This window comes from Pinus tabuliformis, chromosome J (assembly GCF_031772625.1).
Source record: "Pinus tabuliformis cultivar Carrire ecotype Pingquan chromosome J, CPIR1, whole genome shotgun sequence".
NCBI classification, from domain to species: Eukaryota; Viridiplantae; Streptophyta; class Pinopsida; order Pinales; family Pinaceae; genus Pinus; species Pinus tabuliformis.
In genome coordinates this window covers 1020718226-1020790314 of record NC_142295.1, presented here as the reverse complement: position 1 = coordinate 1020790314, position 72089 = coordinate 1020718226, and the positions used below count along the sequence as shown (strand labels likewise).

The following is a 72089-nucleotide window of genomic DNA, read 5'->3' as shown; positions in this document are numbered from 1 at the left end:
AATCCTAGCCCTCCGCTCTTAGTAAAATTGGTTATATGTGATAGCAAAGTGCGAGAGATAAGTGGCGTTGCTTATCGAACATGTTATCTCAACTGTCAAGGAGGTTGATTACTTAAATAGTCTATTAAATTTATGGATTCATATTGGCATTGGCATTGGGTCTGTATATGAATGTGTTTTGGTCTCTGTTGTTATGTCTGTTTCTGTCATCTGCTTGGTGTGTCTGTCTGTCTGGTGTGCTTGTATTATCTGAGAGGTGGAGGCAGAGGCGTGCTTGTGTTCCCTGAGAGGCAAAAGGAAGAGGCATGTAGCGTAATCAATTATTGAATCAAGACAACTCTGCGCAGGGATCACAGTTAAATGTGCATCTGACTCGACGACAGGTAAATGAGGCATTCTGGTACTGGATCACTCTGATTATGGGTTGTGGATTGCAAAATAAATTAGCTGAATGATAGAGAAATCAATCTGCTTTCAGAAAAATCATTGGCATAGTTCCATTCCTGTAAATAAATTGATATGTTCAGTGTTGTTTGGTTTTTTAAATTAAATCCTCAACATCCTTGGCGAGAGGCGGCAGTATAGATCGCTACTTCGTGCATAAATGGAGAGAAACAGGGCCGGACAATATCATGGTTGGATCTAGGCGGTGACCATCGTCGAATAATGGCCACCGGGAGAGTTTTATTCCGCAGAGCTTGCGGTTTCTTGGTTTTTTAAATCAGATCCTCTGCATCCATGGTGAGGTGGTTTCTTGGTTTTTTAATTTAGAATGGATCCTCTGCATCCATTTTTCTTGGTTTTTAAAATTAAATCCTGAGCATCCATGGTGAAGGGCTTTCTTGGCTCTTTAAATTAGATCATCTGAATCCATGTTACAGAAAGCGAGAGAAATCGGGCATGCCTTTTGAATATGGCCGGCGTCGAAGCGTTTTTCTGGAGGAGAAATTCCTGAGAGCCTGCTCTGAAAAGATGGAGTTAACGGCGACCCTTACCTTAGCCGGTTTTGAAGGGCGTAATTACACCTTCGTATACGGTGCATAGCCCGATGCTTGCTCTATCATTGGCTTTTGTGTTCCGTTATCGAGCGATGGACTTACGCTGCAGGGTTGCTCGGTCACATCATTTGTTTTACGCATCGTCTCCCAATGCAGCAGCCATTCTCCCAGATTATTCCTGCTATGTAGACATTGAATCTAAGGGCTTCAGCAGCACCGCAACCCTTGAAAATATCATGTCTATCAATGTGGATTCATCCCTCGAAGGTAAGCACAACATTTTCTTGGCTGACTCTGTTTTAAAGTCATCGTCAAATGCATGTGTCATTAAGAGATTGTTCAGATTGCATTCGATTTCTTTTAAACGTGGGTAAGCTTCTCCGTTATCTTTCAATCTGTTTCGTAAATAATATAAGGGGTTGTTTCTGCATTAGCTATCTCAGGTTTTGCACTGAATTATTGATACAATCTGCATTAGCTATTCTAGATTAAGCATATTACATCCAAGGCCCCCAGAACGCTCTTCATTGATTTATTTTATCATTCGTGACTTGCTCTTTAGTGAGATATTTTACCAGTCGTAGTTGAAGCCTGAAATTTACCTATTATCCATAAATATGTATCGGTTATTTGGTTACCATTTTCATTCCTTGCCCGGGAGATCGAGAATGAGTAGGTTCAGGAGGTTGTTAAAATTGTAATTTTACGCCGCGTGGTGGTTTTCAGGAAAACCGCGGTTTCCCCGCACCACCCTTGGCGTTTGGCGGTTTCCGTAGCGGGGGTGCCGCCGCAATCAGGGCACGCCACGCGTCCCGTGTACGACGCCGAAACTGCCCTCTCCCCGGCCGCTAAAGGTCGTGCTGGTTGCGGAAGAGTGGTGTGCGAATTGCGTTGGATCGGGTCTGCAGGCTCAGATCTCCACGAAGCTGCGCGAACTTTAATGACCGGGCCCGACGAATGAGGTGGCGACACGTGGCACCGAAGTGACGTCAGCCGACCCCGCCCGTGTCAAAATGAAATTTTTTTTGTCGTTTTGTGGTTGACCGCCGTGGAGGAAAAGTAATGGTTTTTATGGGTTTTACGTGGAATTAGGTGGCGGCCCGTTTAATGTGGTTATGGGGCATTCGTCCTATCTTTTATATGTTTTTATATATGGTCATGTAAGCTAGCGTGTGTCAGTGGACCTGGTTGTAGTGTGTATTGTGCCTGCGCACGCAAAAAGGTTTTAATGTGTGAGTTTGGTGGCTGCGCTTGATTGTGCATGTAATTTTTTTTTTAATGCACAGCAGTGCGAAAGAAGCTAAAAAACAGGGAAAATAACACTGTGAAGTGTGCGCGGGTTGTTCACAGAGAACAGGGAAAACAATGTTGCATTATGCCTGCGAGCTGTAGTATTGTTCATGAAGAACAAAGGGTGTGCCTGAGCGGCAGTATAGTTCATGAAGAACAGATGGTGAAGAGCCTGCGTGCTGGAGTTTTTATGAAGAACAGAGAAGTTGTGCCTGCGCAAAAGTTGCATGAAGAACAGGCAAATGAATGCACAGAAGAAAGCACAGCAGTGCTGGAAACATAACAGAGGCAAACTGTTATGTATTGTTGACTATAAAGAAAACACAGGAATAGCTTGGAGCTGTTTTGTAACACCCACAGCAGTGGAAGACCAGAAGCGAGAGAGAGACAGAGTTTCTCCAGTGAATCCCTCTCTGTGTAGAGGATGAAATGTATATCCGTTTTTTTTTGTTATTTAAATCAATAGAAATGTGTTGTGACTGTGTAATGGACTGTGTTCTGAGTTAATTTTTTTTTAAAGAGGTTCTCTGCAAAAGATCTTGGACAGAGTGAACAGAGCATTGGCTCTGTGATGTTTGTTTGTGTGGTTTTGGTATTTTCCCATGTAAAAATACCCAACAGTGGTATCAAAGCTAGTCCAAGCTCTTTGAAGACTCAAAGAAGCTGAAGGAAGGTGTTGTTGCAGCAGTCAAACCTCTCCAGCAGTGTGAAGACTCAGCCAAAAGAGTTAAGGTATTTCTCAAAGCTTTCCTTTGTGTTACTGTTGAAGGAACAGTCAGTGATTTAAAAAAAACACAGTCAAGTATTTGAAGCCTAGTTAAGAATGGCGAGGTCAAAGAAGAAAGCCTCCAAGCCTGCTAAAAATGTGTCTCCCTCCTCTACTAAACTAGAAGGCAATTTATTTGAATACATTCTATTTGAAGCTCCAAAGTTTGATGGAAACTTTGATGTATGGGAAATAAAGATGAGGGCTTTCCTAATGTTTGAGGGGATTGAAGTCTGGGAGTAAGTGATTGATGACAACAAGATGGATAAAGAATCCATGGAGTATGATGCACAAGCAGCAAAGACTATCTTGAATGGACTCCCTAATTCAGTGAAGAGGAATCTAGGAAAATACACATCAGCAAAGGATATATGGGACAGACTGCATGATCTTCATGCAAAGGGAGCACTGACCATGACAATGAGTCAAGAAGAAACTTATGAACCCATCATAGAAGCTGAGAATGAAAAGCTTGACCTCATCAAGCTTCAAGTAAAAGAAAGGGATGAAGAGCTTGCCAAGCTTAAGAAGGAGCTTGACCAATGCAAGAAGAAACATCATGAAGAAGTCATATCCATGACAAATCAGCTGAATAGTGCAAAGAAGCAGGCAGATGTCTTGACAAGTGAACTTGAACAAAGACACAAGAGAGTGAATAAGCTTGTGGAAGAGATTGGACAGTACAAGGTAGAGGTCTCCTCCCTTAAGTCCGAACTACAAGAAGCCAAGAAGCAGGCACAAGGAGCTGAAAAGAAAATGAAGAGCAGTCAAGCAAAAGATGAAGAAATCTCCAAAATGAAGATAGATATTATCTCCTTCAAAATAGTAGCAGTTGAAGCTACTCGTAGCAAGGAAGAAACTGAGGGACAACTAGCAAAGAAAAATGATGAATGTGAAAAGTTAGAAGAAGAGATTGTCCTCCTCAGGAAGAAGGTTGGAGGGATGAACAAGATCATGAAGAGCTCTCAAGCTTTGGATGACATGCTTAGCTATCACAGATCTCCATTTGATAAATCAGGACTTGGGTATGTAGGTGAACCCTCAAACAAGGATGAGGATGCTTTAAGCAAAGGAGATGTGAAGAAGCCAGAAAGAAGTTGTGATGCTCCTAGTTCCAGCAAAGGCAAGGAGAAAAATGAAGGCTGCAATAGAAGAAATCCTCCTCCAAGTAGAAAACCAGCTCCAAGAAGAAATGTAGCTGATGTCAAGGAGGCAAGAGGCAATGGTGATCATCAAAGGATCTCAAGGCAGCAAGGCTTCAGAAGTGCATCAAGAAAACCTCCATCTCCCAGGTACCAAAGTTCATTTTATGGTTATTGTTATGCTTGTTCAAACTTTGGTCATATGGCAAAAGACTGTAGAGCATTTCATAAAGATAAATGTTGTGGTCTTCGACAACCTCCAAGAAACAATTTTAGAAGAAATCATGAAATGTTATTCATGAACAATGTTGAATGTTTCAAGTGTCATAACATTGGGCATATGGCACGTGACTGTAACTTAACATGGGCTCTTACACAAGCTAGACCCATGCAAAAGAAGAAAGTTACACAAGTATGGAGAAGGAAGGAAAGGCAATCTGAAAACCCCTTGAACTCCCCAGTGGATCAAAATTTGTTTTGAGAAGAGTCTGCCAAAAGAAGACAAGTACACATTAAAGGGGAGCTTGTAATTTTTGTTGCTGAACTGTATTAACAGTCACTCTTTGATGAAGACCTTTTATAAGGGAAAAATATGAAGTTAAATCTGCCATAAAAGCAGAGAAGAAAAAGGGGCAGCGCTCAAATGTGAAGTGCAACAGCACAATAAGAAAAGTATGCAAAGAAAGAAGACCCTCACAGCAGTGGGAAGACAGAACATAAAACAGCAGTTTTGAATTTTTTGTTATGGAGCACATGCATTGAAATGCATAGCAATGGAAGGTAGTTTCCTTCTATGTAATGTGAGAGAACATACTCACAGCAGAGTGAGTACAATACACAGTAGTAAAAAAATGTAATGTTTTTTCTTCATATGCAATGCAGCATGCAAAGAAACGCATAAAGAAAAAACAGGGACAGCAGATTTTTAATGCACATGGGTGAATGATAATGTGTGGCAGCAGAAAAATGAAAGGAACTGCACAACAGTGCATTGTGTAAAAAAAATGAATGAAGACTAAGATTGTGTGAAGCAAGGGTATAAAAAAGAAAAGGCAGCAGCCCGTGTTAATTTTTTTTGTGTGGAGAATGCAGCGCAAAACAGCGTGAGGATGATTTCTCTCTATGTGCAAGTAATGGAGAGTAAAGAGTTAGTGTATGGGCACACAGCAGTATGATGAAACAAAAGGCAGCCACAGTGCAAATTGCAGAGGCAACGCAACAGCAAATAAAAACCCAGGGATGACAGTCTATGGTTATGGGTATGGACAACAGTGAATATGAAAAATGCAGCAGCAAGAAGTTATGGACAGCAGCATGATGGCAAGAAGGAGAAGCACACAACAATGCAAATAAGAAAATGCAGCAGCATGAAGTTTTGTTGAAGAAATGAAAGGTAATGGACAGCAGCAGATGTAAAAGAAATTTTTTTCTTTACAGCAGTAAATGTAAGTATAGTGAATGTGTTGTTCATTGAATTGAAATGCAACATATGCAACAGCAGTGAATGTAAGAAATATTTACACACAGCAGTGTAAATTTGTAAGTTGGGACAGTGTAATTGTTCCAGAAAAGACAGAGTATTTTGTCTTTGAAAAGTGCACAAGCAGTGCAAGTGTAGACACAGCAGTGTGGGGTAGACGCAGTAAAGAAGATGGCACAACAGTGCAGTAGAGAATATGCAGCAGCATAAAAGAACAATGTAATGAGTTTTCACACACAACAGTGCAATGATTGTTTGTTTTTGAAACTGCATGTAAAGCAGTGTATGTTTGTAATCCCTCTGTTAATGAGGAAGGTGCTTTTCAGCACAGTCATTTGGTGAAACCCTCTGTTAAAGAGGAAGGTGCTTCTCAGCACAGTGTCATGGTAAATCCCTCTGTCAAGAGGAAGATGCTTTTTAGCATACACATGGTAAATCCCTCTATCAAGAGGATGATGCTTTTCAGCATAGTCACAGGTGAATCCCTCTGTCATGAGGAAGGTGCTCTTCAGAACATTGTTATGGTGAATCCCTCTATCATGAGGAAGGTGCTCTTAAGCACAGTTTCAAGTTAATCCCTCTATTAAGAGGAAGACAACTTTGTTTGTTTGTGAACTGCATCAGAAGCAGTTGGTGAATCCCTCTATGTGAGGAAGATATCTTTGTAACAGCAGTACTGAAGAATCCCTCTATGAGAGGAAGTGTTTGGGAATGACCGAACGCGCGGCTGTTAAAATTAAAGGGGAGTGTTAAAATTGTAATTTTATGCCGCGTGGTGGTTTTCAGGAAAACCGCGGTTTCCCCGCACCACCCTTGGTGTTTGGCGGTTTCTGTAGCGGGGGTGCCACCGCAATCAGGGTGCGCCACGCGTCCCGTGTACGACGCCGAAACCGCCCTCTCCCCGGCCGCTAAAGGTCGTGCTGGTTGCGGAAGAGTGGTGTGCGAATTGCGTTGGATCGGGTCTGCAGGCTCAGATCTCCGCGAAGCTGCGCGGACTTTAATGACCAGGCCCGACGAATGAGGTGGCGACACGTGGCACCGAAGTGACGTCAGCCGACCCCGCCCGCGTCAAAATGAAATTTTTTTTGTTGTTTTGTTGTTGACCGCCGTGGAGGAAAAGTAATGGTTTTTATGGGTTTTACGTGGAATTAGGTGGCGGCCCGTTTAATGTGGTTATGGGGCATTCGTCCTATTTTTTATATGTTTTTATATATGGTCATGTAAGCTAGCGTGTGTCAGTGGACCTGGTTGTAGTGTGTATTGTGCCTGCGCACGCAAAAAGGTTTTAATGTGTGAGTGTGGTGGCTGCGCTTGATTGTGCATGTAAATTTTTTTTAATGCACAGCAGTGCGAAAGAAGCTGAAAAACAGGGAAAATAACACTGTGAAGTGTGCGCGGGTTGTTCACAGAGAACAGGGAAAACAATGTTGCATTGTGCCTGCGAGCTGTAGTATTGTTCATGAAGAACAAAGGGTGTGCCTGAGCGGCAGTATAGTTCATGAAGAACAGATGGTGAAGAGCCTGCGCGCTGGAGTTTTTATGAAGAACAGAGAAGTTGTGCCTGTGCAAAAGTTGCATGAAGAACAGGCAAATGAATGCACAGAAGAAAGCACAGCAGTGCTGGAAACATAACAGAGGCAAACTGTTATGTATTGTTGACTATAAAGAAAACACAGGAATAGCTTGGAGCTGTTTTGTAACACCCACAGCAGTGGAAGACCAGAAGCGAGAGAGAGACAGAGTTTCTCCAGTGAATCCCTCTCTGTGTAGAGGATGAAATGTATATCCGTTTTTTTTTTTATTTAAATCAATAGAAATGTGTTGTGACTGTGTAATGGACTGTGTTCTGAGTTAAATTTTTTTTAAAGAGGTTCTCTGCAAAAGATCCTGGACAGAGTGAACAGAGCATTGGCTCTGTGATGTTTGTTTGTGTGGTTTTGGTATTTTCCCATGTAAAAATACCCAACAGAGGTGGGGTTGGATTCTGGAGGGTATCCCTTCCAGATGTTCAGGAATCGATTAGTCAAACTTCACCGGTCCTGCTGCCTATTCTCTCGCTCTCTAACTATAACATAGATACCTCTGCTTGTATGTCTCGAGGTGCCCTTCGATATCACTCAGATTGAATTTCTGGTTTTATATTTGGATTCAATATATTTGGTTTACATTGAATTTCTCGGTTATGTTGGACTTGTGATTTAATGGGTCGAGCTTTCTCTATAGGCATATGTGGACCATATGGATTTTATTTGGGTTACCCCTTTATCCTCTCCATTTGTCCCCAAGACACCCCTCTCCATCTCCCCCTAAGACACCCTCCATATTGATGCCGAGGTTGCTGAGCTGTTGGGTCACCCCTTTATCCTCTCAAGCTCCCCGAGACACCCTCCATATTGATGCAGAGGCTGCTTAGTTGTTGGGTCACCCCTTTATCCTCTCCAGCTCCATATTGATGCAGAGGTTGCTCAGTTGTTGGGCTACCCCTTTATCCTCTCCAGCTCCCCAGACTCCCCACCCCTTTATCCTCTCCAGATCCCCCAGACTCTCTCCCTACCGATGTAGAGACTCAATATCTAATCCAATCTCACCCACGACCAAATTAGCTTGTACATATGAGATTACATAAAACCCCATAACTATTTTTTTATTCATAATTTGGTAAATTTGCTCAAGTACAGGGCTCTCTATATTTAATCGTTCTTAATTTGGCTGGCATAAAAAAAATAATAAAAGATTTGTTAGAGTCAAAATATGTACATAAAAAAGCATTTGATAATTTTGAATGATTAGGGATTGTTTGCCACCTTTCGCTTTGGAAACTTTCAACCAAGGCTTTCTGTGTGATTCTCTTTTTGTTGTCCCACCTCAAGTTGCAAGGGTGTGGGCAAATTTTGAAATGTTTCACTGCTTCCTATGAATCTGCCAATAATACTCCATTCGCTCCAAATAATCATTTCTATCAATTCAAATTATTTTAACATTATTCAACAAAGCTTTTCCTTCAATCCGTATTTTAAAGTTTTATTTATATTTTTTCATGCAATTATGTATAGTATTTATGGATAATTTTGTTGACATATTTGAAATGCTGAGCACTTGTTTGGAAGTCTTGTTTATAATTATGTTTATGCAACTATTGATAACATTTATTTCTGCTTATTGCCCCATTATACTTTTGTTCATGTATTTGAAATTCTTAGCAATTTCTTATCAATATTCGTCTCTCCTCACACGCAATCGCAGTTAGTCCTCACTCATTGCTAGGAAATTAAATTTTCTTCTGAGATATAAACACAAATAACAACCAAAGCTGAATGGTTACAATTTCCAAACACTCTGTTGTTCTGTTCTTTCTGTGTTGTGCTATGCTAGTTACAATTTCGAAACAGAGCACTACAGGTTTGTATAATGGTGATCAATTAATACATTTTCTTAATGCACCATTAGATTAAAAATACATATTAACAATGAAGGTACTGAAGACCATGACCAACTAGTATTATGGTTTTTTTTGTAATTTTCTATTTCGGAAACTTGATTTGGTCCATTGACGAGGAAGCCTTTTTTGACCATATCAAAAAAATGTGGGTGTTCCATCTTACTTACGTCTACGATCTGGTCCATTGACGAGGAAGCCTTTTTTGACCGCATCAAACAAAATGTGGGTGTTCCATCTTGCTTACGTCTACGATCAGTGGAGGTTCCGTCAAGTTCCTTGTCTCCAGAATCTACGTCTATGACCAGTGGAGGTTTTTAGAAGTTTCTTGTGTTTGTATGTTAATTATGTTTGGTTCTCTAGAATTTCTGTATATGATAATTGTGTTTTTGGTTTATTTAGGTTTTCAAAATTTTTATATAATTAATATACTGATTTTAGATAGTTATGGATATTATCAATAAACATTGAGTTCTTTTTGGTTTATTTAGGTTTTCAAAATTTTTATATAATTAATATATTGATTTTAGATAGTTATGGATATTATCAATAAACATTGAGTTCTTTTTGTTCTCACTCAACAACGTTTGACATTATTTATATAAATTTTATTACTTAAATTGTTCTTTGCATAATTAATTATTTATATTGCAATTTTCTTATGCAGATTGTTTGTTGGACTATCATTTATGTATTGATATGTGAATTATTATCGTAAAGAACTATGAAAATTTGTAAGTATTATAAATAAACACAATCACATAATATGTAATTTCTTTTCTTTTTATGTTTTTTAAGAAGGATGACGAGGAGGAGGAGGAGGAGAGGATGACGTGGAGGAGAAAATATGAAAATTTGTAAGAACTATAAATAAAGAAAATTAAATGATATGTAATTATTTTTTCTTTTTATGTTTTTGTTAGGAGGCTTAGGAGGAGGAGGAGAGGATGAGATGACAGAGGAAGAAATAGGAAGAAGTTGAGGACGAAGTGAGGGGGTTGGGGATGGGGAGCACGTGGGGGAGTGGGAGGAGGCGGAGGAGGTGGTGGGTGTGGAGGAGGGGGAGGAGAGGATGAGGTGGAGCAAATATGCAGAGGTTGAGGAGGAAGTGTAGGAGTTTGGGGAGGGGGAAGAGGAGGAGGCGGGTGGGGGAAAGGTGAGGGGGAAGAGGAGGTGGTAGAGGAGAAGGGAGGGGGTATGGCGGGCAGGTCGCAGGGGGCGAAGTTGAAGGGGGGGTGAGTGGAGGGGTATGGCAGGTAGGTCGCAGGGGGCGGAGTCGAAGGAGGGGTGAGTGGAGGGGGTATGGTGGGTAGGTCGCAAGGGGCGGAGTCGAAGGAGGGGTGAGTGGAGGGGGTATGGCGGGCAGGTCGCAGGGGGCGAAGTTGAAGGGGGGGTGAGTTGGAGGAGTGGGAGGAGGCCAGGTTGGTGGGAGGCAGAGGAGGTGGGGAAGTGTGGATGGGGAGGAGTCATTGGAGTGGGGTCAAGGTGGAGGAGGAAAAGGGGGTGGAGGCAGAGGAGGTGTGGTAGGAGAAGGGGAGGAGGGAGAGGAGGAGGGGACGGGGTAGGAGGAGAAGGTGAAGGATTGGGGGAGGAGGGTTAGGTTGGAGGGTGAGGCAGAGGAGGAGTGGGAGGAGGCCAGCTGGGGGGAGGCGAAGGAGGTGGGGGAGTGTGGATGGGGAGGAGGAGTCATTGGAGTAGGGTTGAGGTGGATGAGGAAAAGGGGTGGAGGCAAAGGAGGTGTGGTAGGAGAAGGGGAGGAGGTAGCGGAGAAGGAGGGGAGGGGGTAGGAGGTGGAAGGTGAAGGATTGGGGGAGGAGGGGTAGGTCGGAGGGCGAGGCAGAGGAGGAGTGGGAAGAGATGGAGGAGGAGGAAGCGAGCGAGAGGATGCAATTGGGAGGCAGCGGGCAGCAGGAGTGGGAGGAGGAGGAGGTGGAGTATGTAGAGGAGGGGTGGAGGCAGGGGATTGATAGAGGGAGGTGGAGGAGGCTGTGCAGGGGTAGAGGAGGGCGAGGAGATGGTGAAGTGGAGGGGCATGGTGAGGAGGAGGAGGTGAGGGGCGGGGGGTTAGGTCGTAGTGGGAGGTAGAGGGGGGGGGAAGAGGCGGAGGAGGAGAAGGAGAGTGGGAGGATGCATGGGGGGAAGGAGTGGGAGGAGGAGGTGGAGGAGGCACAGGAGGGTTCGAGGCAGGGAAGGGAGGCAGAGGAGGTTGCATAGGGGTAGAGGAGAGGGAGGATATGAAGGAGGGGGAGGAGGAGTTGTGGGAGGAAGTGGGGTGGGGAGGAGGTGGAGGATGTGGGGAGGGCAAGGCGAAGGAAGAGGACGTGAAGCAGGAGGAGGTGAAGGGGGAGGGAGAAGAGGCAAAGGGGGAGGTAGAGGATGGGGGGAGGAGGTGGTGAAGGAAGAGGAGGCGAAGAAAGAGGAGGCAAAGTGGGAGGAGGCGAAGGGGGAGGGGGAAGAGGTGGAGGAGGTAGGGGAGACAGAGTTAGAGGAGGTGGAGGGGGGTGGAGGACAAGGCAGAGGGGGATGAGTTGGAGGAGGCACGAGGAGGAGGAGGAGGAGGAAGGGGAAGATGGTGAGGCTGGGGGCAAGGGGGAGGTGGCAGAAGGGGGAGGTGGGGAGGAGGAGGTGGAGGAGGCACAGGAGGGTTCGAGGTAGGGTAAGGGGCCAAAGGAGGCTGCAGAGGAGTAGAGGAGGGAGAGGAGATGGAGGAGGGGGAGGAGGAGTTGTGGGAGGAAGTGGGGTGGGGAGGAGGTGGAGGATGTGGGGAGGGCAAGGCGAAGGAAGAGGACGTGAAGCAGGAGGAGGTGAAGGGGGAGGGGGAAGAGGCAAAGGGGGAGGTAGAGGATGCAGGGAGGAGGAGGCAAAGAAAGAGGAGGCAAAGTGGGAGGAGGCGAAGGGGGAGGGGGAAGAGGTGGAGGAGGTAGGGGAGACAGAGTTAGAGGAGGTGGAGGGGGGTGGAGGACAAGGCAGAGGGGGAGGAGTTGGAGGAGGCACGAGGAGGAGGAGGAGGAGGAGGCAGGGGAAGATGGCGAGGCTGGGGGCAAGGGGGAGGGGCAGGGGGAGGTGGCAAAAGGGGGAGGTGGGGGAGGAAGAGGTGGAGGAGGAGGAGGCGAGGGAGGATGGGGAGGTAGGCGACGGGGAGGAGTTGGGGGAATAGGAGGTGATGGTGGAGGAGTGGGGAATAGGAGGTTGAGGGGGATGAGCAGGTAGGGTAGGATGGGGAGGTATAGGTGTGGTGTAAGAGAGGAGGGGGATGTGGAGGAGAGGAGGATGGGGGGGAGGAAGAGGAGCGGGTAGGGAGGGAGAGGAGGGGGAGAAATAGGGGGAAGAGGCAAAGAGGGGAGGGGAAGGAGGCAGAGGGGCGAGGGGGAGAGACAAGAGAGGAAGAATGGAGTGGGAGGAGGCAGGGGGGGTGGTTGGTGGAGGGGAAGGAGGTAGGGGGTGGGTGCTGGAGGGCGAGGAGGAGGAGGAGGAGGGGGCGGTGGTGGATGGTGGAGTGGGAGGAGGAGTGGTGGAGGAGGAAGTGGAGGAGGGGGAGGATGGATAGGAGGAGGAGGGGGTAGAGGAAGAAGTGACGGAGGGGAAGTGACAAAAGAGGAGGGGGAGAAGGGGAAGGATGGGGAGGTAGAGGAGGTAGTGGGGGGCAGGTAGAGGAGGTGAGGGAATAGATGGAGGGGGAGGAGGGGAAGGAGAGTGACGAGGAGGAGGAGGAGAAGGAGGAGGTGGGGGAGCGAGAGGGAGGAGGCAGAGGGAGAGGAGTGCGAGGGGTAGTAGGAGGAGGGGGAGGATGGGGAGGATGGTGAGGAGGAAGAGGTGGAGGGGGAAGAGGAATAGGGGCAGAGGAGGAGGAGGAAGAGGTGGAGGGGGAAGAGAAATGGATTTAGAGTAATCAGAGAAGAGGGGGAGGTTGAGGAGGAGGTGGTAGAGGAGGCAGAGGTGAAGGAAAAGAGGAATGGGGGAATATGAATAGGTAAAGAGGACGAGTAGGAGGCAGAGGTAAAGGCGAAGAGGAATAGGGAAAAATGGTGGGAGAGGAGGAGGAGGAGGAGGAATTGGGGAGAAATGGAGGGAGAGGAGGAGAAGGAAAGGGGGGGGAGGAAGAGGAGGAATGGGGGTAGAGGAGGACGAGGAAGTGGAGGGGGAGGTCGGGGAGGCGTAGGGGAAGAGGCCGAAGTGGGGAGGAGGTGGAGTGGTGTGAGAAAGGAGTGGGTGGAGGAGGGGAATGTGGTGGTCACGCATGAGGGGAGCGAGGAGAAACATGAGGTGTAATAGGAGGAGAAGGGGAAAGAGAGAGGGAGAGGAGGAGGAATAGGAGAAACAATAGGAGAAGTTTTGAGGGGAGAGGAGGAGGGAATGGGGTTGGAGGCTAAGGAGGACAATGAGAAAGGGGAGGAACAAGAGGAGGATGACGAGGAGGAGCGTGAGGGGAAATTATGATGCAGAGAGGATAAAAGAGGTGGATGGTGGGGTGAGGAGTGATGGGAGAAGAGGGAAGGTGGAGGAGGAGGAGGAAAAAGTTGAGTGGAAATTAGGATGCATAGAGGAAGTTGGAGGGTGGAGTGAGATGGGAGGGGAGATGACGTGGAGAAGGATGAAGAGAAGGTGGTTTAGAAGGAGGAAGTAGGAGGAGGAAGCGAAGGAGGAGGATGTGGTTGAGAAGGAGGGCAAGAGTGAGAGGAAGAAAAGGGAATGGCAAGGAGGGTAAGGGACAATAAGGGTAGGGAGGATGAGGTGGAGGGGGAAGGGAGTGGGAAGTAGGAGGTGTATGGGGAGATGGAGAAGCTAGAGGAAGGTGGGATGAGAAGGAGGAGTTAGTGGTGTTGGGGGGGGTGGGTAGGGGAGGTTAAAAGGGGATGCATATGACTAGTTGGAGTAAGACAGAGGTAGGGGAGTAGGGCGATGATAGAGGAGGAGGTTTAGGGTGCAGTAGGTGGAAAAATATTGTATGAATTAGAAAATTTTAAAATCATATGCCATCGGATAGAATATTCCTTAGTCAATCCAACACCTAAGGACAAATTTTTCCCTAATTTCACTAGGTACAAAAGGTTGGTGCAAAACAATTTGCATAAGAGGTACTGGAAATGTGTATTTTAAGACCTTGAAAGCCCAGTCGAGCTTGGAGAGCTTAAACGCTAGATCGAGCTCATAAATTTTCAATTCAAATATATTAATAAATCTATTTTCTTAGCACTCAAGAAGCTTGATCGACCACTGACAAATCGATGGATTGATTGGGTGGTTAAACTACTTGATCACGTGCTCTTTTTTTCACCTAAACACTCCTTCTCTTGCCAAAATGTATATTAAAAAGTAAATTTAAATGTTATAAAATTCCTGGGTTTGAGAGTTAAGGGTTTAGGGTATAGGGTTTAAAAATGTCATAAAATGCATAGGGTTTAGGGTTTAGGGTTTATAAAACTTTAGTAAATTATTTTAATAAACACGTAAAAAAAAAGTTTCTAAACTCATTTTAAAATGTTATAAAATGTTTAGCGTGTAGTGTTTAGTGTTTATAATACTTTAGTAAATTCTTTTAATAAAAACTTAAAAAAAAAACTTCAAAACAATTTTTAAAATGTTATAAAATGATTAGGGTTTGGGGTTTACAGTCTATGATTTAGGAATTATGGTTTAGGGTTTATAACACTTTAGTAAAATATTTAAAAAAACTGGAATTAGGGTTCAAGGTTTATAACACTTTAGTAAAATATTTAAAAAAACACTTAAATAAACGTAACAAATTTCTAGTTAAAATGTTATAAAATGCTTAGTGTTTAGGGTTTAAGGTTTAGTGTTTAAAATGTTAATAGATGATTAAGGTTTAGGATTTAACGTTTAGGGCTTATAACACTTTAGTAAGTTCCTGTAATAAACACTTAAAAAAAGTTACAAAACTCTTGTTAAAATGTTATAAAATGTATAGGGTTTAGGGTTTATAACACTTTGCTAAATGGTTTTAATAAACACTAAAAAAAATGTTAGAGAAGGCTTGTTGAAATGTTATAAAATTGATAGTGTTTAGGGTTTATAATGTTATAAAATGCTTAGGGTTTAGGGTTTAAACTGTTATAAAATCCATAGGGCTTAGGGTTAAGGTTTTATAACACTTTAGTAAATTCTTTTAATAAACACATAAAAGAATTTCAAAATGCTTGTTAAAATGTTATAAAATGCTTATGGTTTAGGGTTTAGGATTTAAAATGTTGTAAAATGCTTAGGGTGTAGGGTTTAGGGTTTAGAGTTTAGGTGTTAGGGATTAGGGTTTATAACAATAGTAAATGATTTTAATAAACACTTAAAAGAAAAGTTTAAAAAATCTTGTTAAAATGCTATAAAATGCTTAGGGCATAATGTTTAGGTTTTACGATTTAAAATGTTATAAAATGCTTAGAGTTTAGGGTTTAAAAATGCTATAAAATGCTTAAGATTTAGTGTTTATTCTTTAGGGTTTAAAACGCTTTAGTAAATTCTTTTAATAGACACTTAAAAAAAAGCTACAAAACACTTAGTAAAATGTTATAAAATGCATAAAATGGTTCGGGTTTAGGGTTTATGGTTTAGAGTTTAGGTTCTAGGGTTTATAACACTTAAAATCCTTTGAATAAAAAAAATTACAAAAGTCTTTTTAAAATGTTATAAAATGGTTAGGGTTTAGGGTTTAAAATGTTATAAAATGCTTACGGTGTAGGGTTTAGGGTGTAGGGTTTATAAAACTTTAGTAAAATATTTTAATAAACACTTAAAAAAAAGTTACAAAATGCTTGTTAAAATGTTATAAAATTCTTAGGGTATAATTTTTAGGTCATACGGTTTAAAATGTTATAAAATTCTTAGGGTTTAGGGTTTAAAATGCTATAAAATGCTTAATGGTTAGGATTTATGGTTTAAGGTTTAGGATTTAGGGGTTAGGATTTAGGGTTTAGGATTTAGGGTTTAAAATGTTATAAAATGTTTAGGGTTTATGGTTTATGCTTTAGGGGTTAGAACAATTTAGTAAATGCTTTTAATAAACACTTATAAAAATTTACCAAATGTTTGTTAAAACGTTGTAAAGTTTTTAGGGTTAAGGGGTTGAGATTTATAAAACTTTAGTTTAGAGTTTAGGGCTTAGGGTTTAGGATTTAGGGTTTGGGGTTTAGGGTTTAGGGTTTAGGGTTTATAACACTTTAACAAATGATTTTAATAAACACTTAAAGTAAAGTTACCAAACACTTGTTTAAATGTTATAAAATTCTTGGGGTTGAGGGTTAAGGACTTAGGGTATATGGTTTAAAATGTTACAAAATGCTTAGGGTTTAGAGTTTAGGTTTTGTGACACTTTAGTAAATTATTTTAATAGACACAAAAAAAAGGTACGAAACACGTGTTAAATGTTATAAAATTCTTAATGTTTAGGGTTTAGGGTTTAAAATGTTATAAAATGCTTATGGTTCAAGGTTTCATGTTTATAACACTTTAGTAAATTATTTTAATAAACAATTAAAAAAATTTGCTAAATGCTTTTTAAAATGTTATAAAAATTTTGGTTTTATTTAGTGTTATGTGCTACTGTAATCCGTGGTTTTTAACCCTTATATGTTTATCTGTAACCACTTAAAACCCACTCTGAAACAATGTTAACATGTTAATTAAACCAAAAACGCACTAATGAATTTATTGGCTCAACCTCATTAAAACTCATCTGCTTCTATCATCTTAATTTTCAAATTAATAAATAATCTACGTTTTCAAACTCATAATAATTTCAAATTAATATATAATATACATTTTCAAATTCATAATAATACATAGCTATCAGTTGCTCTTTCGCGTCAATTGGGCATTCTTTGTTATATAGCTAACCCTGTTTCACTTCAATCCTCTTATATTACAGCCTTCGCCTTCTTTGGCGAATCAACACCCTCTCTCCGGTATTACCTGGGCCCTATATCAGTCGTGCTAAATTTTCGGGATATATTGTGTGTTAGTGTGCATCCATGGTTTTTAACCCTTATATGTTTAGCATTTTATAACATTTTATTAAAAATGTTATATATTGTGTGTTAGTGTGCATCCATGGTTTTTAACCCTAAACTCTAAAACCTAAACCCTAAACCCTAAACCCTACACCCTACACACTAAACTTTGTATAACATTTGAAAAGGTGTTTAGCAACTTTTTAAAATGTTTATTAAAATCATTTACTAAAGTGTTATAAACTTGAAACCTTGAACCATAAGCATTTTATAACATTTTAAACCCTAAAACCTAAACATTAAGCATTTTATAACATTTTAACAAGTGTTTCGTACCTTTTTTTTATGTGTTTATCAAATAATTTACTAAAGTGTCATAAAACCTAAACCCTTAACCCTCAAACCCAAGCATTTTATAACATTTAAACAAGTGTTTGGTAACTTTACTTCAAGTCTTTATTAAAATCATTTACTAAAGTGTTGTAAACCATAAACCCTAATCCCTAAACCCTAAACCCTACATCCTAAACCCTAAGCCCTAAAATCTAAACTAAAGTATTATAAACCATAACCCCTAAACCCTAGGAATTTTATAACGTTTTAACAAATGTCTGGTAAACTTTTATTAAAAGTATTTACTAAAGTGTTCTAACCCCTAAAGCATAAACTGTAAACCCTAAGCATTTTATAACATTTTAAACCATAAATCCTAAACCCTAAATCCTAACCCCTAAATCCTAAACCCTAAACCCTAAATCTTAAACACTAAGCATTTTATAACATTTTAAACCCTAAACCCTAAGCATTTTATAACATTTTAAACACTAAGCCCTAAACATTATACCCTAAGAACTTTATAACATTTTAACAAGTGTTTTGTAACTTTTTTCAAGTGTTTATTAAAATCATTTACTTAAGTGTTATAAACCCTACACCCTAAACCCTACACTGTAAGCATTTTATAACATTTAAAACCGTAAACCCTAATCATTTTATAACATTTTAACAAGATTTTTGTAATTTTTTAAAGTGTTTATGCAAAGTATTTACTAAAGTGTTATAAACCCTAGAACCTAAACCCTAAACCATAAATGCCTAAACCCAAAGAATTTTATGACATTTTAAAACCAAAAACTAAACCCTAATAATTTTATAACATTTTATTAAGCATTTTATAGCTCTCTTAAAGTGTTTATTAAAAGAATTTACTAAATCATTCTAAACCCTAAAACCTAAGCATTTTATAACATTTTAAACCATAAACCCTAAGCATTTTATAACATTTTAAACCTAAACCTTATTCACTAAGAATTTTATGACATTTTAAACCATGAACCCTAAACATTATACCCTAAGCATTTTATATCATTTTAACAAGCGTTTTGTAACTTTTCTTTGTAGTGTTTGTTAAAATCATTTACTAAAGTGTTATAAACCCTAATCCCTAAAACCTAAACTTTAAACCCTACACTGTACACTCTACAAACTTCGCATAATCTTCCATTAGATAAATGAGCAAATATTTAGTATTTAATATTATCCATTTTTCTGTTGTTCCTTTTTCGAATATTCCATGAAAGAGAGATATGTAAAAGATTCTCATGACTCTCCAAAAGAACTTGGGTAAAGGAAATGAAGAGATGAAATGACCTAAGCATTTTATAACATTTTAAATCCTAAACTCTAAACCGTAAGCATTTTATAACATTTTAACAAGCATTTTGAAATTCTTTTATGTGTTTATTAAAAGAATTTACTAAAGTGTTATAAAACCTTAACCCTAAACCGTAATCCCCATGTATTTTATAACATTTTAAACCCTAAACCCTAAGCATTTTATAACATTCCAGATCCTAAATGTTATCAAGTTTATAACATTTCAACAAGCTTTCTCTAACTTTTTTATAGTGTTTATTAAAATCATTTAGTAAAGTTTTATAAACCCTAAACATTTTAACATGAGTTTTGTAACTTCTTTTAACTGTTTATTATAGGAATTTACTAAAGTATTATAAGCCCTAAACGTTATATCCTAAACCTTAAGCATCTATTAACATTTTAAACGCTAAACCCTAAACCCTAAACCTTAAGCATTTTATAACATTATAACTAGCATTTTGTAATGTTTCTTTAAGATTTTATGAAAATAAACTACTAAAGTGTTATAAACCCTAAACCCTAAACACTACACCCTAAATATTTTATAGCATTTTAAAATAAGTTTAGAAACCTTTTTTACGTGTTTATTAAAATAATTTACTAAAGTGTTATAAACCATGAACCCTAAACCCTAATCATTTTATAACATTTTTAAAACCTATACCCTAAACCGTTAACCCTCAATCCTAGGCATTTTATAACATTTATACTAGTGGTTTGTAATTTTACTTAAATTGTTCATTAAAATCATTTACTAAATTGTTATAAACACTAATCCCTAATCCATAAGCCCTAAACCTTAAGTATTTTATAACATGTTTAAACCCTAAAAACCCTAAAAAATAGACCCTAAACCCCAAATCGAAAACCCTAAACCCTAAACCCTAAATGCTAAACTAAAGTGTTATAAACCTTAACCCCTAAACCCTAGGAATTTTATAACATTTTAACAAGCGTTTTGTAAATTTTTATAAGTGTTTATTAAAAGAATTTACTGAAGTGTTCTAAACCCTAAATAATAATCCCTAAACACTAAGAATTTTATAACATTTTAAACCCTAAATCATAAACCCTAAACCCTAAATCCTAACCACTAAGCATTTTATAACATTTGAAATCCTAAACCCTAAGCATTTTATAACATTTTAAACCCTAAGCCCTAAACTTTATACCCTAAGAATTTTATAACATTTTAACAAGTGTTTTGTAACTTTTTTTAAAGTGTTTATTAAAATAATTTACTAAAGTGTTGTAAACCCTAAACCCTAAACCCTAAGTACTTTATAACATTTTAAAATCTAAACCTTAAAACCTAATCATTTTACAACATTTTAACAAGCATTTTGTAATTTTTTTAAGTGTTTATTAAAATCATTTACTAAAGTGTTATAAACCCTAAAACATAAGCTATAAACCATAAACCCTAAACCCTAAGCATTTTATCACATTTTAAACCCAAACACTAAACCCTAAGGATTTTATAACATTTTATTAAGCATTTTGTAGCTTTTTTTAAGTGCTTATTGAAAGAATTTACTATAGTGTTCTAAACGCTAAATAATAAACCCTAAACCCTAAATTTTTTATAACACTTTAAACCCTAAATCCTAAGCCCTAAACCCTAAGCATTTTAAAACATTTTAACAAGCGTTTTGTAACTCTATTTTAAGTGTTTATTAAAAGCATTCACTAAAATGTTATCAAACCTAAACCCTAATCCCAAATCATTTTATAAAATTTTAAACCCTAAACCATAATACTTTCATAACATTTTAAACCCTAAACTCTAAACATTATATCCTAAGCATTTTATAACATTTTAACAAGTGTTTTGTATATTTTCTTTTAAGTGTTTATTAAAATCATTTAATAAAAGTGTAATAAACCCTAATTCATAAAACCTAAACTTTAAACCCTAAACCCTACATCGTAAGCATTTTATAACATTTTAAACGCTAAACCCTAAGAATTTTATAACATTTTAACTAACGTTTTGTAACGTTTGATGTAGGAACATCCAGCTAAGGGCACCATGATCGAGTGTTGGTCTCTGCCAAGGTGGAAAGTTTATCAGCGTTTGGTTTATTTATGTTTAATTATTCTATGCAGAGTGTAGGTACTTGTTGTTTTTTTTTAATTTCATGGTTAGTTAGGGAATAATACAGTTAGTTAGGGCCACTGTCACAATTGTATGTCTTTAGTGGATAATAGTATTCTAACTGTTTCTTTCATTTTAGAAAAAAGACAATCATGTCAAATGTAAAATCTTGCAGTGCAAGCAGAACCGAATGCATTAACAATTATGTAACTAATAGAATAAAAACTAAAAAGTAACTATGCACAGTTCAGATACTTATGGACAAACAAGTACAAATACAAAATCTAAGTCATTCTGAGGGGTTCAACATACAAGTACAGTAATAGAAGATAGAGAAAAAATTTCTTTCATTTCGAATCCATCCATCTGTAACAATCATTGACAAGTTTATCTACATTTTTCTAGTCATTTGAATAACCCATAATAAACAGATACAATGCATGCATATTTCTTTCATTTTATTTTCTCTTTTAAATAATGGAAGGAAGACAAGGGAAATTGCATGAGAACTCCCAACACTAAGGCTGGCAAACAACAAACGAAGTCCACAACCGAAAGAACCGAGCACGTTTCGAGCAAGTTCAATCCAGAACGAGAAAACAAACACCGAGTAACCACATTCAGGACAGAGGTAATAAATACAAACGAATTCCACTGTAATTCCTTTCATTCCAAAAACGAAATGTTTGTATACATATGACAGAGTCTAGGTATAAACCAACAAACAACTAAAGAACCAAACGAACTAGTAAAACCCTAGATGAGGGTTTCGAACAACCTTCAAACAATCTATTCAAATCATTTTATCATTACAAACTTTGCAGAATCAAACAAGGGTTTGTGCCAAACAACCCTGGTCACATAGTGACAATAGAGGCATATGAGCAAACAAGTACTGGGACTCAATCCCACCTAATCAACAGAGACTAACCATAAAAACAAGTCGAGATAGTGGCAGAGCCTACCGAGAAAGGACCGCAACATTCACACCCTGCACGCTAAAGAGCAAAACCCCAACTTACAAAATTGAAACCGGGCAACACTGTCAGCCCAACTGTTAACAAAGGAAATCAAGCAAAGTTTAGAGAACTGTTTACATAGTGAGGAGCAATTACCTGGAGGTTTAGCTGTGGGGGAAGAAAGCAAAACCAGTGAGCCACATTCTACAATGATAACTTGAGACAGAGGAGAAAAAGTTGTTAGAACCAGAGAAAGACGAGGAAAAAAATAAATCATGGAGGAATAAGTTACATGAAGCGAAACTGTGACCAGGAGGAGGCCACCATAGATGTGACCTATAGCATGCACACTATTAATCAAATCTAACCAGTGTAATGTCCTCAACAAAACAATAACAGTGGAGCAAACACAAATCAAGCAACCGAATAGAACATACTGTAGCCATTCCCTTACACCAACGAGCAGAACCATCACCCTGTGTTCAAGGAACCGAGCCCATAAGTCACCAAGACAAATGCAGGTGCCATACTCGCAGGTAGCAGATCCCATAGCCAGCGCAGGCAGAGCCTGTGGCTCATTTCCAACCATCCACAGCCAAAAATTCACTTATAGACCCAAACCCTTAGAGCGGAGAAGTTACAAATGTGAAAACGAACAAATGAAATGGTAAACAGGGTTTTGGCATAGACCGAGGAGCAGAGAACGATAACCAAGGCAAGGATCACCAATACAACGAGATTTAATGCCAGTCATAAATGCCACCCAAACAAAGTCCAGAACCATCCAGCAATTAACCACTAATCAACATTGTTAAGCCGTAAAATCACTGTTTAATTATTTACTCATTGATTAGTGCATTATTGTGCTATTGATTAACATTATTGCGTGGAACTATGCGCTGGTCCCATCATACTGGTATCAGAGTAGGATTTAGTGTTTTCTTGAGAAATGGAAGTTGGAAGATGAGGACATGGAAGAGGTGCTCGGAGAGCAATAGATGAAGGATTGAGAGAGGAGATCAGGATCCTTACTGCCCATTTGGAGGCAGTTGAAGCAGGAAGGAGAAGGTATCCAGAGGTAGTAGATGACAGTGAAGAAGAATCCATAGTGACGACAGATGGATCAATGAAGAAGGGCCGGAAATGAGACTATTGAGGTCGGTCCTATTGGTGAGCAGCAAGCCTAAACCAGAAATCCCAAATTATGATAGCAGATTGTCCACAGAGGTTCTGTTGGATTGGATCAGCGAGCTGGATAAGTATTTCGAGTGTGAAGAGATAAGTGAATATTGAAGAGTTAAGTTCACTGCAACGAAGCTGAAGGGACACGTAGCCCTGTGGTGAGACAATGTCCAAATAGAGTGAAGGAGGTTGAACAAATTGCCAATCAAGAAATGGTCAAGGATGGTGGCCAAGTTGAAAGGCAGATTTCTGCCTAAGGATTATCAGATTGCGCCGCACTAACAAGTGCAGAATTTGAAACAGAAAGGGATGACAGTAAGGGAGTACAAATAAGAATTCTACTGGGTAAATTTAAGAGCCCGTTATACGGAGGACACCCCGGAGAAAATAGCCAGGTATGTGAATGGTTTAAGGTTAGAAATATTAGATGAAATTAGAATTCTTTCCCTGAAAAACATGGAAGAAGTATATCAAAGTGCTATGAAACAAGAGGACAAGATTACTAGAAAACAAAATGCTAGGAGAGGATGGGGAACGGACAAAGGAAGAGGATAGTCTTATGGCAGAGGACGAACTGCCAGTAGTAATGAAGAAAGCAGCAGTTCCAAAGTTTTTGGGACAACAGAAAAAGGTGATAGCACGAGAGGTGGCATGCCATAGCAGCGAGGCAGGGGAAATGGCCGAGGCAGAGGAGCTAACTATCAGTGCTACAGGTGCGACAAGTGGTGGCACAGATCTTTTGAGTGTCCTAAGGCGAAACAAGCTGGATAGAGGGCTGCGTATGTCGCACAACCAGAAGAAGCAGAGGCACCTCTCCAAGAAGTAGAAAATGTGTCGAAAACAGGGGAAGTCTTAGTTTTGAACAAGGTGTTGCTAAAACCAACCAAAGAAATAGCTAAACAAAATCAAAGGAAAGCTTTGTTTTGGATAGTTTGTAAGTCACACGATAAGTGTTGTAAGCTAATTATCGATAGCGGGAGTACAGATAACTTGGTTGCCACAGAGATGGTGGAAAAGTTGGGGTTCAAGCAGTTGAAACACCCGACTCCTTACAAGGTATCATGGCTGCAAAAAGGCCATCAGTTGTTGGTAGATGAACAATGTGAAGTGGAGTTCCATATCGGCAGATATAAGGATAAGGTCAATGGTGACATAATGCCAATGGATGTATGTCACATATTGCTAAGCAGGCCATGGCAGTATGACAAGAAGGTAGTACATGACTGGAAGACGAACTATTATAATTTTGACAAAGATGGGATCAAACACACACTTGTGCCCATCAAGGAGGAACAGACGGTAGAAACAAGTGGGACAAGAGTGTTATTAATGGGCGGATAACAGTTTTTGAACCAGATTGAAGACAGTGAAGTGAGCTATGCTGTTGTAAGAAGAGAAAAAATGGTGCTGCTACACATAGAGGTGTCAGATTTTCCCACAGAAGTTCAGCAGATGTTGCAGGAGTTTAGCAATATAGTGGTGGATGACTTGCCAGATAAACTACCCCCTAAAAGAAGTATAAGTCATCATATTGACTTCATACTGGGAGCAAGTTTGTCGAATAAGGCAGCATATCAGATGAGCCCCAAAGACAATGAAGAGATCAAAAAACAGGTGCAGGAATTGCTAGATAAAGGGATGATAAGGGAGAGTTTGAGCCCCTGTACAATTCCAACAGTTCTCGCTCCCAAGAAAGAAGGAGAATGGAAAATGTGCACAAATTCGAGGGCCATCAACAAGATCACCATCTGGTACATATTTCCACTGCCATGAGTGGATGACATGATGGATTGCCTAAGTGGGGCAACATATTTTTCCAAGATTGATTTAAAGAGTGGGTATCATCATATTCGAATTTAAGAAGGGGATGATTGGAAGACAGCCTTCAAGACTAATGAGGGACTATATGAGTGGCTGGTAATGCCATTCAAATTGAGCAATGCACCCAGTAACTTTATGTGATTAATGAATGAAATGCTAAAAGAATACATTGGGAAGTTTGTAATAGTGTACCTGGATGACAAATTAATTTTCAGCAAGATGAGGGAGGAACACTTTCGACATGTTCAGAAAGTGTTGGAAAAATTGTAGCAGAATAAGCTGCTGATAAATTTGAAAAAGTGCATTTTTTTGCAAAAAGAATTGGTTTATCTGGGTTTTGTGATTGCAGAAAACGAGTTGAAGATGGAACCAGAGAATATTGCAGCGATAGTCAACTGGCCTTCCCCGAAAAGTATATTTGAGTTACGTATTTTTCATGGGCTGGCAAGTTTTTATCGAAAATTTATAAGAAATTTCCGTGAAATCTGCGCACCTATGTTGGACACTATAAAGAAGGCAAGTTAGCCTTTTCGTTGGACCGAGGCAGAAGAGAGGAGTTTTCAGCTAATGAAGAAGAAGATCACAGAGAGACCGATCCTGATATTTCTAGATTTTAAAAAGCTCTTTCAGGTTCGCTGTGATGCAAGTGGTATGGCCATTGGAGCTATACTTAGCCAAGAAGATAAACCTATTGTGTTTTTCAACAAGAATTTGAACGAAAGCAAGCAAATGTATTCATCTTACGACAAGATATTCTATGTTGTCATCCAAGCACTGAAGCACTGGAGAAACTATTTGCTGGGGAATGAGTTCATTTTGTTCTCAGATAATTCTGCACTGCAGTATGTGATGCAATAACACAAGTTGAACCACAAACATGCTAAGTGGGTTGAATATTTGTATAGTTTCACCTTTGCGTTGAAACACATCAGTGGGCAGGCCAACAAGGTGGTGGATGCATTGAGCAGAAGAGCCCTACTCTTGCAGGCGAGTACTATACAAGTGCTAGGATTTGAGCACTTGAAAGATTTGTATCAGACTGACACAGATTTCAAGGAGGCTTATGAAGCATGTCAGAACCATTTGGTGAGAGACAATAGTCGGTGGTTGGGCTATAACTTGCAGGAGAAGATATTGTTTAGAGGAGGACAGTTATGCATTCTTGACTACTCAATGAGAGAGAATATCAATCGGGAGAAGCACAATGGAGGTCTAGCCAGACATTTCGGCATAGAAAAGACATTAGAGTAGCTCAGCCATTTTTATTATTTGCCAAAAATGTGAACGAATGTGTAGAGATTTGTGACCAGATGTAAAGTGTGTTAGTTAGCAAAAGGACATAGTCAAAATACGGGACTTTACACGCCATTACCCATTCCAAGTAGAACGTGGGACTCAGTCAGCTTGGACTTCATCTTAGGTCTACCAAGGACACAGCGGGGTTATGATTCGGTGATGGTAGTAGTGGACCAATTTTCGAAGATGGCACATTTCATCCCTTGCAGAAAGACCAGCGATGCCACTCACGTGCCCCACTTGTTATTTACAGAGATCGTTAGACTACATGGTCTACCTAAGTCCATTCTCTCTGACAAGAACTTGAAGTTTACAAGGCACTTTTGGCACACCTTGTGGAAGAAGATGGAAACGCAGTTAAGTTTTAGCTCTACTTATCTCCCGCAGATCGACGGGCAAACAGAGGTGGTAAACAGAAATCTGGGGAATTTGCTACTGATTTTGATTGGTGAAAATTCGTGGATGTGGGATCGAGTACTTGCCCAGGCAGAGTTCTCCTACAATGACTCGCTCAATTGCAGCACGGGTTGCAGTCATTTTCAAATCTTGTATGGCATGCATCCTTGCGGAGTGCATGATTTGCAAGATCTAGGATAGTAAGAAAGACAGAGAGCTGATGGGGAAGATTTCGCTAACGCGATGAAATATTTGCATGAGTAGGTGAAAGTCAAGTTGCAAAACAACAATCAAAAATATAAATAGTAAGCAGATTTGAAATGGAGAGAAGTGCAGTTTAATGTGGGGGATGAAGTCCTCGCACATTTTTGCAAGAAGAGATTCCCTAGAGGTGCGTATAACAAACTGAAATACAAGACGATAGGCCCCCACAAATTCCTCCAGAAATTCTCAGTGAATACCTACGAAATATAGCTACCACCAGGAATAGGCATTTCACCCATATTTAATGTAGTAGACTTGTTTCCATACACTGTTGGTTCAGAGGAAGACAGTACCACATGCCTACATGGGACACCCAAAATAGAAGTGAGACTTGGATGACAAAATGCCTTATTTTTAGGCCCCCAAGATCGAGAGGATCCTCGACACTCAGGTGGCCAACCGAACTCGGCGAAAAGAGTGTCTGCAATATCTAGTCAAGTGGAAGAACCATCCTATTGAGGACAGTTCGTGGCTTGATGCTAGGTAGATAGAATAGATGGGTTATTGAGTCGAGAAGCTCATGAATCGGAGTCATGATTTCTTTTCACCCCGGGAGCCTGATGCAGGAGCATCCAACTAAGGGCACCATGACCGGGTGTTGGTCTTTGCTAAGGTGGAAATTTTATCAGTATCCACAGTGTGAACATGACTACGTACTAAGAATGGAGCTACATTTCAGCCCTAAGCCTCTAGGTCGAAATCAAAATCAAAACTTACACTGCACAAAATATGAAACAGAACAACCTTTTAACATGGTGAAAAGAAGACATTCAACCGTCCAAAAAACTTACTTCCAGCGATGAGATTTCTCGGTTTAACTGATCCAATTCGGCCTGTTTTCTGTACTTTCCATTGATATCCGGATGACGAGGAGGTGTCCTGGGCTCTGGCTGTAACCAAATTCTGAATACCGGAACAACTACAACACGGCAAACACCAATCTCAGAAGTCTCAGATACGCATTTCACAAGGTCTGAAAGGAACAATATTACAATACTCAGAATGAAGCGAGAGTTACAGTAGTTGCGATATAAACCGGAAAACACTTGAGCCATAGGCATGCCATCTGGTACCAGCTACTAAATTCGTGACAGACGCATTCAATGACAAGGGTTTGGATTCGTGCCGATCATGCCTTACGACAACCCAACTTGCTGTCCTTTGCATCGAACAATGTGAAGCCCGTAATAAGACTCCAATAATTTTCCGCACCAAAACTTTGGATAGACTTAGGTTAAAATGCTAATATAATAAAAAATACAACGGTCAACCTATGGTCAGCGATCGATCGATCGCAAATCGTCCCAGGTAGGGACTACTAATGGGTAAATGTACCAAATAATTCCATTAACAATAACGATTAACAACAGAACAGGGTATTACACCCTCCTAAAGGTGTCAAAGCCAACTATAGGCTCGTAGTAAATAGAATGTATAGTAAAAACAAAAGAAATTATATGTATACAATTACAAATGAGCACTTTCCCATTGGAAGGGTATCCCAAAAGTCCATCACATCATAATGAAAATAAATTGACCTGGTACTTTTCCAAATATTGACCTGGGATGGTGCGAGAGCATTAGTTGCCAGACCGTAGTAGTTGCAACTGAGTATATGAGATAGTAGAGAGCCTCAAACTCCATACCTGTAACTGTTACGATATATATGAAAAAACCAAACCACCTTGTTAGATAGATAGATTGAATGACAAGTTCACTTATGAATTTTAAACATAACAAGAAAAACAATTACCTTCAGCAAGGACGGCGCTAGCATCTCTAGCATGACTGGAGCGAAAGCCCTGAGTCGTATAAGAATTAAAATATGTTTCATCTAAACCTTTACCTTACAAGTAAACATGACTAAGTGTAGTAAAGAGGTAGAATAGGAAGAAATTGTGTATGCGTGAAGAAAATGGGCACCAGAATAATATTTGTGTGCACGGCACATGCGCATACTGAACTAGTAGTCAAAAAAAAGTTCTGGGTGAACTGTCCCCTACAGTCAAAGCATCAAGAATGAAAAGCTACAAAAATTAATGGATGGGCATAGCTATACCTCCATCAATAAAATCTGTAAGCAACACAATCTAGAACCGTGGGCACGATAAGATTTTTCGGCCTCCTGGCATAACTCACCAATAAAAATTCACCTCAGGATCATTGTAAAATCGAAACTAGTAAGTGGGAGGAAAAAGAGAGTACCAGAGGGTTGGGACGAAAACTCGTTACCCAAACAAACACAATAAAAGTTTCTCCTCTGCTGAAGAATCGACGAGGAAGATTAACCGTCTACAACAACAAAATTAGGGGTTAATCCATTGCTGTAGTAGATGATTTTAAACATGTGAATGATTACATGAGACCCTAACTGGAAGAATAAAAAACCATAGGGAACTCGGCTAAACCAACCAAATTTCAAAACTTACTAGTAAATCAACATGGAGTTATGCAAACGGTGGTGCAAAAGAAAAACCATCCAAACTTATATCTATCGTTCAGGAATTTGACTTCAGGGCACTATGCAATGTCTTGTGTAGGCCATTACAAAAGATAAAGGACAGATCTACTCCATGTCCAGGCGGGTTTTTCGCCGATGCACACGGGTTGAACCCTCTTAGTTAAACATGGATAACATAACTAATTTCCGTCACACAAATGACCAGAAGGAATTAAGTTAGGGTTTAGGATTGGAGGAATAGCTAGCAATCATTACATCACCTCGATCGATCTGAACCATCCCCAAAACCCAAAGTGTGAAAAACATCCCCCTCCATCTGATATTCCGGTGATGATTCATGGCATGGCGAGAGAAGAGTGGCATGCTAGTCCCCAGGTGTACCATAGTAACGTAAAACACTTGAGCCATAGGCATGCCATCTGGTACCAGCTACTAAATTCGTGACAGACGCATTCAATGACAAGGGTTTGGATTCGTGCCGATCACGCCTTACGACAACCCAACTTGTCGTCCTTTGCATCAAACAATGTGAAGCCCGTAATAAGACTCCAATAATTTTCCACACCAAAACTTTGGTTAGACTTAGGTTAAAATGCTAATATAATAAAAAATACAATGATCAACCTACGGTCAGCGATCGATCGATCGCAAATAGTCCCAGGCATGGACTAATAATAATAAGGATTTATATTATTGTAATAAAAATATTAATAATAATATTATTAACACTAATAACACTAACATTAATAATAAAAATATATATAATTCTAGTAATTTTCTTAATAATAAGAATAATATTAATACAAATAACATTATTTTTTTTCCGAAGAAAAAAGCAAAACTTTTTATTAAGCATATAAAAAGTTTACATTCTGTTTGAAAACTTTGAGCAGACCTGATGGCTCACATGATTGCTGTTTTGTTCTTCTTATAAGTAAGACAAGCAAAAATCTCAGTCCTTTTTTGACTGATTGTGGATGATAAGATGTGTCCTGATACTGCTGAAAATAAAACTGACTAGACTTCCTCCCTTCAGGAGGCTTAAGAACAAGTTATACTATGCATACTCTGGGGTCTCCTTCAGAGAAGGAAAACAACCCCTTACAAGACTGTATATAAAACTGTGAGACAACTGAAACTGTACAAAAAGTTTTGAGTTTTCTGTTTGAAGTGCTCATGATAAAACTTACAAAAATATAGAGAAAGTTGTAACAGAAAAACATTGTGCCCATGTAACTGCTGACAAAAAGAAAAAGACGAGCCTCGTTCATTGTGGAGGAGCAAAAGGGGGCTGTTGAGAATTGGATGACTGCCCCTGACTGATTTCTACTATTGACCAGCTGCCCATATCTTGCTGTAAACCAGCCTTAGAAAGCTGGTTTGCTTCCTCGTTTTTGTCCCTGTAGATGTGGCAGATGGTAAAACTGTTAAAAGAAGACTTTAAAAACATAATTTCTTCTAAAAGTGTCTTCAGAATCTGGTTTTGACATGATGCATTCCCATTAACCCATTTTATGACATTCAGAGAGTCTCCGAAGATTTGAATTGTGAAGATGTTTCTTTGAAGTAACCAGCAAAGGAGAAGGCGCAAGGCAGACAGCTCAGCATAATTATTTGTACCAGGTCCTAGCCCTACAGATGCTTTTAAAGAGTGATCAGGATTCAAGTGAATGCACAGTCCTGCTCCAGCCTTGTTATTCTGGGATGCTCCGTCAAAATAGGCCCAAGGAATGCCCTCCAAGATAGTAACAGGCTTTTGATGATTTTGAGGATTTTTAGCTTCAGGGATCGGGATGGCTGAGTAAATGGCAGCACAATTGATGGCTATGGCGGATGTGGGAGTGTCCTTGTCTTGAAACAAGCTTTTGTTTCTTGCTAACCATACACCCCAAAAGAATATAAGAGGCAGATTTCTCATGTTTCCCTCCGGATAGTTTTGCCACCATTTCCTCCAAGCTTCTTCCAAAGGATCTAGTCCCCACTGTACCTTTACATTGAGCAAGCAGGTTAACTCCTCCCAAATTTTTAGAGAGACTACACAAGCTGTAAAGAGATGGCTTATTGATTCCTCTTCAAACTTGCATAAGGGGCACCTCCCTGGCCCAGCTAAGTATCTGGCTTGTAAAATGTCCCAAGTTGGGACTTTTCTTTTTAGCATGCACCATAGGAAAATCCTGGCCTTAGCTGGGCATTTTAATTTCCATATGTTTTTCGCCCACCAATCTGGTATTCCCCAACCTTTCTTTTTCATTAAGAAGGTATATCCATCTTTTGGGGAGTATTCACCTGTTTTTCCTTGCGCCCAAATCAGCAGATCAGGTTCGTTTTTAAGTCTGACATTTGAACGATGCAGTTCTTGGATGTAAGAAACCCATTCGTTCTTCCATCTGATATTTATTCCTAAATCTTCGTCATTTTTCCAAGCCTGACCCCATATGGTAGAGTGGCCTACTTTCTCCACCTGATTTAGAGTAAAAATTCCTTTACTATCAAGATGTCTGAGAAGGATACAAATAACATTATTACTAATAATAATAATTTTTATTCTAATAATAGCCTTAGTAATAATAATATCGATAATAATGAGGGTAATAATTCTATTTCGGTAAATAATTTTTCTAATAATGGTAATGATAATTCATGTCGCATTGGAACAGATTCTTCTAGCAATAGTGATGGTGGTAGCCTGAGTAATAAGGTTTTGAATTTGGACCAGGTTATGTCCCGCAATTCTAAGGTAGTTAATCTTTCTAGCTTCTCTTTTTCCCCTTCGGTTTTCAGTGTTTTAGGCAAAGGTCTAAACTTTGCCCTTGCCCCTAGAAAAATCCCGGTGGAGGACATTATTTGCGATGTGGAATTCGGGATTAGAGATCTTCCGGATAATATCAAGGACACCATTAGACAGGATTGTGCTGTCGTCCTTAGGAAGGCTAAGCCCCCTCGGAGGAACCTCAGCAGCGAGGAAGCCTCCGCCCTAAAATCCTTAAATCTGAATGAAGATATTGTAGTTCTGAAGGCGGACAAAGGAGGAGCTACGGTCATCCTTAACAAGGATGATTACCGGAGGAAGATGCTAGATCATCTCCACAATAGTGGCAGTTATAAAAAACTGCCCAAGAACCCTCTGAAGAAGATTTCTAGGACTGTGGCTCTCGCCATTAAATCTAATAATTCAGTGAGTTCCCTGTGCCACAAGCTCATTGAAAGTAGTCCCATTACTCCTAGGATCTATGGGTTACCGAAGATTCACAAGGAAGGGGCCCCTCTGAGGCCTATCGTCAACACCATTGGCGGTCCGACCTATCTTCTGGCTAAGTTCCTTGCCCTTAAGCTTAAGCCCTTGGTTGGCCGCACTGAGTCCTTCGTGAAAGACTCTGCTTCCTTCATTAAGGAGCTGAAGGATATTAAGCTTAGCCCTGAGGACATTCTCGTCAGCTTTGATGTGGTCTCCCTTTATACTTGCATCCCTATAAAGGAGGCCTTGGAAGTGATCTATCGCCTAACAGATCCCGATACCGCGCATCTGGTGGAGATCTGTCTCACTTCCACATTCTTCTGTTTCGAGGGTGAATTCTTTGAGCAGACTTGTGGTGTTGCCATGGGTTCCCCTCTTTCCCCTATTGTGGCAAATCTTTTTATGGAAGATTTCGAAGCCAAAGCTTTATCCTCAGCTCGTCTTCTTCCTAAGCTTTGGAAAAGGTATGTGGATGACACTAATGTCATCTGGCCCCATGGCCCTGAGGAGCTGGATCGTTTCTTTAATCACCTCAACAGCCGATCCTCGGCCATCAAGTTCACCATGGAAAAAGAGGTCAATGGTTGCCTCCCTTTCCTGGATATTCTTTTATCTCGGAATAAGGATGGCTTTCTCTCCCATTCTGTGTTCCGTAAGAAAACGCATACTGAGCAGTATCTTCATGCCGATTCCCATCATTTCCCTGCTCAAAAGTTGGGTGTTCTTAACACCCTCGCTACTCGTGCCCTTAGGATCTCCGATTGTGAGAGCTTTGATAAGGAGAGATCCCATCTCCTTAATGTCTTTGTGGAGAATGGATATAGCAGACGCCTGGGTTAGAAGGCTTTCCAAAAAGCCTCAAAAAACGCATTAATTAAGAAAGAGCCAAAAGAGCGTCGTCCAGGTGTCCACCTTCCCTATGTTCAAGGAACCACGGACAAGATTGCTCGGATCCTTAAAAGGTATGATATTCCCTCAACCTTTAGGCCCCTCAACACCATTCGCAATTCCCTCCGATTGGTGAAAGATCCCGTTAACCCTAAGGACATGAAGGGTGTCTACTTGATCCCTTGTTCTTGTGGGACCCCCTATATTGGGGAAACAGGACGCTCCATCCATCAAAGGATCTGCGAACATGCAGCCGACCTAAGACATGGGAGATCCAAGTCTTCAGCATTAGCAGAGCATGTGGAAAAGACCAAGCATCAGGTGTGTATTGAGGAGGCCAAGGTTGTTGCCAAAGTTGCTCAGTTTCACCATCGTAAATTGAGGGAAGCTATTGAGATTGAGAAGAGGCCGAGCAATCTCAATAGAGATGATGGTTGGAAAATCAGTAGGTGCTGGATTCCAGCACTCTCTTCTTAGTCGTTTTTTCTGCCCCCTCCAATTTATTTATTTATTTATTATTATTATTATTATTATTATTATTTTTTAAGCATCCTAATATTATAATATATATAATATTAGCAATAAATAATTAAATAAATTACCTTTTTAAACTAACCTTACATTATTTATTTTAACTAATTAATTAATTAATTTATTTGTATATATATATATATTTTTTATATATTTGATTATTATTAAATATATTACTAAATTACTTTCTCAACCTATGGTTAATATATATATATATATAATTTTAATAATAATTATTAAATAATTTAAATAAATAAATAAATTATCTTTTTAATCTAACCATTAATCCTAACGTTTACCTTAATAACCTAATATTATAACTTTAATTATAATATATATATATATATATATATATATATATATATATATATAATTGTTAATAAATAAGTTAAATAAATAATTATTTACATCTTTAATCTTAAAACTATTTTATTTTTATATTTTAACTAATTTCCATAAACATAAACTAACCACTAAATTATTATTGAATAAAAATACTAGTCAACCTAATATTATGATTTTAATTAAAATATATATATATATATGCATGTATAATACCAATAATAATTATTTAATAATTTAATAAATTATCGTTTCAAACCAACCATTGAAATTATTAATCCTAACTTTTATCTTAATAACCTAATATTATAATTTTATTATATATATATATATATATATATATATAAATTTAAATAAATAAATAAATTCCCTTTTAAAACCAACCATTTTACCTAATTTAATTTATTTCCATATGAAAAATAATAATAATAATATTAATATTAATATTAAATTAATAAATAAGAATTTGACGTGGGTCCTAAGGTCAAAATTAGCCATTAGTTGGTTCAAAACGCGTCTACATGTGATTTACGCCGAAGTTATTCTTTCAAATATTATGGATCACAGAAGCTTCAATTCAACTATGAAAGTAAATTTTATTAATAATTCCGGCTTTTGGTGTTTAGAATGGATTTACATAATCCCACCCATGTTGAATTTTTTTTTTTTTTTATCTAACTAAATTTCTATCAAAAACTCCAATACATAGGTGATGTTACACGGTTTAACTGTTATAAGTTTTGGCATCAGCAGAAATAAAATGTAAAGCTGTCTAACTATTCTACATTTTATTCCTCTGAAGGTCAAAACGTGTAACAGTTAAACTGCTCTTAATGGCTCAATTGCTTATCAACTGGATGGCTTAATGGCTCATCAAAGGGCTCAGCTTAAAGGCTTATGGCCTATTGAGGGGCTTATGGGATTGTGTGCACTCTGAGAATACGTATACAGCTTTTGAATTTGTGCATTTGAGGGATTAAATATCTCGCACCATATAACAGTTAAACTCTGCACTATGAAAATACCTTCACAGGTTTTGAGATTGTATATTTCTAAGGATCAGATAACTCACACCTTTTTAAGCTTGCTTTTTCCTTTAAAGGTCTGTCTCTGTCACTGAAGAGGAAGATTCAACACAAACTCCTTCAACGTGTTGCTTTGGGAATTTTAGGTGTTGTAGACTTTTATTAGCAGTTAGGTACTGGAACATTTTGGCTTCTACTGACCATGGTTTATAATACATGGTCAAGTGGGCTTTGAGACTTTTAGTTGCTGTTAGCATTTATGTTAAAGTTGGTAATTAGTGATATTGGCTTTCTATCAAGTCACAGATTGTACAACGTGTTCACATTTAAGCTAGGTTGGTGACCAGTCAAGTTGCCTTTTTTCCTAACTCAAAGATTGATCATTGTACATGTTGATTTGGGTAAAGAAATAGTAACCCTGCAGAGCTTCTGCCAGTAACTTTGCTGTCCATGGATTTATTTTTCAAACTTTGTAAATATACTTTGTTGGTTTGACTGGTTGTTTGGCTTGGCCAGCCTTAGTCATCATGTAGATTGATTTTGACTGGGGTTTTGCTCTGACAGCCTCAAGTACCATGTAGATTTTGGTAAATCAGATTTGACAGTGATGGTTTCCAAAGATGCAACGAAAATCTGCGTAGTGGTCCAGACTCGCACTTTACCTTGTATATAGAAAGGTTATTTTATTCGCCTAATGCTTAAGTTTTAGTGTTATACGGTTGGCAGTATTTAAGTTTTAGTGTTATAAGGTTGGCATTATTCTAAGAGACTTTGCGCTTGTTTCTTTTGTTTTGGTTTTTTCTCCAATTTTAATTTAACTCTTTTATTTTTAAATTATTAAGGGGTCTTTATTTTAAAAAGGTTATTTTTTTTTGAATAAAAATATAATTTAAAAAATAAACAAAAAAATTACCCTAACAAAAAAATTCATCATATGTTTGATCATTTGATAAAATAAATATAGTTTAAGATAATTGATTTTTTTAATTTTATTTTTTAAGAAAATATCTAATTTGATAAATTAAAGAATAAAATTACATTTTGTAGATGTCTGAAGGCATTCTTTTAGCTCATTCTTTGGACCAAGGTCCAAAGAAAAAAGAAAAAATTAAAGTTACACAATTTTTTGAAACATTGCACCCAAGAAGAAGGAAAAAAAACAAGTAGAAAGGAGAGACTGGGACTAAGAAAAGATGCTTAGTCACTTTTTTCTACCCTTCTTCTTCTCTACTTTTACCCATCCTCTTTGATTAGGAGTAGACTTTACAATGATTAGTTGGTTGTCTGCGGCTTTCTTCCGATGTTCCTTATCTGAGTCTGAGCTCTTAGAGGAATAAGTTGTCAGCGGCTTTCCTCAGATGTTCCTTATCCGAATCCAAGCTCTTCGAGGAATAAGGACGTTTGAATCCTCCAATTTCCTTTTCCTTTTGCATTTCTTAACCCTCCATCATTTAAGTTAATTGAATACTCTGACATTTCAAACATGATTCATTCAAAAACAAATTTATTAAATTAATTGAATTTAGTGTGACATTTAAAAAAAATAAAAAATAAAATACAACATTATATCGCATTAACTGAACCAAGATTACAAAGAGAATATCAGAAGACTGTCAAAGCTATGAAACCCGTCAGTCTATTTTCATTAAAAATAACAAAAAAAAGCACTATATACTTGATCATTTGATAAAATCTATATCATAAAAATAGTTTAAGAAAATTGATCCCTCATCATTTAAGTTAATTGAGTTTTCTGTGACATTTCAATCATGATTATTTACAATAAATTTATTTAAGTTAATTGAGTTTAGTGTGATATTATTTTAAAATAAAATAAAATATTATATTGTATTATCTAAACCAAAATTATCAAAAAAAACTGTTAAAGCCAGCTCCTATACCTTGTAGAACATAGGTAACTAGAACGACCACTGTAATCAACACAACAAAAACCAGTATAAACAACCACATTATAACAGGCACCATCACCGACCCAGAGCCAACAGCCAGAAATAGTTCAGGAACCACATGGTTGGCCATACCAAACTTCCCAAAAAGACTTCAAAACAAATTAATTTGAAAAACTTAGTGAATTTGATTATGTGATGAAATTTATTTGAAATTTTAATTAATTTTTTATGCTGGTTTCTGTAATTTGAACATCGAATTCGATCTCTGATTGTTACTGCTTAATCACAAGAAAAGATCAAACAGCAAGGTTTAACAAGATAATTCAACCTTCAAATTCTATTCTTGAATATGTTTAACAAGATAATTCAACCTTCAAATTCTATTCTTGAATATGTTGCTGCTACATTCTTACACAGGTAAGAATCACTGTTTTATTATTGAAAACATGTTTGATTTTAAAAGTTGCAAAACTTCTCTGTACAATGTAAAATTGCTTTTAACGTCCCTTTAGATATCTGGAAACTATAAAGATTAGGATTGCAATAAAAATTATAATTGATATATTGAATTTTTTTTTTTTTTTAATTGCCATTTCTAATAAGAACAAATGAAATTTTATGATTTTGTTTTTAAAAATTCAGAAAACTGTACTACAGTAATAGTTTAAAGAGATAATTTTTTATTTGAGGAAATTACAAATTTGTTTTTAAAATTTCAGAAAACTGTACTACAGTAATAGTTTAAAGAGATAATTTTTTATTTGAGGAAATTACAAATTTGTTTTTAAAATTTCAGAAAACTGTACTACAGTAATAGTTTAAAGAGATAATTTTTTATTTGAGGAAATTACAAATTTGTTTTTAAAATTTCAGAAAACTGTACTACAGTAATAGTTTAAAGAGATAATTTTTTATTTGAGAAAATTACAATTTGAAGTTATTAAGTCTAACATTGATGTATTAAGAATACCTCATCTCCCACTTAAGTTGCATTCTGGTTACATGTTTCAGGGATATCTCATCTCCAGCTTAAGAATACCTCATCTCCCACTTAAGTTGCATTCTGGTTACATGTTTCAGGGATATCTCATCTCCAGCTTAAGCCGCATTTGTGATAAAGGGTGTTCTTTGTATGTCTTTACAGTTAGTTGAATTTACTTTTAAATGATACAATTACATTTCAATCTCACCAAAAGTCATTTTATCAAATTTTAAGATTGTCACCAAATTTTAAGGAATAAGGTCTTAAAATCATATAGAAAATCAAATTTTTTTTATTCAATTATTATTATCTAATTTTAAGGCCATGGCCAAGCTAGACACCAAATTGGTGTATGAGACCTTTTGTTTATGGGACAAAGGACCTATTTCCATATAGGGATTTGATTGCTAAGTCTAGCTGGCATACGTATTCTACCCCTCTGGTTTTGAATCTGCTAAATCTATGAGGCATACCTACTCTACTTCTTGTTTTGAACATGTGACACTATTAGATCCACTAGAATTGTGGATTGATTGAAAGTTTAGAAACTTAGATTTAACAGGGTAATAGTATTTGATTGTCTATTTTTGAACCCTTAAAAAATCCATCTTCAAAAAAACCTGAAAGAAAGAAAATCTAAAAAACCATATAAATAAATGAGATACAGAATGAAATGAGATGAATAGAAAGTGTAGGCCCTTAAAGCTAAGTAAGTAATTTTGAACTGCAAAATTCATATAACAGCTAAGTAATTTTGAACCGCATACCTAATTTGCATGGTCCCAACAGGTGACTTCAATATTCTGCACGGCATTCTGAAAGATGGATAATTTTGGGCATCTGCAATTTTCTCGATCTGTCGATTTCCGAATGATGGATATTTTTAGGCATGTACATTTTTTTATCATATTATGATAAGTCCATCGGTTCGTCAAGGGAGGGAGGCCACCGTTAATGATGTAGACTTTTTATCGAACAGTCGGTTCTTTTTTTCAGAAAAAAAACAGAGCTTTTTCACTGAAGTAAGAGAACTCGAACAGTAAGCCCTACCTACTAAAATCCATATGTTAGCAGAAATTAAGAACATAGGCAAACAGGGCATGCTTCAGATCCGATCATTTTAAGGAACTCAGTCTGGTTTGACACATAATTATTAGTAAATTTTTAGGTGTTTACTATTTGTCTTTTTTTGGTTGGGAGGATTTAATGATAAGTTTTTTGGTTGGGAGGATTTAATGATAATCTTTCTACTGAGTTCAAATCCCATGACACGAATATGATGATAATCTTGGAAAATGGATTTTATATACAGCTATACCATGCTTTTTCTGTACTGGAAAAATAGGTTTGGGATTTAAACCGATCATAAACTGGGATTTGAATTTTAAATCTCTCAATTTTCTGACCACTCAATATTTCGATTACTAATTGAGCTACTTCCGGAAACATTTGATGTTTTTCTTATTTTTAAGAATTTCGCCGTGCGACTTTGGCAGATTACAAGGCCGAAAATTAAAATTCCAAGAAATCCAGGCCTGATTTTATAATTTTTTGTTTTTTTTGCACAGTTGGGAATGGGGATTGCAGTGGAGACGCTATGCGGGCATGCCTACGGAGCAAAGACCTATAGTATGCTCGGCATTTACCTGCAGCGATCCACAATCCTCCTGATGATCACAGGAATACCTCTCACTGTTATCTACGCCTTCTCGAAGCCCCTGCTAGTGCTCATGGGAGAGTCCGAGACGATAGCGGCGGCAGCCGCTCTATTTGTGTACGGTCTCATCCCGCATATCTTCGCGTACGCCGCCAATTTTCCGATCCAGAAGTTTCTGCAGGCGCAGAGCATTGGCGGATCTTATTTCCAACTCTATTGCAGAGCATTGTGGCGCCCAGCGCTTACATATCATTCTGCACCATATTCGTCCACGTGTTGCTGTCGTGGCTGGTGGTGTACAAGCTGGACTGGGGAGTCTTCGGGGCGGCGTTCGTGCTGAGCTTGTCGTGGTGGATTGTTGTCATTGCCCAGTTCGTATACATCCTTAAGACGCCACGATGCAAGTACACGTGGACAGGCTTCTCAGTGCAGGCATTCCATGGTTTGCCCTCATTCTTGAAGCTTTCCGTCGCTTCCGCCATCATGTTATGGTAAAAACGCACTCCCTCTCTCCATATGTACAAAAGTTAGATGAGTACTGTGCTTCATTGGTTGTAAATTCGCTTTTCACTGATCAGTTGGGTTTCCCTGATAGCTTGGAAACATGGTACTTTCAAATATTGGTTTTATTGGCCGGACTTTTGGATGATCCAGAGATTGCATTGGACTCACTGTCTATATGGTATTCTTCTTTCCCCTTTCATGTTATTTCATAATTCCAATGAATTCTCTCCTTTCTTTTTATCCACACCAAACTGGAGACCTGGCTTTTTTTATAAGAATTATTCATTCTTGTTTTAGCTTATAGAGCAATCTAATCTTGGATTTATCATTGCTTATTTGATTTCAAACAAAAAAACGTTGTCATTTTTTTTGCAATATTTTTCTATATGTTTCTGATGTACTTTTTAATGTGCAGTATGTCAGTTTTGGGATGGTTGTTCATGATTTCAGTGGGTTTTAATGCAGCAGCCAGGTTAGTTACAAATATCTAAACATCTTTAACTTGATTACTAAATTTGGAAAATTAACTGTTCTTCAAACATGACCGTTTGACTTTGCTTATATATGTCAAATTTCAGAAATATTCCTGAATCTGCATTCAAGTTATGGTCAAGTTTTGTACTTAAATCAAATTTCTTTTAAATTAATATGAATAGTATTTTTTATTTCTGTGTGTGATACAGTGTTGGAGTAAGCAATGAGCTTGGCGCTGGGAACCCTAGAACAGCATCTTTTTCAGTGAAAATTGTGACTTTAATGTCCTTCATAATTTCACTGATATTTGGGATTGTTATTATTTTGCTACGAAATGTCATGAGTTATTTATTTACGGAAGGGCAAGAAGTAGCAGACGCAGTGTCAGAACTTTCTCCTTTCCTAGCCTTCTCAATGGTTCTACATGGTGTACAACCAGTACTTTCAGGTTTTTCTTTAAAAACAACTTTCATGATCTACATTCATGTTTTTTTGGTTAATCACAACGGGAAAACCTATATACATTAACTACAAACACACACATTTTCATTTCCAAAACTATGATAAATAAAAAAATTATATATATATATATATGAAAATACAAAATAAAAATTTATATTTACTTTTATAGAAGAAAATGTTTATCAAAAAATTTATATGATATTGTTTTGTCTTTGTGTTTAACTATGCAGGTGTTGCTGTTGGTTGTGGATGGCAAGCTCTTGTCGCTTATATTAATGTGGGTTGTTACTATATTATTGGGATTCCAACAGGTTGTTTATTGGGTTTTAAATTTGGATTTGGTGTCAAGGTGAGTTTAAAAAAGACAACTTTATATACACTGTGTATATTTTTCCCTTATTAGAATAAAGATAATGATCAATTTTATTCATATGGTATTGCATATATTTAGTATATCCATACATTTATGTATCCAAAATACTGAAGCAGGGTTAATCATTCACTTTATTTCATGTTGTTGGATAACTAAATCCAATATAAACTCAAGGATTTGAAAGTATATTATATTTCTCTTTACAATCTCTATATGTATTGAAAATTGAAATGTTTGTAGGGAATTTGGTCAGGAATGCTAGGAGGGACATGTTTACAAACTCTAATTTTGCTAATAATAACTTACAGAACAAATTGGAACAAAGAAGTAAGTATTCATAAAACCTTAATCTTATCATGGAGACAAATATAGTCCCAACAACTCTTTACAGAATTACAAGTGAAAGATATACATTACATTTTATTTTTGTTTATAATGATATCAGGTGGAAAAAGCTTCTGAATGTATATCTTCATGGGGAAGTAAAGTTCAAAGTTTGGATGGCAATCCAAATGAGTCACCAAAAAATGGGGTGATTAACTAAATTGTAACTCATTTTTATCTTCTATTCTCTTATTGGATTACTTGAATGTCTTTGTCAATAGGATAAAGGATTACTTAAATGTCTTTGTCAATAATATAAATGATGTGTTCCATGTTTGTTTTATATAGCCGCAGGTTTGAAGATGATTCTTTCACTTTGGAGTCAACTTTCTTTATTCTCTCCCGAGCCAAGTTTTTGGTTGTGTAAAGCATTGCAATTTTGTTATGAGCAAGAATAAACAAGCACTTCGCCAAAAAAAGAGATGGTATATGAGCGAATGTTTGTTCATTGGATTCATTACTCGTTTACTGTCACATTATATATGATAAAAGAAGAGATGGTATATGAGAGAGTATTTGTTTATTGGATGCCTTACTCGTTTAGTGTCACATTATATATGCAATTCAAGGGTTATATTAGATTGAGTTATAAGATTGGTTTCTAATAATTTTTAAAGAAATGGTTAAGGTATAACATGAGTTATTGGTTTAGTAAACTATAAGATAATAAATAAAAGTGAAAATTATTCATTATTTTTTTAATAATAATTAAAAATGTATTAAGGTTTATCAAATTCTTTGTTTCATAGAAATAAAATTGTACATTATTTATTCATGGACCCTTTATCATGTACAATGAGGTACTTTTATAATGAGCTCTAAAAAGATTTGACACAAATTCAAGATAAGATAATCAATAATTAGATTACTCATTCTCATTAATATCTTAAAATATTTACATATATTGCCAGAAGTATGCATAAGTTAATTTCTACTCTTGACATTATCAACATTCTTAGATCATGGCCTCCAACCTTAACCTAACCTTGTTCTTTTGTTCTCTTCCTTATATTAACACCTTCTCATCCATTTTGAACTAAATAAAACCCATATAACTGAATGCATATAAACTTGAGATCCTTCTTGATTGTCATCTTTATATGTTCATTCTTTGACATACAATGGACACATACCCAAGTTGATTGTAACTACTCTATCCCTAACGATTCAGTTACTCTATTTGTTCAATCATATTCCATGCATGCATTCCTACACCAAACCTTTCTTTATAAATCCTCAAGTCTTCCTCCAACATTCTAGTATGCATCAAGCTCCTTTATGTGCAAAATCTCCATTTATGCTTGAACCATGTCGTGTGCCTAACTCTATTGTGCCTTAGTTATCTTATACATTTTGTTATTTGTGCACATTTTCCCACACTTGTGCTCTTATATTATCATATTTTGCAATTACCTTTCCTTTTATGCTTGCTAGTGATCTAGGTGGATATTGGTGGCGACCTGCCTATTCCACTTGGACCCCCAACACTGTCTCTTTTAGTTTTTTGGTTTCTTTAATTGTAGCACAATTTACTGTTTTTGGCAGTTTTTCGGGCCTTGAACTTCCAAAGCCATTTTGAGGCCCTAAACGAAGTTTTTAGGGAAAACAGAGAGACTGAAAATGTCCCAAATTGGCTTGCCACTTTGTTTTCGGCCTTCTCTTCAAGATATTCAAAACGAGGTACTATGATAGCCAAATAGAGATCGTATGGCAAAGTTACGACCCCAGAAAGTTGATATACCAATTTACCCAACAGGGCCCACAATTTTGATGCTTCATCTCCTAGGGTTAGGTTTTTGGATGTTTAGGGTTCCATTGTTTCTCAATAATAAATAGGATTTTGAACTTCATTGTAACACAGTTCAGAGGCATGTAGCCACCACATCTCTTCTCAGAGGTAAGCTACCATCACCTGAGCTATTTTATTTCCATTATGTTTGTAAGCACAGTTCAATATTTTTTTACTAATGAAATAAAGTGTTTTTCTACTACATCTTTGTGTTTATAGTTATATATGTAAGTTGTTGTGTTTCTGTTTAAGTTCAAATCAGTAGTATCAGAACGGATTGCTCTTTCTCTGTTTTTCTTTGCATGTCCCCAACGAGGTCAGTAGGGCTTGATCTAGTTGAACCATTCTAAGGTCAGTGTTGCAAAACCTGACGACCTCCCATGGCGAAAGAAAAGAAAGATAAGGGAGCAGGAGATCCTTTCAAAATGTTGCTTGAGGAAGCCCTCAAGCGATAGAGGGACGTGATGATGGATAACTTTTTCCATATCCTTCGACGGCTACCCACAGGAAATGCATCTTCATCTCGTAGCCACTCTGGAGGCACCACTCCTTTTAAGGTACAAGTTAACTTTGATATTCCCATATTTGAAGGCCTGATAGATACATATGTCGTAGATAAATGGTTAAATCTGTTGGAAGGATACTTTTCAGTTCATGACTTTTCCAATTGGGAAAAGATTACTTTTTCACTTCTCAAAATCGCCCCACACGTTAAGGACTGGTGGGAAACATACTATGAAAAAAAGTACTAGAGCGAACCTTTGTTGTTTTCAGCCGCACCCACTTGGGATTCTTTCTGAGACGCCATTAAGGAACAATATTACCATGTCGGGAGCTATGAAGATAAATACATAAAGTGGACCATGCTATGATAGGGAAGGGACCAAGATGTGTTGGAGTTCACAAATATTTTCCATACCCTTCACACGAAGCTGGGTATCAAGGATATTGAGTGGCATTTGGTGCTCAAGTACCACGACTGTCTACACAAGTACATCCAGGATGAGATGGAGTTCCTAGACATTTCCTCGCTCGACATGGCGTACCGGTACACTGTCAAGATTGAGCATAAATTTAAACAGAAGAAGCAGGACTTTGGATCTGCGAGTCCAAAGCAAGGAAAAGATGCCCCCAAACCACAGAACAAAGGACCAAGCCAAGGCAGGGCTACCCAGGACAACTCGACAGCTGCAAGCAAAGAAAAACACGACAAAGACAAAGAAGGACACAGGAAAATGGTGTGAGTTCCATAAGAGCTCCACTCACAATATAAGTGAGTGTCGGACCAAGCAGTCACTGGTGGCCAAGCTGAAGGGTTCTGAATCAGACACATGTTCCGACTCTAAATCAGAACTCGATAAGGGAATTGACAAAGGGAAGAAGATCATTGATGCAGAGCCCAATGCCACCATGGCCACCACCAAGATCTCAAAGTTTGAGCCTGAAGATCCAGAGGAGGGGGAATGCCTCTTCCACTCATAGATGTGGGTGAAGGGTTCTCCGCTATAGTTCATTGTCCACAACGGGAGCCAAAATAACCTCATTCCAGCAGAGGTCGTCAAGCAGTTGAGCCTAAAGACTAAAACACCTCCACAATCGTACACCATCAGGTGGCTTCACCAAGGATGAGATCTTCACGTCAGCCAACAATGCTGCCTTCCCTACAACATCAAGCCCTTCATGGATGAGGTAATGTGTGATGTTTCTCCTCTTGAAGTTTGTGATGTATTGTTAGGAAAACCATACGTGTGGAAGAGACATATTGTATATGATTTTAGACCTCGCTTTGTGATTATTACCTTGGCCAACAAGTTGTACAGGATACCGGAGGTAGCCTCGCCTACTGCCATCTCTTTGATCACTGCAAAGCAATGCAGTAAGATCATTTCCCATACCAGGAAATTTGTTTTCCTTATGATTCACCCTCAGGGAAAGAAGAAGGTTGTGGCCACGGCTTCCAAGTAGGGCTCCTCTGCACAACAACAGCAGATGGACAAGGTTGTGGAGGAGTACAAGGATATTTTTGCCTCACCTACAGGAGTACCTCTGCACTGTCAGGTCAAGCAATCCATCGATCTAACGCCAGGCATGCCGCTGCCCAATGGGCCGACCTATCGACGCTCTGTTCTAGAGAACGATGAGATCAGGAGGCAGATTTAGGAACTATTACAAAAAGGGCACATCAGGGCAAGCTCATCACCCTGTGGGAGCCCGATTGTATTGGTACAGAAGAAGGATAGGATTTGGAGGCTTTGTATTGACTATCGGGCATTGAACAAGATCATTGTCTAGAATCGGTACCCAATCCTGTGGATTGATGACCTTCTTGACCAACTCAAGGGGGCCAAATATTTCAGCAAGATTGACTTGAAGTCAAGTTATCACTAGGTGCTTATCAAACCCTCTGATGTGTGGAAGACTTCCTTCAAATCCAAGGAGGGCCTTTTTGAATGGTTGGTCATGCCGTTCGGATTGACGAACGCCCCTACAACCTTCATGGGACTGATGGACGACATCTTGCGACTCTTCACCAATGCATTCATGGTGGTGTATTTAGATGACATCTTGATATTCAGCCAGAGTTGGGATGAGAACCCCCACCATATTCGACAAGTCCTTTAATCCCTGCGACAATACAAGTTATGTGCTAACTTGGAGAAATACACCTTTGGCCTGACCTAGGTTCAATATCTTGGGTACATAATTGATGAGTAGGGTGTACATGTGGACCCATCCAAGATACAAGTCATTCAGGATTGGCTAGCCCTAACCACTCTAATAGAGCTCCACATCTTTTTGGGTCTTGCCAACTTCTACTGTAGATTCGTGTTAGGGTTCTCTCATATCACTTGGCCTTTGAGTCAAGTCATCAAGGGCGAAGCAAAAGCAAAGCTTTTCTGGTCTGGAACCCAAAAACAAGCATTCTCCGAGTTGAAGAATCGCCTATGTTTTGCACCAGTGCTCACATTACCAGACCTACAACAACCATTTGAGATTGAGACAGATGCCTCTGACTATGCTATTGGTGCAGTTTTTACTCAACATGGGGATCCAATGGCTTACCACAGTGAGACACTTTTAGACACAGTCCGAAATTACCCCACCTACAACAAAGAAATGTATTCCACTGTGCAGGCCTGCCATTAATGAAAGCATTACATTCTGGTGAAGGAAATGATCATCCACACAGACCACCGACCTCTACAGTTCATATAGACATAAAGGAAGTTGCAAAATGATTGCCATAAGAAATGGTCCACCTACCTGCAACAGTTCCATTTGGACATTAAGTATAAGAAGGGAAACACCAATAATGTTGTTGATTGCCTCAGCCGCCCACTGGTCATGGTGCTAATCACTTTGGTTGACTCCTATGGGCACGAGACATCAGGGAGGTCACATATTTACAAGAACGATCCACAATTCGACAACACATACTAGACACTCCTGGAAGGGAAGAAAGTTCCAAATTTTCACCTTCAAGATGCACTGTTATGCCACTTGGGACACATCTGTATTCCTTCAAGAGACCATGCGAAGATGATTTGTGAGGTGCACTACAATCGGGTCGCTGGATGTTTTAGAGTAGAGAAAACAGTGGCGGTATTGTAGAAGTGTTTTTATTGGCTCAAACTTTGTCAGGATGTTGGTAAGTACATTAGATCTTGCACTGCTTGTGCCATTCCCAAACCAACCATCAAGAAGCAAGGCCTCTATACTCCTCTACCTACTCCTAGTCGGCTTTGGGAATCTGTCTCCATCGATTACATGTTGGGCCTTCCTTCTACTAAGCACGAAAACAATTGCATTTTTGTGGTCTTCGACAGATTCTCTAAGATGGCCACCATGGCAACCTGAAAGAAGAGTATCACAGTAGATGCCAATGCTAATCTCTTCTTTGAACAAGTATGGGTACACTTTGGGATCCTGCATTCCATTGTCTTAGATCGGGATAGGAGATTCCTATATGCATTTGGTCAAGTCTCTTGTCGATGCTGGATACAAAGCTTACTAAGTCCACGACTTTCCATCCCCAAATTGATGGCCAAACAGAGGTTGTTAAGAAGATGATCATACACATTCTACGCATGTACAACTCGAAGCATCCACACACATGGGATGAAAGCCTCCCCTATGTCCAGTACAACTACAATAGAGCTCTCCATAGCTCAACGGGCCACAACCCCTTTCAGGTAGGGCTGGGATTTCAGTCATTATGTCCCATTGATGTGGCCATACCATTTGCAGCCACTCTGGTAGATTTAGTTCATGCCCAGCCCGAAGACGATAGGGCTAACAAATTTATTGAGCGCATTCAATACATCTACCAATAGGTCCATGATATATTGGACATAGCTAATGCTAAGTACAAGCAGTGCCATGATCAACATCGGGTGCTGCACAAGTTCTAGGTGGGCGAAAAAGTTTGGCTACATTTGCAGAAGGAGCGCCTCGTTGGACCCCACTATGAGCTTAGTTGTCTCCGATATGGGCCATACACCACCACCAAGGCTGTAAGGTACAATGCCTTCGAGCTTAGCATTCCACGTTCCTTGGTCTACATCCAGTGTTCAATGTGTTGTAACATTTTTTGGTTTTGATAAGTTAGAATAAATTAGACAAAAAAAAAATGAAAATGTATTTACAAAATGTTAAGATAGGATATGGACAAAAAGAATGTTGAATAAAAAATGTTAGGAAAATATTTTTATAAATATGTCCATATCAAAGAAAATGTTAGGGTAGATGCCCTAAAAAAGAAGGCAAAATAAAATGTTAGGTTAGACAGAAAACAAAAAGAAACCATGAAAGTGTGCAAGTCAAAATTTCACTACTAGTTACTTTAATGCATAGTAATGATTGTGTGCAGCTTGTTACTCATGCCACAACCCATGGTAGTCAAATTGTTTAAACTTGGCTATTTCATGCTTTGAATTTTATGTTTATAGTTAGAGAATAAAATCTGTCCAAACAGATTAATCTTATCAGATCATTAGACAATTTTATTTTTGATTGTGTGAATAATCTATTTTTGTAAAAGCAGTTAAGGATATTTTTCATCTCGTTGTTGTATAAATAACTCTCTTCACGAGTTATTAAGGGGTTGCACCCTTGAAGAAGCATTTATAGACATCTGATGTAATTAATATTTCTGGATCATTAATATAAAGCAAAGGATTCTGAATTTTGTTTTGTACAGTTTGTGTTTCCTGTAAGTGTTTCCAGTATCATTCATTCTATTTTTATTCATATACTTGTGTCTTGCAGAGATAATTAGGTAGGAGTAATTATATTTCAATCTATTCCTATAAGCTTTCTGAAGTGATAATCTATAAAGAGAATGAGTTAATGAACTGTTTGTTTAATTAATTCCCTCAAAATTAATAATCATCAACATCTTTTGTAAGCTCATGTGTATTTTCTAAAACCTGTAAACATGGTTTAAAGGTTTTCACACTTACAATTATCTAGCTTTCAATTTGAAAACTGTGGCAATCATATTACTTTTCTGTTTTTGCTCATCATCATAAAATCTATTTCACTGTGTAAATATTTATAGTAGCCCTCTATTGAGATATTGATATTATTCAAGAGGTTAGGCACATTAGATAAGCAACGTTTTAAGGGACACCATCATCGTAAGATTCATCTTCTATATCTGTTTCATTCATTGGTCTCCCAAATTAAAACAAAACCCCCAAAACATTTATCTTAGATGCTCTGGCATAATAGCTGACCATTATTATCTCAGAGGTACAACATCAGAATGACGTTGTTGCCGGGGACTCGAATTTCATTAAGATTTCCTGGGGAAATGATATGCATTCTATTCCTTTAAGGTGATTAAAGGTATAGAAAGGTTAAAATCCTTCACCTGGCGACTCCACTCTCCCAAACTGGCACCTTTTAAGCACACTAGATCTCGTTCAAAGGGCGACTTAGTTGATCATCTATCAGACTCGAAAAAAATTATGAGAAAAGGCAGTTCTAAAAGGGGACATAAACCCTCTTCTTCTTCTTCTTCAGTTTTTTAGTTTTAAGATTTAGCATCATTTAATCCTTATAGTACCATTCCATCCAATCCAGATTACTCCCACCTATCACCTAGGGTTGCTAAACTCTTAAACAAGGGACTTGATTTTAAATCAGCATTCCTCATTCATTCATTTGAAACTCATCCAGAACCCTCACTACCACCAGGATCATCTAAAACTGAGTCTAACTTGGGTGTTAATTTACCAGAATACAAACCAATATATTTCATATCCCCTACCACTTATTTATTTCCTCGCACTTCTGGAAAACCTGAAGCTTCTACTTCTGAACATCCTGAAGAGACCTTCTCTATGTATTCAAATCCACTCTTTCAAACAAAGGAGGGTAGTCATCCATACGTCTAGAAGTTATTTCTTAAGACTCCTTTGAATTCATTCAGGAATCCCCTCCTTCTTCACCTCCAACTAGTTCTTCACCCCTCAATCACCTTTCTCAACCCCTTCTTCATCTTCTTCATCCACTCAAACACCTCGTACACCACCTCTCACTATGGATTTCCAACCTATTGTACAGGCTACATATGCAGCTTTAGTCTTACCTCCTAATCTTGATGCATTCCCAGCTGGATAGTTGAAATACCTTCCCAGGTATAATGGGGAAACTGGTCCTTCTTCTGAAGACCATCTTCAAGCCTTTTTAGACTTTGCAGATAACATGAATATTGAACAAGAAAATGTTTACATGAGGTTGTTTGTACAATCACTTGAAGGAAATGTTATAATTTGGTTTAGGCAGTTACCCGTAAATTCCATTAGAAATTGGGAAGAACTTGCAAATATATTTCAAAACCAGTGGGGTGTGAAAAAATATCCTCTTTACTTTCTCACTAAGTTTGATGAGCTCAAAATAAATTTCATTGAACCTGTATTAGACTTTATCAAAAGATTCAATAAGCTAAAATGCCACCTGATTGTAAACCCCCTGTAACGGCAGTAAAGTCTATATTTTCTAAAGCCTTTGATGAGGATTTTGTTGTTATGATGAGAGAGAGATCTTCAAGAACTCTTGAAGACCTAAAAACAAATGCTATTGAGGTAGAAGCAAACATGGTTGCTTCAACTTCTTTGAAATCTAGAGAGGAAAAGGCCCAAAGAAAACTCAAATCAATACTAGAGGCTTCTAGTTCCTCTAAGACTAAAACTGAAGATTCTAAAATAGATGAAATAACTTCTCTTCTTAGAAATCTATCTAATAGAATTTCCAAGATTGAGACTCAACCTAGGACAATTCAACAAACAGTTTCCAGACCCCAAAATCAAAATCAAGGTCAGTATAAAAGAAATCCACAATTACAAATTCTTCAGAGACCTAGTAATGATCAATAAATTCCCACTCCTTTGTTTATAGATGATCAGTAACCTGATAATAATACTATGACCATCACTGAAGATATAAATAATATGGATACTTCCTCTGATCAAACAGTCATTATTCCTCTTACACAACAAAATCAAGTTCAAGAAGATCATGAATCTTCACAGGTTTCTAAATACCGTCCTTCTCTGAATTTTTAATTGTAGAGTTGAACAAAAGATATGACCTTAGTCCTAGACCTCGCCCTAGAAGACCTCCTAAGGAAACTCTAGTAATTGAACCTCGTGCCAAAACTGCTCAAACTCAAATGAATTTTATTCGACCATTAGATCAGTGAATTGATACTCCTCAAAATGACAAAAACACTTTGACTACATTTAATGTTGAAAATGAGCTAGAAAGAGTTAAAATCACAATTCCTCTTTCAAAACTTTCTAAAAACCCTGTATATAAAAATCAAGTCTCCAAATGGATACAAAATACCTCGGTTGATGCTGAAGGTGATATCATTAGTCTTCAAGATGAAAAGCCAATAGTTGTTTTTTACCCTAGCTCAGATGTGATAGATGAAATAGTGCCTCCTTTCTATGTAACTCTTAAGACAAATGATTCCATGTTGTATAATTGTATGCTTGATTCTGGAGCATCAAATAACCTCATGCCAAAAACTATCATGGATCATTTGAAACTTGACATAACTAGATCTTATCATGACTTGTACACCTTTGATTCTAAAAGGGTGCCTTGCTTAGGATTGATTAAGGATTTAGTAGTCACCCTTGCCAAAATCCTAGTGAAAAGTGTTGTACTTGATATAGTTGTCACAGATATCCCTCCCAAATTTGGAATGCTCCTTTCTAGGTCTTGCTATGCCAAATTAGGGGGAACTCTTCAGATGGATATGTCTTATGCTACTATTACATTTTATGGGGGAGAACAACTAAGCTTATATATAGAGGTGAGATTTGTGCACACTATTTGCAAAATAGACTAGCCAAGGAACCATTCCATTTATGCAATTGACCAAGATTTTGGTTTCTTTCAACTCTCTTCAAATAAAGTGCATGAAACTCAAGTTAAAATTGAATATGTAATTGAAAATCCCGTACCAAATCAAACTGATATATGGAAGCTATTCTTTGATGGCTCCTGTACAAAATATGGACCAACAGCTGGAGTAGTTTTAATATCACTAGAAAAAGAAAACATTACCCAATCATGTAAGCTCGACTTCGAAGTTAAAAATAATGTGGCTGAATATGAAGCTTTCCTTTTGGGATTGCAATTAGCCAAAAGCTTAAAGGTTCAAAACTTAAGTGTTTTCACTGATTCAGAACTTATTGTCAAACAAGTCAGAAATATTTGCCAGACTAAACACCCTAGACTTAGGTCTTACCGAAATGAAGTATGGGATTCAGTTAAAAACTCCTTTGATGCTTTTAATTTGACTTATATTCTGAGAGATCAGAATATTCATGTGGATGCCTTAGCTGTTTCTGCTAGTTCCTTTAAAATTCCTGATCAGACTAATTTACTCTACCAAATACAAGTCAAGTATAGACCATTTATCCCAGACAATATAAAACAATGGTAGATATTTGAAGATGATGAACACTTGAAATCCTTTCTGCAAGTTGTAGATCAATTTTGTATTCTACAAATTGATGATGATAGATCCGAAATAAATGAAAATACAAGTGAGAATGATACTTCAGATTTTAGTTCAAAATTTGCTGATCATGACATTATTCAATTATCTAACAATTTTATTCCCAAAGGCTTGATACCTTTAGAAAAATTGTTCGATCAAAATGATGTCCTCCGAAATCCTCAGTCCATCTCTTCGGAAGAGGACATAGAAGAAATTAACATTGGAACAAATGATAATGTCAAAAGCATCAAAATCTGTGCATCTCTAGACCCTGAGATTAAAACTCAATATCTTAAGTTACTTCAAAATTATAAGGATGTTTTTGCTTGGACCTATGCTGACTTAAAAACTTATGACACTTCATTAATAGAACATAAGATCCCTTTGAAGCCAGAAGCAATACCTTATCAACAAAAACTTAAGAGGATTAATCCTACCCTTCTACCAACTATGGAAAAGGAAATTAAGAAAATGCTAGATTCCCAGATAATTCTCCCTTTTAGATATTCTAATTGGGTTGCAAATTTAGTTCCTATTAGGAAAAAGAATGGAGAAATCAGACTTGTGTGGACTTTAGAAATTTGAACAAAGCATCATTATAGGATAATTACCCTTTGCCCAAAATGGATCAGTTACTTCAAATGGTTTCGGGAGCACAAAGACTTTCTATACTTGATGGTTTTTTAGGTTATAATCAGGTAAATGTTGATCCAACAGACAGGGAAAAGACGGCCTTCACTACACCTTGGGGTATATTTGTGCACGCTAAAATGCCATTTGGCTTATCAAATGCTAGAGAAACATTTCAAAGAGCTATGGATGTAGCTTTCATGGGTCAGGTAAACAAATTTTTGTTATCTTGATGACATTACTGTTTTTTCTAAACCTGATTAGAAACATCTAAAGCACTTGATCAAGGTTTTTGACAGGTGTAAAAAATTTGGGATATTATTGAACCCTAAAAATTCTTTGTTTGCTATTAAAGAACGAAATCCATTGGGCCATATAATCTCAAAAGAAGGAGTGGTAATTGATCCCAAGCACGCGTCTGTTGATAAGCCCCCAAATTGGGTAACCTATTGGGCTCATTTTGCCTAATTATCTGTGTTCAATCCTCCATTTTTCATAGATTATGCATGTTTTCCTAGTATGTTTATGTTATTTGAACGAATAAGGGTGGTCACTCTACCTAGGAGACTAATACGTGGTGATTTCAGGATTTTTGGACAAATTATGGAGCAAAACCAAGCAATCATGGGTCAGCTGACAGCCAAGCTTGAGGTGAGGATTCTTAGGGAGGTTGTCTCTGGCATTAAATGGCCTTCCTCGAAATCTCCACCCTCAACACCGAGCTCCACAGGCCACCAAACCGAGTTTTAAAGGCAGCCAAGCAGATTTTGGAGGAGTAACTATTCACTAGCAGTTGGGACAGCCGAGTCCCTTGAATCTAGGAGGGTTGCTAGCACCCACGTATTTTACAAATAGGAAGGCCTCAACGTTCGTACTTTACTTTTGGAACCATTGTTATTTTTGCACTATAGTGCTGCCATTTTGCTCAGCCTGTTTTATTGTAGCTACTGCTGTACAACTTTCTTATGATGGTTATTTTTGAATAATGATAAGAAGCTCTACTTGGTATCAGATTTGAGTCTTTTATAGGAGCCTACAGCTCTTGGGGTTGGGCCCAACACAAGTTCTAAGGCCTCCTCTATGTATTGCTAGTTGTTCTTTATGCATTTGCAAAAACATTTCTGTTAAGTAGGTTAAAGTTTGCTGATTAAATAGGTCACTGTAAATGGTTAGATAGACTTTTGAATGCTCAGATTTTGTTGAATTGTTAAGAGGAAAAAGCTTCAAGAAAAGGGCTATCAAACATCTCTGGTTTCACCTCTCCTTCAGTAGGATCTGGAGCTGGTATCAGGATAACTTTGCTGCCCACAAAAACATAAATTTTGTCGTGCCATGCAATCACTAGTGTTTGAGTTTCATTTGTATAAGTTGGTTGCAATCTTAGACTTCCATTTGCTTAGTTGCATGAGCTAAAATACATGGTTTCATTGCAGGTCACACTTTTGTTCATTCTCTTCATTGGCAGCTAGCAGATTTAGGTCACCATAATTAGGATTTTGAATTTACAGGTCTTCGTTGGATCAGTTTGAGAAAGAGCTTTATAGAGTACCTGTACCACTCCTTCATCTGTTCATTTGCCATCAGCACCATCCATTCCACCCTCTGCTTAGAATCCTTGCCTCCTGTTCGCCATTCGCTCCCATAACCCTAGTTTTGTGTGTAATATTGCTTTAGTCTTCTTTGAACCAAATACCGCCATCCACACCTGTCCACAACTCCATCCACCGAGTTCTAGACCGTCTCCAACCCTCACCCTACCTCCACACTCACTCCTTCACCTTTCCCTCTCCATTCATCCACCAAAAACCTCATCTCTGAACATCCCATAGAAAATTCCAGACATCCTGTAGAAAATCACAGACATCCTGTAGAACCCCTGCAGACTTCCTGTAGAGACTCACGAATGAGGTTTTTCGACAGCCAAACTCGGTGAGACTCTATGGAAGGGTGTTAGGGATCCCTTAGGCCCTTTCTGAACCTTCTTGACCTTTCCCAAGCATTTCTTCTTGCATATCCACCTCTGCACAACCCAAAAACAGTCAAATCATAGGCATAATAACTCTGGCAACTTATTCAAAAATACAAAAAAAGATGTTTCTTTCAGATGTTACTGTAGAAGTAGCTTAGGTACATGTATTTACCTTCCTAGAAGTCAATGACATTTCCTTTAGTAGTTTGCATCCTCTTCTTGGCATCAGTAGAGTTAGCTGGTAGAATTAGGGTTTGTTAGGGTTTGAGTTTTCTTTTAGCTTTTCACTGTCTTTCTGCAAGTAGATCAGCCTTCTTTAAAGTAGCTTTTGTCCATCACTTAAAAAGATTCTTCTCAGAGCCCACAGAAGTTGGCTTGAGCCCCTAGCGGACTTGTGCCATCTGACCAAGTGACAGCTGCGGCAAGAGCTAGTACTTGTGCATACAACACCGTCGCTTCCAAGTTTGTTACGAACTACCGAGTTCATAAAAGTAAAGAAGGGAGTCCCAGGAGTTGTAGCATTATTGCTGCAATACTGGAGCTCACCATCTACCATTGAAACATTGAACTTACCTAGAAACAAGAAAGAAATTCAAGCTTTTCTGGGTAAGATAATTTTTTTAAGGAGATTCATCCCAAATTATGTAGAGATTGTAAAAGATATAATTGACATGCTCTGAAAGGATCATGAAGTTAAATGGAATATCTCTTCCAAGCATGCATTTGATAGATCAAGACAACTATCTCTGAAGCTCCTACTTTGGCCAACCTTGATTATACCAAACCATTCAGTATCTTTTCGCTTTAGAAAAAACCCTTGCCTCTATTCTATTACAAAAGAATGAAGATTTCAATGACCAACCCATAGCCTTTCTCGGTAACGTTATGAGAGATTCTGAGCTTAAGTATGACATAATTGAGAAGAAGCCTATGCCCTCATTCAAGCCTTGAAATATTTCAGGATGTATGTCCTACATTCACCTATTACTACTTATGTTCCTAATGGTGCTATAAAAATCGTTCTAACTCAACCTAACACTGATGGGAAAGGAGGTAGGTGGATCACTCAAATACTTGAGTTTGATCTAACTATCAAAACTACAAAGCTAGTAAAGGGCCAAGGATTATCCAAGCTTCTAGCAGAATCCAATTGCAAAGTGCTTGGAATCAATTCTATTTTAGAAATACAAGGGAAGAATCCACAACAACCTTCTGTCCTTGCACAAGGGAAGAATCCACAAGAACCTTTCCTAATTTTACAAGGGGAGAATCCACAAGAACCTTCTCTTCAACTTGAAGAAAAAAATCCACAAGAACCTTTACCTTCAGATTAGATTAGCCCTTTACATATTGATGACAAATTTCTATTATCAGATTGGTATCAAGACATTGTAAATTTTTTGCTCCAATTTGAATGCCCAACATCATTCTCCAAATCACAGTGTAAAACTCTTAAATTGGAAGCATTCAAGTACTGCATCATAAATGCAAATTTGTAGTGGAAAGATCCACTGAATATTTTGTTATTATGTTTAACAGAATCAGAACTGAAGGAATCATTGATCAGTTTCATACATGATTTTGTGGAGGACATTATGCTTGGAGAGCAACAACATACAAGATTTTGAGGGGAGGATTTTATTGGCCAACATTGTTCTTGCAAGTAGGAGCAAAGGTCAGAGGTTGTGTTCCTTGTTAGATGTTTGCTAGTAAGCAAAAACTAGCAGCTCTTCCACTAGTACCATCAATAATTTCAACACCTTTCCTTCAATGGGGATTTGATTTTGTTGGAGAAATCCATCCCACTTCAAGTAATCAACACAGATGGATTCTAAAAGCAACATATTACTTCACTAAATGGGTGGAAGCAATTCTAGTAAGAAATGCTACCGATTCAGTAGTAATTAAATTCGTTGAAGAAAATATCTTATCTAGGTTTGGTTGCCCAACTCAAATTGTCACAGATAATGCAACAACATTCTCTAGTGTTAAAATGATTAAGTTTTGCCAGAAATATCATATTCTATTACATCATTCAACTCCATGCTACCCTCAAGGTAATGGCCTCACAGAATCCTCAAATAAAAGTCTAGTGATGGTAATCAAAAAGACCCTAGTAGATCACAAAAAGAGTTGGGACTCTCATTTAATTTATGCAGTATGGGTAAACAAAATAAATCCAAAAAGATCTACTCAGAAATCTCCCTTTTAGTTAGTCTATATGAAAGATGCAAATTTTCCCACCAATTTGGCTTTCCCAGTTTTAAAATTCTTGTAGGAATCAATAGATGAACCTGATGATTTTTGAAGAAGGATAAATCAGATTATTGAACTAAATGAAAACAGAGATGAAGTTCAATACAAATTGAAGAAATATCGGAATAAGATGAAAATCCTATTTGAGAGAAAATCCAAGGAAAGAGACTTTAGGGAAGGTGACCTAGTTGTAAGATGGGACTCCAGGAGGGAGGAAAAGGAAAGAATGGAAAGTTTTATAACCTATGGTTTGGCCCTTTAGCAATTGCTAAAGTAAAGGGCAACAACACTTTTGTGCTACAAAATCTTGAGAGACTATATTCCACTTATCCTGTAAATGGAAGGTTTCTCAAGCATTTCATTCAATACTAAGAAGTTGGAATACATTTCATTGTAAATAATCTGGTTTCTTTTACTTTTTAAGCTACCAGTAAGATTTTTACAGAAAAGGACTCCATAGCCTGAGGAAAAGGGACATGGATCTACAAGTTCTCTGCATTCTATAGGAGAACGCAGTCCCTAGTTGGAGCCAATGTTGTAACACAAAAAAATGAAAATGTATTTACAAAATGTTAAGATAGGATATCGACAAAAAGAATGTTGAATAAAAAATGTTAGGAAAATATTTTTATAAATATGTCCATATCCAAGAAAATGTTAGGATAGATGCCCTAAAAAAGGAAGGCAAAATAGACAGAAAACAAAAAGAGACCATGAAAGTGTTCAAGTCAAAATTCCACTACTAGTTACTTTCATGCATAATAATGATTGTGTGCAGCGTGTTACTCATGCCACAACCCATGGTAGTCAAATTGTTTAAATTTGTCTATTTCATGCTTTGAATTTTATGTTTATAGTTAGAGAATAAAATCTGACCAAATAGTTTAGTCTTGCCATATCATTAGACATTTTTATTTTTGATTGCGTGAATAATCTATTTTTGTAAAAGCAGCTCAGGATATTTTTCATCTTGCTGTTGTATAAATAACTCTCTTCATGAGTTATTAAGGGGTTGCACCCTTGAAGAAACATTTCTAAACATCTGATGTAATTAATCTTTCTGGATCATTAATACAAAGCAAAGGACTCTGAATTCTATTTTGCACAGTTTGTGTTTCCTGTAAGTGTTTCCAGTGTCATTCATTATGTTTTCTTCATATACTTGTGTCTTGCAGAGATAACTAGGTAGGAGTAATTGTATTTCAATCTATTCCTATAAGCTTTCTGAAGTGATATTCTATAAAGAGAATGAGTTAATGAATTGTTTGTTTAATTAATTCACTCAAAAGTAATAAATCATCAACATCTTTTGTAAGATCATGTGTATTTTCTCAAACCTGTAAACATGGTTTAAAGGTTTTCATACTTATGATTATCTAGCTTTCAATTTGAAAACTGTGGCAATCAAATTACTTTTTTTTTCTACTCATCATCATAAAAGCTATTTCACTGTTTAAATATTTATAGCAGCCCTCTGTTGAGATATGGATATTATTTAAGAGGTTAGGCACATCAGTTCTATATCTGTTTCATTCATTGGTCTCCCAAATTAAAACAAAACCCCCAAAACATTTACCTTAGATGCTCTGGCATAATAGCTGATGATTATTATCTCAGAGGTACAACACAATGTAAACCACCTTCAGCCATACTTTCCACCATTGCTGGACACAGTCGATGTTGCAGAACAACTCACACCCACAGAGTTAAACCCAGACTGCATGGATCAGAACACCACCAATCGGATCATGGACACACAGATCAAGAACACTCACCAGCAAAAGATCCAACTAATCGGGTTGTCAAAGCTGGCCAACTTCTTCACCAAGGAAAGTGGCTCACCAGGGACCAAGTTCAGTAGAAGTTTCCCCATTTAATGGAGGCACTCAATGCAATGGGGACCATTGATTCCTAAGGGGGGAGGAATGATCCAGGGGATATTGGTGGTCACCTGCCTATTCCACTTCGACCCCCAACATTGTCATTTTCAGTTTTTTGGTTTCCTTAATTGTAGCATACTTTACTATTTTTGGCAGTTTTTCAGGTCCTGAACTTCTGGAGCTATTTTGAGGTCCTAACAGAATTCTTTTAGGGAAAATGGAGAGACTAGAAGCATCCCAATCTAGAATTTTGATTTGTTTTTGGCCTTCTCTTTGACTTCTTCAAAACGAGGTATTATGATAGAAAAATGAAGATCGTATGCCAAAGTTACGACCCCAGAAAGTTGATGTACAAATTTACCGAAACAGGGCCTAGAATTTTGGTGCTTCATTTCCTAGGGTTAGGTTTTTGGATGTTTAGGGTTTTCCATTATTTCTCAATAATAAATAGACCTTTGAGCCTCATTGTAACATAGTTCAGAGGCATGTAGCCACCACATCTCTTCTCAAAGATAAGTCACCATTGCCCGTGCTATCTTATTTCCATTTTGTTTGTAAGCATAGTTCAATATTTTTCTATTAATGAAGTGAAGTGTTTTTCTACTGCATCTCTATATTTATGATTATATCTATAAGTCATTGCATTCCTGTTTAAGTTTGGATCAATTAATACATCAACTTTCCTTGCACATTCTTACACAAGGCCTTAGCTTATGAGATAAATGCTCCCAAATCACATAAATCTTGACAATGAGAATAGATACACATATACATTATCAATTGAAAATATTTTCTTCTACCATATAAAATGCCAAAAACCATTCTACCATATACTTGGGTGAAAGCATGAAGATGGGTTACACTTTTGGGCCAAATGTGGCGATGAAAATTCAAGTTTTTCCTCTTTTATCAAATTGAAGTGCTCAAAATTCATATAAGCACTATGAATTTTGATTCGGAGTAAAAAGACAAATTGTGAAGAATTATGCTTTTGTCTTAATGATATTTTTTGCAAAAATATTTAGTGTCATATAATATGTCATTTTTCTATTGAATGAAATGCTTTTTCTTGCAAATTTTCACACATCTTAAGAGGTATGTGTGTGTTCACGTAGCATAACTTAGTCTAATATGTGTAAGTTAAAAGAATATATATATGAGCATGATCTACATAGAGAAAGTTAATATTTTCATATGAAAAGTTTTTTTTATGCAAAAATATATATTTTTTATATTTTTTGAAATTGGCGAAGTAATATTTCAATTACATTTTGTAGACACATGTCCATGCAAGTTTTTTTTCAACTATTTAAATAAATTGAAAAACCAAAAGTACCCTTTTGAACAAGACTCGTAAGTAAATATTGTGGTATTTTTTGAATTTTTTTAGTTGTGTATATATTATGATATTGATTTTTTATTCAACCTCTTTAAAACAGTTCAAAACAATTTCAAGCATTATGTTTAAAAGAAATTAAATCAAAAATATCATATAAATTTGAAAATTTCAAACTCATATGCCATTAGATAACAAATTCCTTCATGAATCCAATGTGATTAACTCCACAACCTAAGGACAAATTTAGCCCTGAGTCCACTAGGGTACAAAATGGTGTCGTAGGAAATTTTGTAGAAGGGGTACTGAAATTATGGATTTTAGGACTCAAGAGGCTCGATTAAGTGCTTAAAGCGCTCGATCAAGCACCTAAATTTAAAATTCAAATAGCCCAATCAAGCATTAAAGTGACCCTTGAACGAGCCATATATGTGGTTAACCAGTGGCTTGATTGAGCCTAAAGGCTCGATTGAGCCATTAAAAAGTCTAACCCACCAACCCCCTTACCAACTTTTATTAATGTTAACAGTGGTAAACGATATGGCTAAAGGGATCGATTGAGCCTATAGCTTGATCGAACCTATGCTATCAACAAATAAATTAATGTCAAAATCTGATTGTAGGAAAAAAATAGTAAACATTCATTCATAGAGAAATATTAGAGCGTGAAAATTATATAAGGATTCACAGCAAACATGGGAAATTGGAGATTTGGATCTAGAAAAGGAAATAAATTTCCATTCATAAAGGAAATATGAGAGAAAGCTAGAGAAAGGATGAGAAAAAGACATCAGATATTGAGAGAACAAGAAGATCACGCAATTCAAGAAATTCAAGCAATATAGATAATTCAAATTGTCTCACTTCTCATATTACTTGCTTCATATTGTATGCATTAGGAAATATGATTGAAAACCAGAAACAAATGGAGAATGAAATAAAATTAAGATAAAATAAGCATTGAAAGTAATACCATGTAGTTAAAAAATGAGATGTAACAACAACTAAATAAAACCACTTGAAACTATGCAAATTTTTGAAAACTACTTGAAACCATGGTTTAATGTAATTTTTTTGAAACCACTTGAATTTATGCATATTATGAACCACATTTAAATTGTAATGGTTTAAGATAACCCAAAAAAACTGAGGATGTGATTTAACCAAAGATAACCATTGGAACATAATTTCCATATATTATTTACACGAATTGCAATTCATGGCAATTTATTTACAAGAGGTATTAGCAAAAATGGTTATCACATAGGTGCTCCAAAACCTATAAACATTAATTTGATTAATGTTTGATATCCCAAGTATGAGTTAATAGACAAAAAATGTGCCAAGATCTAGAAGGAGCAATAATATCCCTACTTCCAATGTGCATGAACTAAGAAGATATTATTTGTTAAACATCTATTTAACAACATTAAACTTTCGTAACATTCACCATCATATATAACATTTAATGGTTCTTTGAATCCTAAATGATGATCCCTACCTTTGAAAACCTCAAAGTTTCTTTCAATTCTCACATGAAGGTTATGAGATTTTTTTAAAAAGAACAAAGTTTTTAAAGACATACAAAATGTAGTGTAGATTTGTGTTTGCACAAAAGGGAATGTATTATTGCATATAACTATAATGCTCCATGTAAGACTCATTTGATTAATCAATATTAAATTCATAAATAATAAATGCAAAATAAATAATTTAGCATGCATGTATTGATGATATGCTAGAAATGTTTACAATTCTAATTTTCTTAAGCAATCTAATGTTGATTAAATTCATCTAGTTGTTTCTCAACATGTAATCATGACGTATATTGCAAAATATGGTTCAAAGGTAAAAAAGAGGAGTTCTTTATTTTAAAATTTGTCAAGATTTGATGAAAATACTTGAAAACATAAAAGGCCTTGGATATCTATATTTGCATGTGCATAAAAAATAGCTTCCTTGTAGAAACATATAGTTTTTAAAATCATCTTACCCCTCCTTGTGTCCTATTTGATTGTTGTTCTAAAATTTCCATGTATATTCTCCCAAAAAAAACACAAATCATTTGTGCCTCTCTTCACCACAAATGATAACAATGTACATTCAGTGTTGATAAGACTTTGAAGCATCTTCCTTGTTCTCTAAATCCAATAAAACCTCTATCTCTTGATTTCTTTTTGTTTCCTTATCAACAATTTTATTGTCTTTCTTATATGGTATGTCTTCCACTTTTTATTTGGACTTGTAAAATTCTCTATAGTTATGATAAGTTCTTCCTTTAGGAAAGTTCTTCTTACTATTGTTTTATGATAATTTTAGTTACACATTTTAAAACATTAAATGATAAGGTGATTCTAATGAAGAATTTTTTTTCCAACTAATTTGATTTTGTATCTTAGGCTTTCATATATTAACATAAAAATTAGTTGAATGTGTTTCTTATTGTATCATGTAGTGTGTATTTATGTGTTGTATGGTTTTTTAGTCTAACTTTATCTTATTGTTGATTAAATTTGTATGAATTTATAATTATAGATTTTGTTGTAGAACTCACTTTTGGTTTATGATTTATATATTCTCTTGAAGAAACGAACAATTATTGCTAAGAAGAACTAATTTTGAAAAGGTCAAATACTTCACTTAGTAAATGGAGACAATATTCTTTTGATCTGTAAAATTATTTAAAAAAAATTGACAATATTGTATTTTATTAATCATTTATAGAAATATATTTAACAACACATTATAACTATATAATACATATTTCACATATACTTACAATTCAAACAATTTGTATGTGTACTAGATTCACCTTGCACACGCCATCACTACTAACCAATTTGTTTTACTAACCATTACAGGTAGGGTAATTGAGACTTATATTTTACTTCGAAAATTTTCACTCAAACATATGCTCAAATAGTATAATTAGGAAAGAAGCAAGTGGTCCATCATCTACACATCATTTCTTTTCTTGTAAGGAACAAACATCACATAGTGTAATTAGGGGAATTGTATTAAATGATCATGAACCACATATCCACATACTTTCAATTCAAAAACTTTGTATGTGCACTAGATTCACCTTGCACACACCATCACTACTAACCAATTTGTTTTACTAACCATTACGATTAGGGTAATTTCTCATATTTTACTTTGAAATTTTGCACACAAACATATGCTCACATAATATAATTAGGAAAGAAGTAAGTGGCCCATCATCCACACATCATTTCTTTTCTTGCAAGGAACAAACATCACATAGTTTAATTAAGGGAATTGTAAAGGATCACCACATATCCACATCAATTCACACTTTATATGCTCACAATTTCACTTGCACACACATTCACCCCACACACTAAGCTCACTTAAACTTTGTATAAAGGGTATCCTCTTTTTGGAATCTTTGTACTTAATTTATTTGAGCTTATATTTTGTTGCACACCCTAAGTGAAGCAAAGCCTTTCTAAAAAAATCTTAACTTGAACACACTAAATTCCCCATAGGGGCCACAAGATAATTTATAGTTCAAGTTAGGACCATGGCAATAGGAAACACATAAGTTGTCATGGTTGTTTTTCATATTGAAACATATAAAGTTGTCTTTTAGGGAGCTTAAAATCTTGCATCATCTAGTGACAAATATAGTACATGGAGAGAAATCCATGAAGGGGGTAAGGCCTAGGTGGTGGATTATCATGGACCTTCATGTTTTCTCCCAACATGTGGTAGGGGTTTTGGGTCCAAAACTGACAACCAGAAGCTAAGATTCATCCATTCCCACTGGACGCAGGTAACTTAGTGGCCAAATATTAGGGAATATTTCCCTATAGGTTGAGGTGTGGGAGAACTTAGACTTGAGGTGATCTTAGCCATGCTATTGGAAGCGTCGCCAACTCTTTCAGGACGTAGGCCTAGTACGTTTGGCCACTATAACCCTCTCCATACCTTGGTTGGTTTTTTGGCTGCTGGAAGCATTGCCAGTGACATTTATGACGTGGCCCCAATACCCTATTCTAAAATATTCACAAGGCTCAGTTACTACTTGAGCAGAAGGATGTTAGGTCTTTTTAGGAATTTTTCTCATACACAAAACCTCAAATAAACCTTTTTTGTTGATTTTTTCACATATTAGAATTAAAGGGAAAATTAACCATTTATTTTTCACTTTGTCTTATGTATGTGATTCATTTAATTTTCCTAAAGAAAATGTATGTGTTCAGGTGTTCTTATAAATGCAACAACCTTAGGTGTTTTTGATTTCTTTCCTTTATTTCCAACTGATTTCTTTCTCAAAACAAAATGCTACAAGTCATTAGCTACATTTTTCATAGGTATTATATCATCTTCAGGTGCCTCCTACATATAACTTAGATTATCATGAAAATGCTTTTACCTTTCATCATATTCTAAATCACCCTTTTTGTTAACATAGGGACTGATACTTTTACTGACCTGCTGTCTTCTTCAACCCATGTTTCCCTAAGCTTAAAAACCCTTTTGTTTTCATGTTTCAACTTAGAAACCCTAGTACACGTGACTAGAAATTATGGTTTCCAATTTGATTTTTATTGATCAAGGATTAATACTTTTACCTTTCATGATATTCTGAATCACCTTTTTTGTTGACACAAGGATCGATAGCTTTATTTGTGTGCTCTTCTTCGACCCATATTTCCATAATCTCAAAACCATTTTATCTTCATGTTTCAACTTAGAACACTTGGTCCATGTTGTTAACACTAGAAAATCGTACACATGTTTGCACAATTCTAGAAAACGCTAAAAGTCATCCAACAGAATGCACAAGTGAAGTTTTTCTAGTTGAAGACATTATGAAGTTCAAACATTTTAATTTCTCATAAGGCCCAAAGTTTATGGATTTTAAAAATTGAAGTTTGTGTGGCTATTTCTTCGATAGCTATGCACTGTGGGGTATTTCCTTCACAAGTCATGCAGTCGAGAAAATGGCCAACTTAGCAAAATTGGGACCACTTCCCACACTTGGAGGTGATTCCCTAACATGATCTCAGTCAAGGACAATCATATTTGATTCTCTCTAAAGATATGTAACCCTAAACGGAATCATCTTGTCCTACTTATAAGTCATTATCATTCATGAACCAAGAGAGGTAATATGGATTCAAAAATTATATATAAATAGGCCATGGGAGAACCAAAATATGAGACAATTTTATGTTGACCAAATTGCTATCAAAGCAATGCAAAATTTCATTGTTGAAGCAAAGAAAGTGAGAGCACTATCATGTTAGCCATATTTCTTTTGATAAATCCATCATCTTAGTAAGAGGAGAAGAGTTTGCCATTGAGGGAGTCTTCGTACTTCTTTGAGAGAGAGGAGAAGCGTGCAAAGAGATTGAGGAAAGGAACCTCCTTGCTTAGGAATTTGAGCACCATAGCTCAAATAATTATCTTCAAGTGTTTAGTATTCATATATTTTATTCAAATTCTACTACCAACAGTCAATAAAGGGAGATTTTTCCATTATTTTGTTGACTTGTTTGCTCCATTGAGCATTATTTTTCTATTTATCTCTTTGTTTTAGTTCCTTTTCGTATGTTCACTAAAAACAACAACTCTATCTGTATTCCTTTGCAGGGAACAACCAAATGCTAAGGAGGTGTCTTTTGGTACACCATTGCTACAAAAACACTACCATGGAAATGGCGACCATACTTTTGCCTTTTATTTAATCTAAAGGTTGTGTTTGTAGGACCCTCTCTCTGCACAATCAATTTACAAGGCGTTCAATACCTCTCTGGAATTTTTACAGGACCCTGTGGACCTGTTGTTGGCTGAGAAACTTGTTAATTTATAGTCTCTTATTGACCGCATGACTTATTCTCAGAGAGACGTGCACTATGCGGCTTTTCCTTTGACAGATGCGATGCCACGTCTGTGCATTTTGAAACCCGCGTGGTTTTCCAGAAAGAAAAAAATACCTTAAAAATTCACATTTTTTAAGCGATTAGCAACCTTAAGTGAATTGCCTTCACCTTTGCAATTTTTTCCCTATTAGTTTAGGTTACTTAATTGCTCTAATAATCCTAATTAGCTAGGTAATTAGACTATGTTTACTTTATTGTCAATTTTCACATAACCTAATTAGTAAAGGAGTAAGTGGCCCATCATCCACAAATCTTGTTACTAACCAAAGCATTCAATTCTTTCATTTTATGGGACTAGGAGCAAATGTTATTACAAAATGTAAGTAAGCTATGATTCCCTTGCATCTCTTAGATGAAACTGAGCATGCATATGAAAATTTTCTTAAATCATTTTAATTTCCATCTCCCTGTTTTGAGATTCACATAGTGTAATAGGACAAAGAGTAAACGACCCATTATTTGCATATAATTTTTTTCATGCAAAGAACAATTGAAATCTAGTGTAATTAGGGGAATATTGGAATGGATCATCGAATATCCACATCTTCTCACACTTTACATGCTCACTTCATCACTTGCACACAATTACACATCACACACTAAGCTTCTATAAAATTTGTATTAGAAGGAATCTAGTTTCTAGAGCTTTTGATACTTAGTTTATTTTAGCTTACATCTCACACCCTAAAGAAAAGTAAGACCCTTAAAAGAAACCATAACTTGAACCAACTAAATTCCCCACAGGGGCCACCAAATAATTTATAGTTCAGGTTAGGACCATTGGGGGTAGGCATCCCATAAGCCACCATGGTCATGTTACATCTTTGAGACATAGCAGTTGGCTTTAGGGAGCTTAAAATCCTTCAATCATCCCACAAAAAATAATACTTGAGCATGGCAAAGACCTGATTCAGAGGGGGTTTGGATTAGGTCTAGTGCATCTGGTACTCTTTGGGGTTACTCGACCCATCTAGTGCTTGGTACTGGTAACTGACTACCAAGAAGCTAAAGGTTTGAATTCTCACATGGGACGAAGGTACTTTAGTGGCCAACATTTAGGGCATCCTTTCCCTATAGGTGACGATGCGGGAAACACTTGAGCCTCATTTTCATTACCTTGGTTAATTCTTCGGCTGTTGGAAGGCATCACCAATTATTTTGTGATGCCGCCCCAGGACCCATTAGAAGATATCTATGTAAGGCCCAGTTACTTTGAGAGTGGAAAGGATGAATAGGTCTTCTTAGGATCTTTTTTCATACGCAAAAACAAATGAAAAACATTTTTTTTTTATTGATCACATAGGATAAAGTTAAAGGGAAAGTAATATTTTTATTTTTTGCTTTGTTTTATGTATGTGATTTGTTTACTTTGAAGAATCATCTCCTTCCCTCACCATACACAAAGTATCACACACTCTAATCGACACCATAGGGGACCCCATGGCTCCCTCTCGATCTAGACACATCTTAAACCTCCCCACATTATCGGGAGGTGTGCTAGGACTCCCACCATTTAGGCATACATGACATCCCACAACTACCATTATAGGATCTTCCTTTATTGGTGCATCTTTGACTGGGACCCCTCCCCATCAAAGCATACCTTTCACGACCCCACAAGGGTCCTCACACACTATCCCTTTGGGGAGCCCACACACCACTCCTCTGGATAGTCCACGAGATACCCTCTGAGGTAGTTCTCTTGAAACTTCCCCACAGAGGACCCCTTTACATATAGTTATCCAAAATTATTTTGCAATGGAAAAAAAACTTGCAAATCTCATTCTTAACTTCTTTACACTTGCCGGATTTGAGTAAACTAACCAATGACCCGATCGCACATAGCCAAAATTGGCCAGCCATGCCCACCAAGATCCCTTCAGACATTCCCAAATTCGAAGGGAAACAAGGAGAAGACCCAGGAAACCGTGTCATGACTTTCCATCTGTGGTGCTCATCTAATAGTATCATAGATGATACTATTCAACTATGACTATTTCATCGCACCATTTTTGGGCCAATAATGAAATGGTACATTGACCAACCTTTTGCATTACATGGAAACTCTAGCTCCCTAGCTACAACATTCCTCACATTCTTCTAGCTCCTGATTCTTCACGACTCGAGCTTGGAACTCCTCACCCACTTCAAACAAACACCTGCTACACACATATCAGGTTACATCATAGCTTTTATAAAGTACAGTTTGAAGACAAATTCCTCGAATTATTTTTGAGATCTATCACATCAGAAATTTCAATAGACATGGAAAATTCGTCCCAGCATAACGAGGAAGAATCCATTAGCAATGCTCAACAGTTAGAGCTTATATACACCCAATCTAGATATATCTATCATGTGCTTCCATATGCCCCATGCTTGCAGACTTAAAAGAGACATCGACCACATCTAATGCTGTTGATGGATTGATAGGGTCCATAACCCAAAACCAACTCAGAAACACCTAATAGTACCAAGGATATTCATTTAGTGGCCAAAAATTTGATTCTACACAAAATGAACAACCGCTACAACATACCCCTTGGTTAGTTCGGGGTTAAAATAACCCAAGTTTTGGTACAATTTTGTAAATAATGTAAAGTCTCCGCGATTTGTGGAGGCGTAGTGCGTAGATGAATAGGAGTCAAATGGGATTAGCCTCTTGTTTTGGATAAGTTATGAGTTGGTTTTGAGATTCACCCATGATCCGTGAACCATGGCATTGTATGAAAAATATATAAATAGTGAGTCTTAATGAAGGGACAAGTAGATTTAGAAGAACAAGAGGGAGAAGAAGTGGGTAAGATAGAAGAAGAAAGGCTTTGAAACTAAGTGCATAGAGGCCTAGGTAGAGTCCACAATTGAGTGCATGGACCCCTACAGCTATGTGCACAGGGCAATTTGAATCTGTAATCTTAAATTGAAGATCAATAAAGACAATTTTCCAAAGAATTCCTGAGTATTCATGTTTATCTCTGTTAATGTTATATGTTGTTGATGAATGGTTCGTTTTATGAGATATTGATTGAATATTATGCGATTCTCTTAAATAAGTCTCAATAATGTACACAATGCATGTTTAAGTACTTTCATGAAGACTTTGATGAATTTTCTTATGTTTACTAATAACTTAAGTAAACCTACACGAGCACTAATTTAGGACTTCTCTTTGATGCGTGTAAGTAGGTATATTAATTGTTAAAGGTCCAAAAATATTGATCGTAGACCTCCGTGAACATTGTTTTGACAGAGTTGAAGCAACGTGCCCTTATAGTTTATCGATCTGTGTGAAGACAGATTTAAGGCGTTGGAGGACATCACACTAGTTTGTTGATGCAAAAACTTGGTTCTAGCATCCCCCATAGTGCTTTGGTTGAGAATGCAGCATGCGCTACGCAGGTTGTTTCCGAAAGGGCCAATGGTGTAGGGATTTTTTGGTTGGCACAACTAACTCTGAAATTGTGTTAGAACCCCCTAAGCCAACAAATGGTTTTGTTGTCAGGATCGAGATCAACTTGAAAGAGATGTGTGATGTTGTATTATTGGAATCCGACCAAGAAAGCGATTGAAAAGTGGTTGGATCACAAGATTCATGAGTTCACGACACAACAAAATAGGAATTCATGCCTATCAAAAGAAGAGTGGTTGAACCGATATATGTATATGGAAATACATAAAATCTTCTTCTGCACCTTCCCCATTGAACTGTATGAGTGGTTAGATAAATTGACAGACAATCAAGGAAGGTGGAAGCTCGATAGTCCTATAGTGTGGACTCCAGAATTAGTGCGACAATTAGAAGCTTTTGAAAACAAGATCACACGGGCTATCAATCATTGGCTCGATTGGGTTCTAGGAGGATTTGTTGCAGAATTTGTGGTTGATACCTCAGTCAGCTATAACGAAGCAGAGTGCCAATTTTTCAAAGGACCACGAGGTAAGTATTTAAGATCATTGAATACTTGGATTAAAATGATGTTATGTGAAAAATGGGTGATGTAATTACCTTGATGTTCGGAGCTACGCAAAGTGGATGATTCTTTATAAATCGTGAAGGATCAGGACCAAAATATAGTCCATTGATTGGACCTCCTTCAAGTAATGATGAAGGGGCAGGACAGACTACGTTGTGAAGCATTGTTCAGCTAATCACTCAGGGGATTTCTCGAGCAAATGATCTTTCCTCTCTGTTAGAGTCGATCTAGTATCCCTCCATCAGAGATCAAAGCTCTTTGCATTTCATGATTAGGTGTCCCATCAGTTTGATCAGCTGCATTTCGTTAGGCATGCCATAACTCTGATGGAATAGTTTTGTGTCATTTATTCCCCTCGTGTTTGGCACTGTTGGTTCAGGTTTGTTTAAGTAAATAAAGTCTTCAAAGGTCATTCATCATCATGTTTTAAATTTCGAGGTTTTAGGTCTAGGGTTGAGTCAATTTTGTCTTGAGAAGTCTTAAAAGACCAGCAGGCCAGAGGGATGTCCTTCATAGATCATCATTTCAATAATTCTCATCATTGTACAGCTAAATTTGGACTTTGTTTTCAAAACTCTGTTTTTGAAAAACACAGGTCACCATCTCGTTTTTGTACAAAATTGTCAAAATTTCAAGTTCTCCAAATGTTACAACGCAGCCTTGGTCTCCTTTGCCAAAGCATATCAGAGCCATCCCTGCAAAAATTATCAGAAGAAATCATTATTACCAATTTTTCTTAAAAAGGGAAACCAGAAGTCAGAGCCTATTAATTTGAAAAAGTGTCAACACCCAAACATTACAAAATGGGTTTTGGTCAAGTAAAAATTAAAGGGGAGCCTATATAAAGACATTCTTCTTCATAAACAACCCATTCACCTCTCAAGAGCAAAGTGCATCCCTGCTAAGGCGATTTTACAAGTTATTGAGCAAATCGGGCAGTTCCAGGGGCACGCTACGCATCAGTTGAGACGCGCTACGCACCCAGGGCGCGCTACGTATCAACACGATTTTTCCTGTGTTAATTTGTTTGTGCGCTACGCACCAGAGGCGCGCTACGCGTTGGGCAAGGCGCGCTACGCGTTGGGTTTTTCGCCCAAAAACTTGCCAGCAAGCATTCAAATCCTTTCTTAACTCAATCAAACTACAGGTAGGCTTCATTTCCATGGCTGGTTTTGGTTTTGCAAGATTAATGTGAAAGAATTATGATAAATATGCCATGAAAATTAAATGTAAAACCCCTAAGTTGCTGTGTGGATTTAAAGGCCTAGTTTGCTAGGGTTTCAAAGTTATATGCTACCCAAGGTTTTCCCATTTTAGTGCTTCTTTTTCCCCCCCATATTCACCA

General features: G+C 37.4%; 1 protein-coding gene across 1 annotated transcript; it reads left to right on the top strand.

Annotated features, from left to right (window-relative positions):
* Positions 1-31700: 31700 nt before the first annotated feature.
* LOC149230332 (protein DETOXIFICATION 40-like) lies at positions 31701-42133 on the top strand. Its single transcript, XM_089381276.1, has 9 exons — positions 31701-32243; positions 39688-39891; positions 39999-40267; positions 40372-40458; positions 40696-40752; positions 40964-41202; positions 41447-41565; positions 41830-41916; positions 42035-42133. Exons 1-9 carry the CDS (start codon positions 31701-31703, stop codon positions 42131-42133), a joined length of 1704 nt encoding a protein of 567 aa, XP_089237402.1.
* The last annotated feature ends 29956 nt before the right edge of the window (positions 42134-72089 follow it).

Excerpts from the sequence above, each read along its gene's own strand:
- LOC149230332 (XM_089381276.1), top strand. The coding sequence starts at position 31,701 with ATGTCTGAGAAGGATACAAATAACATTATTACTAATAATAATAATTTT. Across the intron at positions 32,244-39,687 it reads CGGACAAAGGAGGAGCTACG|TTGGGAATGGGGATTGCAGT; the intron begins GTCATCCTTAAC and ends TTTTTTGCACAG. Across the intron at positions 41,917-42,034 it reads GAACAAATTGGAACAAAGAA|GTGGAAAAAGCTTCTGAATG; the intron begins GTAAGTATTCAT and ends TAATGATATCAG.